We start from the raw sequence: 72,089 nt of genomic DNA on the forward strand, positions 1-72,089 counted from the left end.
AATAGACACACGGACAATGCTTTTTTGTCTGCCTTTTTACCACCCTTAGAACGAGGGATTGGTGAGACAGCACCTTTCAACTCAATCAAAGTCGTCATCAGCCTCTGGAACGGAGCTTGATACTGTTATTTCCAGGTGCGTCCGAGTTTTTGGAGTCCACACATAGACATATTAATTTTTTCTATGTTCGTTCACACTGTTGTGTATCCCCTCCTGAACTTTTCTTTTACTATTTTAATGTTCCTTTCTGCGGTTATGCTACACTTTTCAGGATTACTTGGATGACGACATGCTGTATCACTTTGCATCATTCCGTCTGTTTTGGGAACTCTGATTGGACTGTTTACTATTTTTTCGGTAAGCAGCCTTAATATCACAATCATTGTTTAGGGTCTATTTAGCCTCCTGCCTTCGTCCGGCTAACAGGTGGGATTAGAAGAACCACACTTTAGCATTTTTCTCTCCATTATATAATTTTCTCCTTTTCCACGGCTTTACCCCTTTTTTTGACATAGCTTTGAACTCATTCTTTCTCATCTGTGTTGACATCTCTTAAGACCTTTTCCCTGCTAGTGTCTCCCACCCCCCCTTTTTGTTTTTTGGAAGTCCTGGCAGGAATTTTGAGTCTTGAGAGGTGTCTGTACTGGGGTTTATACTGCAGGCTTCATGCTGTTTTTGACGTTAAGACCGATGTCACAAGATGTATGTGTGTTTTTTGTTCTCTTTTCTTGTTTTTTATAATAATCAATATATCACCTTGGCTGCTAGGCATATTTTTCCAGTGTGCTGGAAAGCTTTGATCACCATTGTTCATGACGAGCTCAGCTCGTCATCAGCACAGCTCAACCGTGCATCATGACGAGCTGAGCTCGTCATCAGCATCGAAAGGGATATTGTCTGCTTTTGGTTTGAGTATATTGTGAATAATTGTTCTTTCTCTCTTCTTTGTGCAGTCTCCTATTTTCTTGTGGCAGTTTTTTTTATCTATTTGCATTGTTATGTTGCTATTTGTGTTATTTATATATTTCTATGTCTCATTTCTGGTTTCAGCCCTGAGGAAGCTCTCAGTGTGGGAGCGAAACGCGTTGGCTGATATTGTGATCTGATTGTCTTTAAATAAAGAAGTGATTTTTCCACATAATATTGTGTAGCATAGGTTTGTTTTTTTTTGTCAAGAATCTATCCAAGATTTCTCTTAGGGTCTAATCAGCTCCATGCCTTAGTTTAGAATGAAGGAGGTCTGGTATCTCTGTCTCGGGACTCGATTTCCCAACACCCCGTGAGGAGAGCTTGGAAACACTGGAGCTGGACTCTCAGTGAGAGAAAGGACAGCTTCTCGGAAAGTAGATAGTCGAACTGCTCCGAACCACTGTGTCTTGCTAGAGCGAGTGAAGGCATATTTATTCCTTGAAGGTGCCTAGTTTGACATAAAGTCGGGCATAATGACGTCAATAAAGAACCCCAAGGGAATAGTAGTTCTTTGTAAACTCCATGAGTTCCTGGACAAATCAATATTCAAGCAAGGGATGGCCCGTGACTGCTTAAGCCGATTTTCCAAGAGATCGTTTTGATGTTTTGGTACGGGTGGAAGTTGCCATGCATGTATTTGGACTGCATGGGCTATGTCTAAATATGGATATGATTTCTATGCCTATATTAGGGCAATGTGAATTGTACCTATATAAGGGCATGAATCGAGGAAAATTCGCTCGGATCCTAAAACACCATACAACACTAGACCCCTCAGATCCTCAAATGAATTGTAAACTGATTACGTTTTTTTAATCTTACGAACAGCTCTGAAAATTTAAACACCAACTTTGAAGCAGAATGTGAAAATCATGAACTTTTAGATATCTATAGTACAGGTTATGTGAATGGCTAAAACCTCTTAACTTTATCATCAGGCTTGTACATTGAACTTTCAACTGCACTATAGATCATGGAAATCCCACAATTTAGTTAGAATGTTACTGTATATGTTCGATTTTTACCGAAGGCACAAGATGATAATTACTTGCAACAATATGAGAATGTGCAGCCAATAATGTTTTAAAAACATGTACTCATAATAATCTGACAATTTAAAATCTATAATGTTTTAAAATGTGTAGAGATTTTACTGTTCTTTTTATGTTAAATACTGTTAAGGTTTGAACTAACTAAACAATAAACATTTACATACTTACTCACTTACACTAAAGAGGATTTGTCATTACTAATTCAATGATATAAAAAATAACGCTGCTACTCTCTGCAATCAGGAATTACACTTAAAATGGGTATTTAAAGAATTCCCAATGTTAACCTATTAGACGAGCAGTCCTCACAGTAGTGAAAATGAACTTGGGTGGTTGTCACTTCCAGGACATGTAAAACAAAAAGGTACATGTGCTAACTTTTATTTACATCCCAGGAAGCCCTGAGGGCAGGGTGCTAACAACCTCAGAGGGGACTGATCTAATGAAAGGGGAGTTTAAGGCTTGGCAAATAGTTGGAAATGCCAATTTGAGGTGACTGTGCCCGTGTTCCTTGTCCTTGACTCTGTTGCAGCACATAATATGGGCACTACCTAGCTGCTTGTTCAGTATTAAGAGCACTTTAGTCTCCTAGGATTAGGTCCTCCACCTTCCTCACTGAACTCGCCTTACTTTTCCCTTCTATTTACTGTCTCATAATTCACTGGGTGTTCATTTATGACAATTATATCCCCTCCAAACCAACAGGGGTTAATATTTTGCCAATTACACAGGTTACCTCTAGTCAAAACTCCCAAACCACGTCTTCAATATGGCCATCATAGTTTGCACCACAACCACGTCCTTAGACACGCATTGCCAACTCCTTTCATAATGATCGTTGTCATTTCCATCAAATCGGATCCCCAGTCCAGTATGCGTACTCATTGAGCTCGGACCTCTCCTACTCTTTGCAGCTGCTGCCACATTTCCGCATATCCTTGTGATAAGTTCCCCGCTCTCCCATTTTCCTTTTCCCCCCTCACCTCTGCCCAACGCATGGCCTCCTAAACAGGGAGCCCATTCTGTTTTGTAGGTTTACCACCCTCGCCACCCAAACACAGATGGGTCCATATTTCTGATTACTACGCGGCAAGCATTCCCTGCAGTATTGCCCCTACACATTGGATGAGTCTGCATCTCTGAATCCGCTTCACACGGTGCGCTTCGACCTATCTGCAGCTGCTGCTACTTCTCCACACATCCTTGCAGTAAGTTTACCACTCCCCCTTATTCCATTTTCCCCTATTTTTGCCCACTTCATGGTCTCCTTATCTGTGAGCCCATTCTGTTTCTTAGGTTATCGCCCTGACCAAACACAGATGGATCCAACTTTCTGATTACTACAGAGCAAGCATTCCTTGTGTGGCTGCCATCAGGCATTGGACGAGTCTGCATCTCTGCATTTACTTGAATACTCCACTTCGCACAGGACCTTAGTCAGCAGGTTTGTTCATTGCTTCCCAGGTTTAAGTCTTGTTCCGGCTTGTTTACCACCCCCATAATCCTCAGTTTTCTCCTTTCTCTCCAGCGGGCTCACATTGCTATCATCCTTTTCCCATGGAGTTTTTTCCCCACTAGGACAACGTTGTTGTTTCCCAGCACTCCCTTGACTAGGCCAGGCATTTACCAATTCTCTTGTAGTCCCGCAATGGTACGGCCACACATTGCATGGTTTGTTTACACTAAATTGAATATTGTGATGCACAACACTGCCTCACGTCTGTGCATGGTATGATAGAGAACTACTCCTTGTCTCTACCTCAGATCCTTTTGTTTATCATTAACTTTCCTTAATATTTCCCACCCTTTTCTTTTCTTTTTTACAGATAATAGATACTCCCAGGCATAATCTAAGTCCTGATGATGATCCCTATATTATGTAATTGGATCGAAACGCCGTCGACACACAGTACCATGACTATTGCACATAATTGATTCTTGAATATAATAGCATTGGTACCAGAAATCATGGCATGCTCTATGTAAAACTGTTAAATGTCTCTGCCCTCTTAATGTCTGAGTTTTTTGTTTCTTCCCTTGAAATCTTTCCTGTGTATGTTGTTTTCTGTTTCCCACTCTTATTGCGTTCTTTTTTTATGATGTGATTGAATAAATATTCTGATACTAATTCCTACGGGTTTGTGGCATAGAACATATTTATTTTCTATGTGTATTTATGTATGCATTCTTATATCAAGGGATCTTTTGCTACTCGATAAGCACTCCTTACCCACGGTCCCTTGTACTCATTTGGGTTCCCTTGACTTTGAAAACACGTGCCCTGTGGTGGCAAGCCTGATTCAGGTTTCTTCAGGCAGGCAGACTCCTTTGGGTGGCACAATTTGTGCTACGAGGCACTAGTAGCATTTGTTTTACATCTCCTGGGTATATGGTATACCACTGTACTAGGGACTTATAAGTGAACCAAATATACCAATCATGGATAAACCAACTGTAATCACATTTTAGAAAAGAGCACTTGCACTTTAGCGCTGGTCAGCAGTGATAAAGTGCTCAGAGTCCTAAAGCCAACAAAAACAAAGTCAAAGTTAGGTCAGAAAGCAAAAAATCGGGGGAAACCACACTAAAAGACACCAGGTCTAACAATTTCATACATATTTTTATTAAAACATAAAAAACCATTTAAATTTCATTAAAAAAAACAAAGGTCAAACCCAAGTTTTTAGTTCGGAAAAATGTATTTATTCTTTATATTCAAGCCCAACTTATCCTATACAAACAGGAGAAATTATAAAGTTATGGTTATAACTGAAATTTCTAACACACAGCTATTTAGAATTTACATATATAATATACACACCACCTTCAATTTACTATACGTCGTTTGCTTCCGTACACATCCTTCTTAAATCTGTCACCACCCTACATTAACTATAATTTGCCGCTGTATTATGTACTGTGTTCTGAGAAATTATGTAATTTCAGATGTCATAAAACTTATTATAACTGCTTTCATTTCACATGCTATAAATAATATAACATGCAAGGGTATATCCAGTGCATGAAGGAAGTTCGAATTATCATAATTACCCCTTTTGACAGGCTGAAACCTTCCTTTTAAATATTAATAAGGCACCCCTAAACAGGACTTACTGTCAATAAGGTGGGGTGCATTGGATTTATCAGTAGGACATGTAACGCTTAATGTTAAGCATGCCTTTACACTGAAAATACCAAAAAAGCTATTTTCACTGTGGGAGGGTTTTCTGTTCGGTAGGAAAGCCTTGGGATATAATTTTAAATGTAATGATGTTATCTTCGGTTAGGAAACACATGTGAATTACAATTTTGGACATTGTGAAATATTTATTAAAAGTCCAATCCACAGTTAAAGTCAGATTTGTAATAAATAATTTGGAAAGTGTACTTTTATAAAGTTAACTTTTACCTGCCCGAAGCCTTTAAAAGCCCATTTGTGTGAGTTCCAGTACCTTGTAGCTAAAAAGCCCCCTTGAAGAGGTGTGATCATTGCTACCAGAGCAGAACAAATGCCTTGTGTGTGGGTAGTTGTTCTGTTCCTCTTTTGAGATGACCATATGGGCTGTGTGAACGAACTTGATGAACTTTAAAGAGGCCTATCCTGTCAGGCAAATGTTAGCTGACAACTGGGCAGGGCCCTTTTTTGTTTCCCAGTAAGGTAGGTATACCAGGTATACCAATCCCAGTGGGAGAAAAGTTGGCCTAGACCTGATTTAAAGTGACTAGAGGAGGCTTTGTTCATTTACCTGGCTACCTCTCTGGGGTGGGTAATCAAGCTCTACACAAGGTGAGAAGGGTTTCACCATCTTGAATTTGTGCAGCAATGGTCATGGTGGTATTGTATGAAGTAGGGCACAAAGGAACTGCAGCAAACGTGGGTATGGTTACGCCTGTGAAGATTTTTCCTATTAGTTAGATAGGGATCAGGAGTCAACCCCAACCAAAGGCTAGTGCCTGGCATAAATATGGGCACCTTCTCACTACTGGACCTGTGGAAGACCGAAGAAAGCCTGCACCTGCTGTTGAGAAATGTGATGAGACCTGAAAAGCTGGACCAACTCCCACTTCTACCCACAATAAAGAAGGGTACTCCAAGGGTCAGTTGGCTGACCTCCAGTTAAACTTCAGGGGCAAAACAAGTTCCTAGAAGCATTTGTATGAAGAGCCCAGCTGGCCATTTCCATATAGACCTTCCCTGAACTATGCTTGTGGCTTCAGCTGGAGTAAGCCTTCAACCTCAGTTGCTTTTCCTGAGGTCCAAGAGCCCTTTGCTCTGTGCTACTCCTACCATCCTAATAAACAAACCTGGGACTTAGAATCTTTTTGGCTCCAAAGATCTCTTGATGACCAGGACAAACATGCCAAATCAGTTCAACAAATGTTCGTTGCCTCTTGTCCAAAGATTCAGGTTGCTATTGCTATGAGGTTTTCCACAGCAGCAAATCCATTTCAGCAGGATGTTACCGAAAAGGTATCCAGCCTCATGTAGCCCTGTTTGGCTAGGGTTTGCAACCTTGCCTAGATGGAGGAATCTGTGCTCCAAAAAGTGATGAAGTCTGAACGTAGAAATCTTTACTGGTTAAAGGCTCCAAAAGTATCAGGCCGGCCAGGAACCTTCCTTGAATGTGAATTTTAAATCTCTTCCACTCTGAACTTTACCACAAAAAGTCAACGGCTCCACTGGGACCTTGTCTAACAACTCTTACTAATTATTATCATTCTGACTTTTGATTTTTGCACAGCCCTAACTATAACATTATGTTAGTTCATCTAGTTTCTATGTATCTTTTAATTTATTACACCCATCTTCGGACATGGATTTTGTTGTCCCCAGAAAATATACATTTTGGTTTTGATAGGTGCTATTTTGCATCATTACATCAATGAAGAATTATAATTATTCTTTCAGAAATTAGTGTTGGCTCGTTCAGGTACAGAGCCTGCTATAGCTATAACCCATATGCTAACATATAATTCCTGCTTCTCTACAAGTATGTGACCGGTAAAGCGTGTCCGAGGCTCAGTGTGCATTATCACACAATCAGGTCTGATAAACATAGAATAGAAATTACAGTGTTGAAAGCTTGTCCAATTTAGCACCTCTGTGAACCACAACACCCATGCAGTTCTCGTACAAGTTATATTATTAGCTCAGAAGAGCGCTGAAGGCGTTGCTATCTAGAATCAATTATTTCTGAGATCGAGTTCACATGAGGCTGTGCATTAAGGGCCAGATGTAGGTAAGTAACATTTACCGAATCTTAATTACCGAAAATTACCGAATTTTACCGATTCGGTAATTAAGATTCGGTAAATGTCAGGGGTTGGTATGTAGGGAATCCAGATGTTCCCATTTACCGAATCGGTAAAATTCGGTATTTACCGATTCGGTAAATACCGAATCGGTAAAGCCTATTGATTCCTATGGGCTTCAAAGCCCATAGGAATCAATAGGCTTTACCGATTCGGTATTTACCGAATCGGTAAATACCGAATTTCACAAGGGTGCAGGGGGTGTCACTTTGACACCCTCTAGCACCCCCAAAAAAGGTTCGGGGGCCATGTGGCAGGCATACCTGCCCTAAGGGCAGGTCTGCCTGTCATCTGGCACAGGTGTGCATGCACACATGTGCATGCACACCAGAATCGGTATTTTACCATCAAATAGTATTTGATGGTAAAATACCGATTCTGTAATGCCTGTGGGACTCAGAAGAGTCCCACCTACATATCAATTTTACCGAATCGGAAAAAATACCGATTCGGTATTTTACAGAATCGGTAAATTTACCGATCGGTAAATTTACCGATTCTGTAAAATACAGGGCCCTACATCTCAAATTGCATTTACCGGTCGGTAACGGCCGAATTCGGCCGTTACCGACCGGTAAATGCCTACCTACATCTGGCCCTAAGTGTATAACCAAGAAAAGAAGATACATCTGATGATTAGTCAATAATTTTACTGTTTACCACAATCTAGAAGACCTTGGTAAAATAATGACTATGTAGCCTGCTTAGGAAACTGCATTACAGAGTTGAAGTACATGTTAGAAAAACTTCATTTACAAAAAAACGAGAAAACACACCTGGCTCCCAGCTTTCTCTATATCTTGGCACTAAGTGAATGAGGCATTCACACACAGAAACAGTGGGGAATAAAGAGTGAAAGATGCATTAAAACGTTATAGGTTGACAGCAGTATCTCAGGTTTCCAAATATCTACCTTGATAGGGAGGCCCAAGTCTCAGCTTCCCTTTTTTCTTTTGTGCCCTCATCCTGTCTCATATTCCTTCATCTCTTGTGTTTACTCACCCTTTGTTCTACTGCCTTGAACTCCACCCTTCAAATGTGCTCATTTTCTTGCTATAATCGTATGATTGTGTCACGTTCGTTCATATGCTTTCTGCGTCTGCCCCTCGCTCCATACCCTGTTGTTATCACCTTATCAGGTCGCCCCTTCCCCAGAAATCACATTCTTGCATACACCGTCTTAATCTGTTTCTCTTTGCTCTTTATTTTTATTGCCCCTTTTGTGCTTTCTTGTAATCCATACTTGCACCTTGCCGCTTCCATGCATTTCAAGCACCTCTGTGGTCCAGTTCACTTTACAGCCCCTTTCTGCCATTGCTCTGCAACAGGGAACTCTCGCTTTTCAGATATATCCACTCGCCACGCCCTTCCATTTTCACGCCAGCTGCTCCCAGCATTACATAAACCCAGCCCGCATTGAGTTCACCGAGTTACCTTCGCTTTACTTGATAGTAGGAATTAAGAGGCAGACATTGTTCCACAGAATTTGAACTGAATTTAAAAGTCACAGTAAATTATGTTATCGAGTTTGTTTATGCCGCAGTCAATATGTTTAGGGGGCATCCAAACGCTTCGTTTCGCACCTTCGTCAAATTGCCGCCATGATGAGAGAGAAAGAAAATATAAAAGCAAAAGAACGTTCCGCTCTCCAACAGAAACTCCCGCGTGGTGGTCTACAACTGAACTCGGCAGATCGGGGCACACGCTATACAGCTTATTTTTTTCTGCAAATGTAATGTTTACAGTGAACCTCAAATGAAAACAGAAACAGTTTAACGATTTCTGGTTTTTAGCTGGAGGCATTGCAGGATGAATTTGGCCATTCTTTCAGTAGAACAAAAAGCGGGTTATTTTCCTTGGAGAATTTTGGCATGTGCCTTCAGTTCAACGATTGTGTACTGCACGGTATATACCCTACACCTGGCCATGTCCTTCGGAATGTTAACAATTTCATGCTCAGTTATTTTTAATATCTGAACCAGATGCCTATATGCTTTTCTTGCTATTCCAAACCAGACATTAAACACGCACATTTTCATGATTTCTGTCCTATTATTACACAACCTCTGCTTAAAAAGATTTTTCTGTAATCTGTGTCAATTACAAATAAAGCATTGATTCCATGATTAATTACATATTTCCTAGAGGGCATTTTGAAGGACACACCGGTCCACTGGGCAACCCCTATGTTCACAAGGTCACCACTCACCACTAACTATAAAACATTTCCATATCTCTGTGGTAGCCCACCTAAAGGACACTTTAATTACCTAAGCAAACTTTGCAAGCAGTGCCTTAACGGAAAACGGTGCCTCTCACCTGCCAATGTCCTCTAACCCATTAATAACAGAGAAAAGGCGTTGGCAAAACCAATTGATCAGGGTTAATTTAGGTGAAGATGATCTTTTTTTTAAATAATGGATGTACCTTTTGGGGAGGGGGCTGGGGGGTGCTATGGTTACAGCTAAAAGTACCAGAATGCAAACGGCTGTTCAATAAAACATCAGGAAAACAAACGTGTTGCTCTCTAAGATAGTTACACAAGACACATCCCGCTGCCTTGCCAGGTATTTTGGGGTTTACACTCCTCTGCTTTTTCCCATCCGCCCCACACTTCATTATCAAGACCAATTCTGATTGAATAGTGCGCTTGTCCTCAGAGAGAAGGAATTTCAAATATACACATTAACATATTTGTATGCCTTGTTTTTTTAATCCGCGTTCTATTATGTATGTAAATTAAATTTGATGTCAAGCACGGATCACCCCTGCAGGGGTGACTTGGTGCTGAGGTCAGCTGCAACAAAACAGGAGCAGAACTCTGAGCTACAGGCTTAATTTATTTGGACATCTGCTGCCAATATGCTTTTTAATTTACAGAACCCTCCAACTCACATATCAAAGGTTGTATGTAGATCTTACTTGCACTCTAAGGAGTTAAAACTCTATGATGTTAACCACTGTTTTGCAGCAGCTTTGCTTCTTGACTTAGCAGGTTTGTGTGAGTAACATCCTAAAACTGCTTTTCTCCCATTTAAAGGTTAAGGCAACTTCAAGGAGTTGGATACCAAACGAGGGTGAGGTACGAGTCCTTAACGGTAATTGCTGTAAGCTCCATAAATGTAAACTTGTCTTCTCACCACAGAATGTGAAAACTGTTATTTGGGAGGGTGATCACATTGAAACACATGAAGATGACGCCATTAAGGGAGCGCTGGAGATTTGCTTAGATGACTATCCAACTGAAGAGTATGAGAGGGTGACAGAACTATTATTTTTGTACTAAGAAATACAACTAAAAAGAAAAAAATAATAAAATGATAAAGCTATAAAAAAAACTTTTCTTGTTGTTTGCCCTCATGTACTAAAATATTAGAATTAAAGTGTTGGATATATACCGTTACAGTTTTTGAGGTCAAGGGGGAACATATTTACTGTTAGGGTGACAGAACTACACACAATGTGGTAACAAAGGGACATATTCTCAAGGACTTATCGCTGAGTTAGCGGCACTTTATCGGAGCCAAAGTGGCGATATATTTATTGCCCTATTCACAAGCTGGTGCTAACAGCCGATGTTGCCATCTTTCCTGCGATAGCAGCCGCAAAAAACATTGCCATGGATGACACCAGCAACTAACGCTAATGAGATGCAGAGTAGGCGTTCTGTGCAAAAAGCCAAGATAACACCACTTTGCAATATTCTTAACGACCAGCCAGATCAGCGATAAGATCCCAAAACAGGCGGTAGGGTGCGTTAGCAGCAGGGATTCAACACCTGCTCTTACCTGGTTTTAAGTTGGAAGACAACCTGCACGATAAAAGGGAGCCCAGCCCAGAACAACACCTGAAGAACAACAGATGCCATGGAGCTACTGATCATGCAGCTCGGAGCCCCAAGAGGGCCACAACACCTACCATCACCACATCCAGGCCCGCCACCCCCCCGGACCCCATCACCCCCCACCGGGACTAACACAGAGGCAGCGCAGACAAATGCAGCGGACCTTCAGAAAACGCACCAGCCTCACAGGTTTAACACCAGAGGATGTCATTGCCCACTACAGGCTCAAAAGGACAACTATCCTCCGCATCTTGACCATTATTGCCCACAGGCTGAAGGTACCAACACAGCGGATAGCCAACATCCCGCCGCAGACAAAGCTGCTGGCTGTGCTGCACCTGTTGGCCTCTGGCACCTTCCAACCAACAACTGCCAGAGTCAGAGGAGTCTCACAGCCGGCCCTATCCAAGTTCCTCACACCTGTCTTGGATGCCACCATCAGCAACTCACAACTCTGGGAATGCACATGTTACAAACTCACATACAACATGCCAAACAACATGCCCACCTACCAAAGACCATCAAACCTAAGACGAGTTGCAGGTTCCTGCAACTCGTCTTAGGTTTGATGGTCTTTACTAGAGGAGACAAACATACTTTACAAATGGGATCAGTAAGTATACCGACCCACTACATACACAACGCGCTTTAGGGTGTGCGTTGATACAAAAGACACACAGCTGGGGCCATTTCCCTTTTTTGGCCACCGCACACATGTGGGTCCTGAAGAAAGCCTCACGACTACCGTAGAAGGCTGAAACTAGTAGACCTATATACACTTTTATTGTGATATAGAGGGGCATCACAACCTCATATATATCCGATCATTGTTTTTTACCCATGCCATAGGACCCTTTCATTAAAACTTTTATAAGGGCATTTCCTATAGGCATTTTTAACATATACCTCACCTCACATAGCACTGTTCACTTACACACAAAATCCCGCTCCGCTGTAAACAGGCATTGCAGCACAGCTGGATCGCATTCGGTGATCCAGCTGGGCCCGATGATGAAGCATGCCACCTACCAGGTAGGTAGGTGAGGGGTTTCCAAACAACAAGAATGTGTTGCTGACTCTTAAGGGCTAACGCCCTGACTAGTACCTGCCTGAGGTTTTGTCTTCGTTGTTGCATCATATATATTTGGGGAAAAGGACAAGCACCTCTGTTTATTCCTCACTCTCTTGTTGCTATTAACTCTCTTATGGAATGGCCAACATGTCTGCCAGGGCGGTGCCTCTAACCCCACCATAAGGCTGATGCTGTGATCGGTGGTGCCAGGGCTCCTGTGCGCCTGCTGCACCCCAGGCCGCTGGTCCCCAGACCTGTCTTGGCTGCCCCTTCAAACCCAGGCTTCACTGCTCACCTGCTGACATCGGCGTGTGTCAAAGAAGGCCCACCATGTGCCGGTGCAAGCTCCAAGACTGAGAGCTGCGACCTTGGCAGCCTCCTCAGACCATCACTGGCATCCGCAACACAGGCTCCCAGCACCGCTTTCTCATTGACATACTCCACCGCTGCCTCCGGCATACACTGCCGTCTAGTAGGTCCCACATTTGGAACTGAGTCTTGATAACATGATGGCTGAGTTCATATGTTAATGGGACGTTTGATATCACTGCACTCCCTTCGATGTTGTGCCAGCAACTCTGTGCATAGCATTCCAACGACACGTGTCTGTGGTCCCCTGCTGACTACTGCCTTTGGCCTACACTGTGGTCAAGTAGGTCACACATTTGTAACAGAGTCTTGATTTCTTTATGGCAGAGTTTATACCATTGTACAGGCCTCATCACAGACTGCATCCCCTTTCAGCTCTGGTGCCGCTAACTCTGTGCCCCGAAATTCATGGACACTCTCTGGTTGAACTTTGGTGGCGTCTAATAATAATAATAATAAAAAGGCATTTATTAAGCACCTGGTTACACAAAACTGTGTGTCCCCGTGCTCACTGCAAATGCAGACTCATCCGGAGGATAATACGGAGAGGAGACAGAAGTTAATGTTTAGGGAAGAGATGGCTTTTCAGTTTTGCTCTGAATCTCGTTTCAGAGGGCTCCATCCGTAGATGGATTGGTAGAGCATTCCATGACTTAGTGGCAAGGTAGCGGAAGGATTTTCCACCCATTTTGGCTTTTGAGATGCGTGGTATTTTGAATAGCATCATGCCCGATGATCTCAGATCTCTAATCGGGCGATGAATGATGATGAGGTTCTTGAGATAGTTGGGACCTTTATTATGGGCAATGCGATGAGCATAGCAGAGAGATTTGAAAATAATTCTTTCTCTAATTGGTAGCCAGTGAAGTTTGGCAAGGGCATTTTTAATCGATGTTTTCTTCAGGAGACCGAGCACCAGTCGGGCTGCAGAATTCTGTATGGATTGGAGTTGGTGCAGTCCCTTGCAATTTAGACCTAACAGGAGAACATTTCCGTAGTCCAAGTGAGGAGATATCAAAGCGTGAACTATGGTTTTTCTCGCTTCAGTTGGTAGGAGGTCTAGTATTTTACGCAGAATTTCTAAGGTGCTGAAGCATTTGTTTGTCACTTTGTTTACATGGGCTTTGCCTGAGAGGTCGGCATCTAGCATGATGCCCAGGTTTTTAACTTTCTCCACTGGCATGGGTAATTCTCCTAGTTCACTAGGCCACCAAGCCTGGGACCATACAGATATCGCTTTGCCTACTATTAGTACCTCTGTTTTGTCTCCGTTTAAAAGGAGGCAGTTGTTGTCCATCCAAGTTGCTATCCCTAACATACAGTTGGAAAAATTGTTAGCTAGGTCTCTGCTGTCTGGAGTTATTTGAAAATCAACTGAGTGTCGTCAGCGTAGCTGACAATGCCCGCTCCAAAATTCTCCGCAATGCGTGCCAGGGGTTCCATGTAGATGTTAAATAAAGTAGGGCTCAGGCTAGAGCCCTGTGGAACCCCATGGCAAACGGCGATGATTGGAAGGGTGGGCAGTGGAGTTGGAATGTCCTGTCAGTGAGGTAGGGCTGGAGCCAGGTGAGGGCCAGATCTCTAACTCCCATGTCTGATAGTCGAGACAGCAGCGTTGAGTGCAGCACGGTATCAAACGCTGCACTTAGGTCCAATAGGACCAACGCTGCTGTCTCTCCCTTGTCTACCAACTTCCGAATCTGTTCGGTTGAGTACAGAACAGCAGATTCCGTTGAGTGGCCTGATCTAAACCCTGACTGAGAGGGATGGTGGAGAGATTCTTTTTCCAGGAACTCCATGAGTTGTAAGTTGGCCACCTTTTCTATAATTTTGGCACAGAAAGGGAGAAGCGAGATCGGCCTGAGATTTTGGAGCTGAGATATTGGGATATTTGGCTTTTTTTTCAAGGGTATTACTTGGGCAGATTTCCAGTTTTTCAGGACGTGGCCTTCTTGGAATGATAAGGTGATCATGTTGCTAATTTGATCTAGCAATATGTTTTCCATGACCGCTTTACATTGTTCCGGGGGGCAGGCGTCCATGGGTGATCCTGAGCCAATTCCATTAATGATTTTTTTTAATTCCTGTTTGCTAGGGGTCCTGAAATTGGTGAGGAGAGATTTTAAAGAGGAGGATTCTGGGTTGCAATCAATGTTTGTTATTGTATTAGTGCTACTGGAGAAGGTAGCATATATTTTTTTGACCTTATCCACGAAGAAATCTGCTATCTGCTCATAAATCTCTGTGGAGTAAGTATCTTTGGTATCTAGGCGTGACGAGTTGGTAATTTGTCTGTAGATACAAAAGAGCTCTTTCGTAGGGTTTTTGGATTCCACAATTCTGCTTTTAAAATAGACGCTCTTTTCTGCTCTTACCAATTTTTGATATTTTTTCAGTTCGCTTCTGTAATTTTCTCTGAGTTCCGGAGTGTAGTTTTTTCTCCATTTCCGTTCTATGGATTTGCAAAGGGCCTTGGCAGTTTTGAGTTTTTCTGTAAACCATGGGTCACTTTTGGATTGTCTGGTTGGGGGTTTATTAGTCCATGGAGCAATTTTGTCCAGGGCTTTGGTTATCCAAGATTCATAGTTGTCCCAAGCTTCCCGTAGGGAGCTTCCTTTTAGAGGAGGATGTTCAGTTAGTTCATGTAAGAGAAGCTCAGGAGTAAATTTTTTAAAATTGCGGCGCCTATAAGGTGGCAGTTTAGCATGGGTGTTGTAGATATGTTTTCTAGCGATCTTAAACGGCACCATACTGTGGTCCGACCATATTAATGGGATGGGCGGTGAACTGTTAATGCCTTCCCAGTTAGCAAAAATGGGGTCTAATAAATGTCCTTGTTGATGCGTGGGCAGAGTGGAGAGGAGTTTAAGATCAACTGAGTTAAAGGCATTCAATAGGAGCTGAGCTTCTTTAGAATGGCTATCCTCTAGGTGTATATTGAGGTCGCCAAGGATGATGACATTTTGATGTCTAATGGCGAGCTGGGTTGCAAGTTCAATCAGTTGGCTACAAAAGGGTATCGCTGCACCCGGAGGTCTGTATATAAGTAAGCCAGTGATTGTGGTGGTATAATCTAATTTAATGGTGAATCTGCCACATTCACTGTCAGTGATCTTAAGTTCAGTTAGGGTACATTCTAGTTTTTCTTTGCAAATCATTGCCAAGCCTCCCCCCATTGTTTTTGACGATTGATTCTAAGGAGGCTATAGTTGTTAGGGATGGCCTCCAAGATATCCGGGGAGGAAGCTTCATCTAGCCATGTTTCTGTAATAAACATGGCGTCAATATCTTCTTTGATCAGCATGTCATGGATTTCTGTTTTATGCTTAAGCATAGACCTGCAATTGAGTAGTAGTAGATTGAGGTACATCGTATTGTTAGAATTCATGGTTGGTTTGGGAAGAGGTTGATGGCATAGGCTGCACTGCTCGGGTAAGTAATCTGGGGTAATAGAGTGCAGACAGTTATGAGGAGGTGACTTACTTAGTTTTAAAAGGTCAGATTTAGAGTAATAGATGCAAGGTTTTATGATATTGATTGATTGAGTAGGAGTAGTGGATCGTGGTCTGTAAAGTCTTGCCCCGCGCCCCGTACGGTCGCGGACGGGCGTAGACGGGCTGGACTCTGGCTTGACTTCGGCGCGCGAATGGCGCGCCCGCAATGCGCGTCCGCTGCGCGGAGCCATGTACGTATATTTTTATAGCGTCGTCCGAGCGACGTTCCCCAGCGAGCCCTCACTAAGATGGCCGCTGTTCTGAAGCAACTAGTCCCCGCAGATGACGGCCTTAGATCGGCCACACCCACAGACAGGAACCGAGCAAGTAAGCTGCCCGAACAATGGTGAAACGAAATAAACGCTAAGGTACACACACCTTTTGAAGTGGCAAGGTTTAAGGCAACGTTAGGAGTAGATGCCAGAAAAAAACGCTATGGCGTTTTGCACTTTCAGCGCGAGGGAGGGGGAGGACACACAGGTAAAATTCAATACGTTTCAATAATTTCTAAAACAATAGCAATTAAAATGCACACCTCCCGGCTCAAGCCTCAGGAGAGAAAGCAAGCAAGCATCTGATTATATGGCCTGAGGTTGCCTTCATCATCATGTCGCTGATACTGACTTGGTGTTAAAAATGAGTCTGTAGAATTCATCTCGGATCACTGACATAATATAGAATGCCAAAATATCGACCTACCAAAATATCGTGGTAAAAATATAGAATGCCAAAATATCAACCTCCTATCTCCAAACAGGTAACTACAAAAATATCGAATCAAAAATATCGATGTAAAAAATATAGTTAGTCAAAATATCGAATTTGTTTAAATGCTGTAAATTAATTAAAAAGTAATGAAATAATAAATGTAATGAACTTAAACCTACTTAAAATACTTAAATACCCTTACAACTAATAAATAATTAATGTAAGTAAAAAAAAACATACAAATTGATTTGTTGATAGATATATATATATATATATATATATATATATATATATATATATATAAACGTAATATTAAAAAACAAATTACAAAATTTTTACCCTAGGAAAGCGGAAAGGGTAAAATGTACTATTGCCACTCCAGTGAGTGCAACAGTAGAGAAAGCGTTGGATAGCATAGGGGTAAAAATCCCTATTCCCACTCCAGAGAGTGCAGCAGTAGGGAAAGGGTTGGATAGCATAGAGGTAAAAATTATTATTCCCACTCCAGAGAGTGCAACAGTAGCGAAAGCGTTGGATAGTGTGGGGGTGAAAAATACTATTCCAACTCCAGAGAGTGCAACAGTACGGAAAGCGGTGGATAGCATAGGGGTAAAAATCCCTATTCCCACTCCAGAGAGTGCAGCAGTAGGGAAAGGGTTGGATAGCATAGAGGTAAAAATTATTATTCCCACTCCAGAGAGTGCTACAGTAGCGAAAGCGTTGGATAGTGTGGGGGTAAAAATTACTATTCCATCTCCAGAGAGTGCAACAGTAGGAAAATCGCTGGATAGCGTAGGGGTAAAAATTACTATTTCCACTCCAGAGAGTGCAACAGTAGGGAAAGCGTTGGATAGCGTAGAGGTAAAAATTACTATTCCCACTCCAGAGAGTGCAACAGTAGGGAAAGCTTTGGATAGCGTAGGTGTAAAAATTATTATTCCAACTCCAGAGAGTGAAACAGTAGGGAAAGCGCTGGATAGCGTAGGGGTAAAAAATACTATTCCCACTCTACAGAGTGCAACAGTAGGGACAGCGTTGGATAGTGTAGGGGTAAAAATTACTATTCCCACTCCAGAGAGTGCAACAGTAGGGAAAGCATTTGATAGCTTTGGGGTAAAAATTACTATTCCCACTCCAGAGAGTGCAACAGTAGGGAAAGTGTTGGATAGTGTAGAGGCAAAAATTACTATCCCACTCCAGAGAGTGCAACAGTAGGGAAAGTGTTAGATAGTGTAGGGGTAAAAATTACAGTTCCAAGTCCAGCGAGTGCAACAGTAGGGAAAGCTTTGGATGGCGTAGGTGTACAAATTACTATTCCCACTCCAGAGAGTGCAACAGTAGGGAAAGCATTGGATAGAGTAGAGGTAAAAATTACTATTCCCACTCCATAGAGTGCAACAGTAGGGAAAGCGTTGGATAGCGTAGGGGTAAAAATTACTATTCCCACTCCAGAGAGTGCAACAGTAGGGAAATCGCTGGATAGCGTAGGGGTAAAAATTACTATTCCCACTCCACAGAGTGCAACAGTAGGGAAAGCGTTAGATAGCGTAGGGGTAAAAATTATTATTCCCACTCCAGAGAGTGCAACAGTAGGGAAAGCGTTGGATAGCGTAGGGATAAAAAGTACTATTCCCACTCCAGAGAGTGCAACAGTAGGGAAAGCGTTGGATAGCGTAGGGATAAAAAGTACTATTCCCACTCCAGAGAGTTCAACAGTAGGGAAAGCGTTGGATAGCGTAGGGGTGTAAAATACTATTCCAACTCCAGAGAGTGCAACAGTACGGAAAGCGGTGGATAGCGTAGGGGTAAAAATCCCTATTCCCACTCCAGAGAGTGCAGCAGTAGGGAAAGGGTTGGATAGCGTAGAGGTAAAAATTACTATTCCCACTCCAGAGAGTGCAACAATAGCGAAAGCGTTGGATAGCGTAGGGGTAAAAATTACTATTCCATCTCCAGAGAGTGCAACAGTAGGAAAAGCGCTGGATAGCGTAGGGGTAAAAATTACTATTCCCACTCCAGAGAGTGCAACAGTAGGGAAAGCGTTGGATAGCGTAGAGGTAAAAATTACTATTCGCACTCCAGAGAGTGCAACAGTAGGGAAAGCTTTGGATAGCGTAGGTGTAAAAATTACTATTCCAACTCCATAGAGTGAAACAGTAGGGAAAGCGCTGGATAGCGTAGGGATAAAAATTACTATTCCCACTCCACAGAGTGCAACAGTAGGGAAAGCGTTGGATAGCGTAGGGGTAAAGATTACTATTCCCTTTCCAGAGAGTGCAACAGTAGGGAAAGCGTTGGATAGCGTAGAGGTAAAAATTACTATTCACACTCCAGAGAGTGCAACAGTAGGGAAAGCGTTGGATAGCGTAGGGGTAAAAATTACTATTCCCACTCCAGAGAGTGCAACGGTAGGGAAAGCGCTGGATAGTGTAGCGGTAAAAATTACTATTCCCACTCCACAGAGTGCAACAGTAGGGAAAGCGTTGGATAGCATTGGGGTAAAAATTAATTACTATTCCCACTCCAGTGAGTGCAACAGTATGGAAAGTAAATACTTCATATATAAATAAAATAAATAATAATACCAATTACAAATTAATTAAAATACTAAACACTTTTATATAATATATTAATAATCAATTAAAAATGCAAATACAAATTAATTGGTACAAATAATGACTTACTAATACAAATTATTTACCAATTAACAATAAATTAATTAACAATTAAATAATAATAAAAAATTTGATACAATAAAAAAATTATTTAAAATAGAATTTCTTACAATTAAATTACTCCCCACCCTATTCCCCTATAAACCCACAACCCACTACAGAAACTAAATTAATAAAATTAACATAATTATCAATTAATACATTATTTCAAATTAATTACCCATTATAATGCCGCTCGTAGACGCGAGATGGAGCAGGAAATCGGAGTCACTTGTGCCTGAACAACAGAGAGTTGCAGCGGGGAAATCCACATCACCATCGGCTCACCAGCGGGACTGCGAGTCCCAGGCTTCTAAGCGGCTGAGCAAACGCCGCACCTGGAGACTCTTCCCGGCTGGACACGCCCCCACGCCCTGAGCAGCCAAAACCGCGACTCACGGCCCCCGCTTCGCAGGAGCCGCTCGTAGACGCGAGGTGGAGCAGGAAATCGGAGTCACTTGTGCCTGAACAGCAGAGGGTTGCAGCGGGGAAATCCACATCACCATCGGCTCACCAGCGGGACTGCGAGTCCCAGGCTTCTAAGCGGCTGAGCAATCACCGCACCTGGAGACTCTTCCCGGCTGGACACGCCCCCACGCCCTGAGCAGCCAAAACCGCGACTCGCGGCCCCCGGTTTGCGGGAGCCGCTCGTAGACGCGAGGTGGAGCAGGAAATCGGAGTCACTTGTGCCTGAACAACAGAGGGTTGCAGCGGGGAAATCCACATCACCATCGGCTCACCAGCGGGACTGCGAGTCCAGGCTTCTAAGCGGCTGAGCAAACGCCGCACCTGGAGACTCTCCCCGGCTGGACATGCCCCCACGACATGAGCAGCCAAAACCGCGACTCGCGGCCCCCGCTTCGCGGGAGCCGCTCGTATACGCGAGGTGGAGCAGGAAATCGGAGTCACTTGTGCCTGAACAGCAGAGGGTTGCAGCGGGGAAATCCACATCACCATCGGCTCACCAGCGGGACTGCGAGTCCCAGGCTTCTAAGCGGCTGAGCAAACACCGCACCTGGAGACTCTTCGCGGCTGGACACACCCCCACACCCTGAGCAGCTACAAAACCACTCCCACAGACGCGCATCGCGGGACGCGCGCGGGCGAACGCCGGGCTAAGCCCGGGCAAAGGGCGGGCCGTTCTAGGCAGTTACAGACCGAGCAAGACCGAACCGGGCCACCCCTCTTGGTCGTTGCCTGTGTGACATAGTTACGGTAACAAGCTTTATTTGTGTTCTCTCCAGCCCCGGGTAATCGTAAAATGACGTCTTTGCGTGAAAGTCGGAGCAGGACTGCAAAATCTGTGAAAAAGGCTACAGGGACCCTGGATGATTTTATCACAAGGACTAATACAAACATTGACATTGAGATCACAAAACTGCAGCATAGAGTGTTCCTGGAGCTGGAGGCAGCTAGAAGACAGTCCTTAGACATAGCACTAAGGAAAAAATCTTCCTTAGGTAGCATTGCCTCATCGAAAACACCTGAGCGCACTACCGGCCCCACACCCATTATTACATTGGCCGAGGTGCATTCTGTTCCTGAGGAAATAGCTACCTCTGTTGACGTTAGCTCAGACCCCATGCACAAATCAGTTATTAGTAATCTATCTAAAAATATAACCAAAGTGGACACACTGTTGGAGGATGTTACGGGGGAGAAAGCCTCAGGGAAAGAAGAGTCTAAGAGTAACCAGGGCGATAACAAGGCAAAACCCAAACAAAAGAGAAAACGAAAAAATATGTCTGTGTATGCTAGGAAAAAGGCTAAAGTAGCCACAAGTCAGTGTTTCACAAGGGGGTCACTCAACCGGTTATTGCAAATAGCATGCCTCATCAAACGCTCCCAATTATGCAAACGCCTAACAGTAGTGATAAAATGGAAGTGTTAAACCTAGATACAATAGTCGGGCCCCCTGTTGTCGGGGATGAGAAAATTACCACATCCATGGTCGAGTCAGAGGGGGGCAAAGAAGAGTTCTTGAAACTTGTGTGGGAGACACTAAAAAAACTTCTTAGGCCGTTAGAAGTTAGGTTAACTTGCATTGAAAATCAGCTTGAGGTGGAAAAAAGCATTATCACCCTGTCCAGTTTAAGTCTCAATTGCAGTGATGTATCTGCAATTCCCACATCGGCCCCCACTACGGCCCCTCTGGTACCTTTGAAAATGAATCCCTCTAATACACAGCATTCGAAGAAGGACGTAGCAAAAAACACAAATCAGATTATGAGTGTTGCAGATAATTCTACTGCAACCCCCTTGAATCCTCCTAAAGGCAATTCCGTTAGCAAACCACTTTTGAAGGGTCCTGTACCAAATAAGAAACCTCAGATAGTTTACCAGGCTCTACCATTTTGCCAAGTTTGGTGTAATTCCATTCAGCCGTTCGGGCTGTAGCTGTGTCTAAAGGTCCTATGGAAAATTGCATTGGGCTACATTTCACATTCAATTTTTTCAAAAACTACTGGAGGGATTTACACCAAACATACAAAAGGCACTGCTGCATACCAGTCCCTACAATTTTGCCAAATCTGGTGTAATTCCGTTCAGCCTATCGAGCTGTAGCCTTGTCAGAATGTCCCTATGGAAATTAACATGGGGAAAACACGTTTTGGGACCCCCCTTTTTTCTAGGCCCCCGCTTGACGAATCCGTGGTTGGCAATAGGGAGATTTAGTTAGGACCTAGTTTCCATAGGAAATCCACAACATTCTATTTGGAACAACTGGCGCATAGTGGAGGTTCCTGGTGGGCTAGTTGGCCCCCAGGGACCACTAATATGCAAGGGGAATTAGTTTCCCCTCTGAAAAGGCGCCAGGGGGCTGCGTTGCAGAGAGGTTTAATGAGGCCCGCCCCTTTTTACACCTCTCTGCAAGGCAGCCCCCTGGTGCATTTGTAGAGGGGGAACTAATTCCTCTTGAATACTGGGGGTCCCTGGGGGCCAAGTAGCCCACCAACAACCTCCAGTATGTGCCATTGGGCTGCCTTGCAGAGATGTGTAAAGAGGCCACGCCCCTTTTTACACCTCTCTGCAAGGCAGCTCTCTGGCGCATACTGGAGGTTCCTGACCCCCTAGGCCTGCTAAAGGGGTCCCACAAGGACCCCGAAGGCCAAACATTTTTTTAACATTTTTTTTAAAATCCCGGAATACGTGCAGGGTACGTGTTCCCGGCCGATCCCGCCCCAACAAAATTAAGGCACCACTCTGCAAACCCGCCCTCTGGTGCATTTGCAGAGGGGGAAATGATTCCTCTTGAATACTGGGGGTCCCTGGGGGCCAAGTAGCCTACCAGGAACCTCCAGTATGCGCTAGGGGCTGCCTTGCAGAGACGTGTAAAGAGGCCATGCCCCTTTTTACACCTCTCTGCAATGCAGCCCCCTGGTGCATATTGGAGGTTTCTGGTGGGCTAGTTGGCCCCCAAGGACACCCAGTATTCAAGGAGAATTAGTTCCCCCTCTGCAAACGTGCCAGGGGGATGCCTTGAAGAGACGTGTAAAGAGGCCACTCCCCTTTTTAGACCTCTCTGCAAGGGAGCCCCCTGGCACATACTGGAGGATCCCGGTATACTAGTGGGCCTCCAGGGACCCCCAGTATTTCAGGGGTATTATTTCCCCCTCTGCAAATTTCCCCGTTTGCAGAGTGGTGCAATCCGTCACCTCAAGCCCTGCCCCCTCCCTGCACCACTCTGCAAATGCACCCCATGCTGCGTTTGCAGAGAGGTAAATCATTTCCCTTGAATACTGGGGGTCCCTGGGGGCCAACTAGCTCACCAGGTACCTCTAGTAAGACCCACAGAGCTGCTTTACAAAGTGTTGTAAAACGGGGCATGGCCTCATTACACCTGGGCTAGTTGGCCCCCAGGGACCTCCAATATGCAAGGGAAATTAGTTCCCCCTCTGTAAACACGCAAGGGGGCTGTGTTGCAGAGAGGTGTAAAAAGGGGCGTGGCCTCAGAACACCTCTCTGCAACGCAGCCCCTTGGCGCATACTGGAGTTTCCTGCTGGGCTAGTTGACCCCCAGGGTCCACCAGTATGCAAGGGGAATTAGTTCCCCTTCTGCAAACGCGACAGGGGGCTGCCTTTCAGAGAGGTATAAAAAGTGGTGGGGCCTAATTACACCTATCTGCAACGCAGCCCCCTGGTTGCCTACTGGAGGTTCCTGGTGGGCTAGTTGGCCCCCAGGGACCACCAATATGCAAGGGGAATTAGTTCCCCCTCTGTAAACGCGCTAGGGGCTGCGTTGCAGAGAGGTGTAAAAAGAGGCATGGTCTCAGAACATCTCTCTGCAACGCAGCCCCCTGGTGCATACTAGAGGTTCCTGCTGGGCTAGTTGGACCCCAGGGTCCACCAGTATGCAAGGGAAATTAGTTCCCCCTCTGCAAACACACCTGGGGGTTGCCTTGCAGAGAGGTGTAAAAAGGGGCAGGGCCTGATTACACCTCTGTGCAACGCAGCCTCTTGACGCATACTGGAGGTTCCCGGTGGGCTAGTTGGCCCCCAGGGACCCCCAATATGCAAGGGGAATTAGTTCCCCTCTGCAAACTCGCCAGTGGACTTCGTTGCAGAGAGGTGTAATGACGCCACGCCCCTTTTTACACCTCTCTGCAACGCAGCCCCCTGGTGCATACTGGAGGTTCCTGGTGGGCTAGTTGGCCTCCAGGGACCCTCAGTATGCAAGGGGACTTAACCCCCCAACTTAGAATGCGCTTCGGGGTGCGTTTACACAGTGGTGAAGGTAAGGGGCAGGGCTTGAGGTGATATGTGCGCAAACATGCCCTGTGGCGCGTTTTAGGTTGGGGAATTAATTCCTCTTCAATCCAGAGGTCCCCTAGGGGCCAACTAGTCCAACAGGTTCCTCCATTAAGCACCACGGAGCTGCGTTGCAGAGTGTTGTCATAAGGAGGAGTGCCCTCTGAACACCTCTCTGCAACACAGGTCCCTGCGTGACTACTGGAGGTACCTGGTGGGCTAGTTGGCTCACAGGGCACCTCAGGATTTTAAAAGAATTAATTCCCCAATCTAAAACGCGCCACAGGGTGTGTTTGCACACATGTCATCTCAGGCCCCGCCCCCTTCCTTTTCTATTGAGCACAATATTCCTCTAAAATCAGCGTAACTATGAATTCCAATTTACTCACCTGTTATCACAAGAGACGTCATTGCGGCATCTTTGAGCCCAGTGCGGACCCTGAAAAGTATATCTAAGCCTACTTACCAGTAACTTGAATTTCCTTCCATAGGAATCTATTGTGCGGTTTTCACCAGAAACGTTTTTAAGTGTCTATTTTTGAAACGTACAAATATTCCTCTAAAATCAGCCGAACTACGAATTCCGATTTACTCACCTGTTATCAGGAGAGACCTAGGTGCTGCATCTTTCAGCCCACTACTGATCCTGAAAGGTAATTCTAACCATACTTACAGTAACTTGAATTGCCTTCCATAGGCTAACATTGGCTGGATTCACTTGAAAATCCTTCTAAGGGTGGAGTTTTGGAACTTTAAAAAATTCTTCAAAAATCAGCCAAACTACGAATTCCGATTTACTCACCTGTTATCAGGAGAGACCTCAGTGCTGCATCTTTCAGCCCACTACTGATCCTGAAAAGTAATTCTAATCGTAGTTACAGTAACTTGAATTTCCTTTCATAGGCTAACATTGACTAGTTTCACTTGGAAATTCTTCTAAGTGTGGAGATTTGGAACTTTAAAAAATTCTTCCAAAATCAGCCGAACTACGAATTCAGATTTACTCACCTGTTATCAGGAGAGACCTCAGTGCTGCACCTTTCAGCCCATTACTGATCCTGAAAGGTAATTCTAACCATACTTACAGTAACTTGAATTTACTTCCATAGGCTAACATTGGCTAGTTTCACTTAAAAATCCTTTTAAGTGTGGAGTTTTGAAAATTAAATAATTCCTCAAAAATCAGCCGAACTACGAATTCTGATTTACTCACCTGTTGTAAGGAGAGACCTCAGTGCTGCATCTTTCAACCCACTACTGATGCTGAAAAGTAATTCTAACCGTAGTTACAGTAACTTGAATTTCCTTCCATAGGTTAACATTGACTGGTTTCACTTGGAAATTTTTTTAAGTGTGTAGTTTTGGAAGTTTAAAAAATTCCTCAAAAATCAGCCGAACTATGAATTCCGATTTACTCACCTGTTATCTGGAGAGACCTCAGTGCTGCATCTTTCAGCTCACTACTGTTCCTGAAAAGTAAATTTCACTGTACTTTCCAGTAACTTGAATTTCCTTCCATAGGATATCATTGCCTGCTATATAAAATATATATATAAATTAAAAGAATATAAAATAAAACGAATAAATATTATAATTTATATAAACAATATGTAATGTAATTTAAAAAATAAAATATCTAAAAATAAGTACTTTAAAACAATGTAGTACATTAGTATAAAAAAATGACAGTTAATACATTTAAAAATGATCATTTACATAACCTTTGAAATTCACTGAAAAAACCATAGGTCTCAGCCACGTTATAGTTATGAATTAGCATTTAAAAAACCTTAGAAATTCACTAATAAAACCATAGGTTTCAGCCACGTTATAGTTAGGAATTAGCATTTAAAAAACATTGGAAATTCACAGAAAAAAAACATAGGTTTCACACATGTTATAGTTAGCTGGACATTTCACTCATACAAAACCATTAAAATTCCCCTGTTATAGTTAGATCAGCTAACTATAACTCGCGCGCCCGAGTGAATTTCAAAGGTTTTTTTAAATACTAATTCCTAACTATATAAGGCCTGAAACCTATGTTTTTTTCAGTGAATTTCAAAGGTTTTTAGATGCTAATTCCTAACTATATAAGGCCTAAAACCTATGTTTTTTTCAGTGAATTTGCAAGGTTTTTTAAATGCTAATTCCTAACTATATATGGACTGAAACCTTTTGTTTTTTCAGTGAATTTGCAAGGTTTTTTAAATGCTAATTCCTAACTATATAAGGCCTTAAACCTATGGTTTTTTCAGTGAATTTCAAAGGTTTTTTTAATGCTAGTTCATAACTATATAAGGCCTGAAACCTATGTTTTTTTTTGTGAATTTCAATGGTTTTTTAAATGCTAATTCCCAACTATATCAGGCCTGAAACCTTTGATTTTTTCATTTAATTTCAAAGGTTTTTTAAATGACAATTTTTAAATGTATTAATTGTTATTTTTGTTGGATACTGATTTACTACATTTTTGCAGGCAGGTGTTCCGAGGGCACGCCCCCTTTTTACAACACTCTGCAGCGCAGCTCCATGGCGCTTACTGGAGCCTGTTGGACTAGTTGCCCTCTAGGGGACCTCTGGATTGAAGAATTAATTCCCTAACTTAAAACACGCCACAGGGAAGTTTAATGAAGCCACTCCCCTTTTTACACCTCTCTGCAACGCAGCCCCCGGGCGTGTGTGCAGAGGGGGAACTAATTCCCCTTGCATAATGGGGGTCCCTGTGGGCCAACTAGCCCACCTGGAACCTCCAGTATGCGCCAGTGGGCTTCGTTGCAGAGAGGTGTAATGAGGCCACACCTTTTTTTACACCTCTCTGCAACGCAGCCCCTGGGCGTGTTTGCAGAGGGGGAACTAATTCCCCTTGCATACTGGGGGTCCCTGTGGGCCAACTAGCCCACCTGGAACCTCCAGTATGAACCAGGCGTGTTTGCAGAGGAGGAACTAATTCCCACTGCTTACTGGCGGTCCCTGGGGGACAACTAGCCCACCAGGAGCCTCCAGTGTGTGCCAGGGGGATGCTTTGCTTTGCCCTGGAGGGCGGCGGACCCCGGGGCAGTGTGGGGGGATTGGGCACCCCCCACATTTCTTTATCACTATGCCCCCGTGATTTGGTCCCCTTGGGGAGTAATTTTTAAATAAACATACCATGTTTTTAAAAAAAACATTTTTGGCCTTGGGGGTGCTTGTGGGACCCCCTGAGCAGGCCTAGGGGGTCAGGGTGCTTCTACCATGCCCCCTTTTTTTCCTACATGTTTGTTTTTCTGCTTTCTTGTGCCTTGGTCTACCTAGCACAAGATGGATGCCAACACTTCCTAGTTAGAAGTTTTGACAGCCAATGAGCATGCTGCTTTCTCGGGAAGGCATGCTGATTGGCTGCCACTGTCTGTCAACACTCCAAACCAGGAAGTGTTGGCAGCCATCTTGTGCCTCGGTAGAACCAAGGCACAAGAAAGCAGTGAAGCAAGGGTGGAAAACATGCAAAGAGGTCAGGGCAGAAGCACCCAGACCCCCTAGACCTGCTCAGGGGATCCCACAAGGACCCCCAAAATGTATTTGTTTTTAAAAAACACAGGGTACGCGCACCGCAGGCGTACCTCTGCTTAGGTGCGCGTACGGTGCGTGTACCCCGCGATTTTTCAAAAATAATTATTATGAGCAGGCCTAGGGGGTCAGGGTGCTTCTACCCTGCCCCCTTTTTGAGTTCTACACGTTTGTTTTTCTGCTTTCCTGTGCCTCAGTCTACCGAGCCACAAGATGGCTGCCAACAATTTCTGTTTTGGAGTGTTGACAGACATTGGTAGCCAATCAGCATGCAGCTCGCGCACGCGAAGGTCCGCGCACAGTACGCGTTTGGTACTTATGGTACACGCTTATAGATATATTAATTTTTTTTCCTTTTGATTTTCTCAGGAACTACTGGAGGGATTTACACCATTTAAGTCAAAGGGCAAACTGCGAACCGAACTCTACCTCTCTGCCGAATCTGGTGTAATTCCGTTCAGCCGTTCGGGCTGGTGCCGTGTCTAATCGTCCTATGGAAAATAACATGGGGAAAACACGTTTTGGGACCCCCCTTTTTTCTCAGCCCCCACTTGACAAATCCCCCCAAAACTTTCAGGGCAGGAGCGGGCCATCTTCTTTGAGAACTTTGCGAAGATTCATCAACCAGCAGATTTCCTATGGAAATTAGGTCCTAACTATATATACATACTGGAGACCGCCAAAAGGTAATATATATATATATATATATATATCAAAGAAAGCTGCCTGTTGTGGGATGAGCCGCAAGACAGGTAAAGGTTGCGCCAAACATCTTTATTGCGCTGACGCGTTTCGTGATCTGGTCACTTCTTCAAAGGCACCGGTTCATGCGGGGACTCGATGTCTTACACCACTACCCACTTGGGATTTTAAATGTTAAATGCTGTTCCGGTGCCTTTGAAGTAGTGACCAGATCACGAAACGCGTCGGCGGAATCCGGACTTCATACCTTTGTGCTGAAAGACACTGCCCCCGCTGTTCCCTGCAATAAAGATGTTTGGCGCAACCTTTACCTGTCTTGCGGCTCATTCCACAACAGGCAGCTTTCTTTGATGGATATTTTGCGGCCCAGCCTGGGTCGCGGAAGGAGCCCTGATGCCGTTGGCATTCCTGTGATGACGCCTAAGACGCAATCGTTAAGGAGACAGGAGCCGTTTGTTGCAGGAATAAGGTGTTCATGCGGGGAATTGATGTCTTACACCACTACCCACTTGGGATTTTAATGTGTATTATGCCAGCACTTTACCGAGGGCCCACTTGGGTAATACAATAGACTTCAACTTCCAGAATGCCTTGTAGCCACACCCACATGGGTAGGAAGAAATGAAGGACTACGATCACCTCTGTTAAATGCTGTTCCGGTGCCTTTGAAGAAGTGACCAGATCACGAAACGCGTCGGCGGAATGACTTCATACCTTTGTGCTGAAAGACACTGCCCCCGCTGTTCCCGGCAATAAAGATGTTTGGCGCAACCTTTACCTGTCTTGCGGCTCATTCCACAACAGGCAGCTTTCTTTGATGGATATTTTGCGACCCAGCCTGGGTCGCGGAAGGAGCCCTGATGCCGTCAACATTCCTGTGATTTTTTTTTTTTTTTTATTAAATTTGTTTTTATTGTTGCAATAAAGTATATCAGTACAGCGTAACCAATCCGCCGACGTGGCCTCAACATTCAGCCACGCGCAGTCATGTGTGCAACGTTTTCTTGTTTTATATGACTGGTACATATATGCATGTCTTCAGTTACTCAGTACATTATAATCGTGCAAGGACGCCTGCCGGCTGGGAGACGGTGGAACATCGTCGCCCTAGGGGCGATGAAGAATGACGGGTAGGCAGGGTCTCGTCATACTGGCGCAGGGTCTGTACTTATCCATATATACCAGTGAACAGGGAGGGAAACCAAACTGTGGGAGGGAAGCATGTAGGCGCTAGCAGGGTCTTAACAGGGGGACATGGACGGCGGGTGCCAGGAGGGGGGGGGGGGCATGCAGTCTGCGTCCCGAAGTGGGGAGGGGGAATTGGCAGGGGGGTTTGTTGCATTTCGCTTAGGCGAGGCATCAGATGGGTGGCCGGACATACAAGGGTTTGTTCAGGACACAGGAGGTAATCGGGACTCGACCCAGAGGTGGCTCACACCCGGTAGAGGTTACCGGCCTTCTCAGGTGGGGGGGGGGGGGGGGGACAGGTGGGTCTCCTGCTTGCGTGAGCTGCCGGTAGCTGTGGAGGAGCATGGCCCATTCCATGGAGATGGGAATTTTACGCGCGCCCCTGGCTTCCTCTTCCCTTAGAGCATCTTCCTCCGCTGCCGCCCATTTACCAACCGCCCCTTTCCATTGTGCTATGGGGGGGCCCTCCGGGGACCGCCATCGCATGGTTATGCATCTGTTCGCCAACAGGAGCGCTAGGGACACGAAGCGCCTATGCACCGGTTCCTGTTTAGAGATGTGGAGGATGCCCAGTGCGCTGGACTCCCAGGTGGCCAGTGTAGTGAGGCCTGTGAGTTCCGACAGTGTGTCGTGTACCACCCGCCAAAAGGGTTGAAGGTCGGGGCAATCCCAAAACATATGACGGAAATTCGCGGCAGGGGAGCAGCATCTGGGGCAGAGGAATGGCGTGGAGGGGTAGAACTTCTGCAATCGCGCTGGGGTAAGGTATGCTCTGTGTAGTATATAGAATTGGATGTTTTTGAAGCGGGCGTTCCTAGAGACGCGTTTGGGGGCCTCAAGTGCTTTAGTCCATTCTGAGTCGTGTAGAGCGCGGCCTATGTCCTCCTCCCATGTAGCACGCAGGGTCGTCAGGGGAGTATGTGAGAGTTCCCGGATGGATTTATAGAGCCAGGTGACCAGATGGCGGCCCACCCCCATATGGAGGATAGCATGTATTACTGGATGCGTGTCTGGCTCGCCTGTGTGGAGATTGAAATGGGGCCGGTATCCGTCCAGCAGTTGCCGATATCTGAGGAATTGGCCCGGGGGGAGCCCGTATTCTGCGATCAAGCGGTCGAGCGGTTTCAACTGACCCTCCTCGAAGAGTGATTCCAGATCCGTGATGCCACATTGGGACCATTCGGCGAGCAGTGGAGCCGTGAAATAGGAATCCTGCCTGGGGCTGCCTATCAATGGTAGCAGCGGGGAGTACGGGGGCCTACTGGGGGATAACCGGTGGATCCGCATCATGCACCGGCGCGCTATCGCCACGTGGAGGGGGTATGTGCGCCGGGGCTTCGTGCCCGGGAGGAGAAGACGGGTGAGTTCCGGGGTCGCGATTCTGCCGGTAGAGGTAACAGTCTCCTGAGGGTAACGGTCCGCCGTCCAGTAGGACAGCCATTGGAGCTGTGCCGCGAGGAAATATGCCTCGAAGGACGGAGCCCCGAGCCCCCCCTGCGTCGTGGGGAGTTGAAGGGTTTTCAGGGCGATCCTGTGTCTGCCTGCACCCCAGATGAGGGTCCCCAAGAGGGAGTCAACGTCGCGGAAGAAGGACCTGGGCGGTATCACCGGTAGATTCGTGAAGTGGTAAAGGAGTCGGGGAAGCATCACCATTTTAGCTAGGGCTATCCGCCCTATCGGGGCCAGCGGTAGCTTATTCCAAAAGGCGACTGTCGGGCGCAGACTAGCCAGTGTTCTGCGGTGATTGCCCTCAAAAATGTCCGCCGGAGAGTGATACAAGCGGACACCGAGGTACCGGGGAGCCTCCGCGGACCAAGGGAGTTTATGTGGCCCGAGCTCGATTTCCCGGGGGGGCAGGTCTGGGTGTAGAGGGTAGACCGTGGACTTGTCCCAGTTCACCTGTAGTCCCGAGGCGTCCGCAAATTCCGCTAGCGCCGCCCCAATAGGGGTTAGGTCCATTGCAATATCTCGGACATATATGAGGAGATCATCCGCGTACATGGACACGCAATGGGTGCCGTCTGCAAGCGGTATGCCCCAGTCTACACCTTCCTGACGTAGCCGAACCGCCAGCGGCTCGACTGCCAGCGCGAATAAAAGAGGCGACAGGGGGCACCCTTGTCTGGTGCCTCGTCGAACTTCAAACGCCGGTGAAATGCGTCTCCCAATGCGAACTCGGGTGGTGAGATCGGTGTACAGGAGACGTGTGTATGCCATGAGTGTCGGGCCAACATTGAGGCGCCGCAGGACCGAGAACAGGTAGGGCCAGGTGAGGGTGTCGAACGCCTTTTCGAGATCCATAATGAGGCAGGCGGCACGGGGAAATCTTTCACGCACTTGGTCTTGAATATGGAAGACTCGGCGGAGGTTCTGGGAGGTATTCCTCCCGGGGACGAAGCCGCATTGGTCGGGGTGGACCAGCGGGCGTATGACCTGTGCATATCGATCAGCTAGGATCTTCCCTAGAATTTTACAGTCCGCCGACAGGAGCGTGATGGGCCGATATGACCCCATGTGGAGCGGATCTCTGTGGGGCTTGGGGAAGGTGACAATCACGGACTCCCGTAGCGACTGAGGTAACCTCCCTATGTGGAGAGACGCCCCAAACATCCGTGACAGACGGGGGACTACCAGGGGAGAGAACGTCGAGTAGTATTCCAGTGGGAAGCCGTCTAGACCCGGCGCTTTATTCCGGGACATGGCACGTATCGCCTGGGTAATGTCAGAGGGAATGATTTTGGTGTCGAGTGTGCGCTTGTCGTCATTTGATATCGCGGGTAACGTCAGAGGGTCTAAAAAGTGTTCCACAGGAGACGAGGACCAGTGGGCCGGGGCTCCGTACACTTGTGCATAATGGCGCTGGAATGCCAGGAGAATCTCGGCCTGCGACTGCACCAATACACCTTCCGAGTTGATAATGTCTGTGATCGGTTTGAGTTCAGTGTCCTGCCTCGCCATCCAGGCTAGAAGCGCCCCGGTTTTGTCTCTGTTCTTATGCACCCTGGAGGCGTATGCCCTGAAGTTGTACTTTCGGAGGTCAGCGCAGGCAGTCTGGTATTCCGACTTAGCCTCGGCCGTGAGCACAGCGTGTTCCTCCGAGTCGTCAGGTCGTTTAGTGAGTGCGGCCAGAGCTTGCTCTGTGGTCAAAAGTGTCCGCTCTAAGGTGCGTCGGACCCCCACCACCTGTTTGATGCATTCTCCCCTCGCCACCACTTTAAACGCGTCCCACTCCACCAGTATCGATGATGCTGTATTCTCGTTGTGTGTGAAGTAATCTTGTATGCTGGATTTGTGTGCGTCTCTGAAGACTGGGTCCGATAGGCATTCCCTAGGGAGGCGCCAGGTGGGGACCGGTGGGTGTGGGGGGCGCCAGGTGAGGTGTATGATGTGGGCGTCGTGATCTGAGAGGATCCGACCCAGGTAGTCTGCATATGTTATCTTGGGGAGGATCGGTGCAGAGCAGAGGAAACGGTCTAGGCGAACTCGGAGGTTGTGTGGGATCGAGTGGAAGGAGTAAATGCGAGCCAGTGGGTGCAGGTGTCGCCATGCGTCAGTAAGTGCCCAGTGCGTGGTCCATGTCCTGAAGAGGTCTGCTTGTCGGGGGGCCAGGGAATGTGTGGGGGGAGGGTGCGAACGGTCCAGGTAGGGGTTCAGTGTGCAGTTAAAGTCGCCTCCCAATACCCACGGAACTGTAGTGAACTGGGCCAAAACGCCCGTAAGGTGATCCCAAAACTGACCCTGATCCGTGTTCGGGGCATAGATGCTGCCAAGGAGTACCCCCTGCCCATCAAGTATTCCCTCCAGAAGCGCGTACCTGCCCTCTCTATCTACCACTCGCCGGAGCACTCGGAAGGGAGTACCTGGCCTTACCCAGATTAATGCGCCGCGCGCGAACGCTGAATATTGTGTGGCACAGATAATCCCTCGCCATTTGGCCTGCAAGCGAGCAAGTTCAGTAGCGTTAATGTGTGTCTCTTGCAGAAACGCTATGCCGGCTGACATGCGCCTAATGTAGGAGTATACAGAGTAGCGCTTACTGGGCGTGTGTAAGCCCCGTACGTTTAGTGTAAGGATATTAAGGTCTGAGCGGGGGACTGCCATCTCTGGGGTGATGTGGTCGGGAGGGGGGCCCCCCTACAGCTCCCGTGGTCCGCCCGTGTATGTGCACCATATGTGTTCCTGCGCGCCAAGCTTCCTTTAACGTGGGGGGGGGACTAGGGGAAGTAACAACAACCAGAACTTCGGGTGGGCAACAGTCCCAATGCTGAGGATACGTCACCGAGGGTGGCATATCCAAACTAGTGTCCCACTAGGGGAGAAGTTCAACAGAAATCCGTGGGGGTGGCAGCGTGTGTCGCTGCTGGGCCTGTGCGCGGGTCGGGCTCTAGCAGGAGAAATGTCTATCGCTCGCTAGCGCTTACAAACATCAGGCAAATTGGCCTAGGCTTCTAGACGTCGCGCGACATAACAAGCAACCATGAGAAGGATATAGCAGTTGACAGTTCAATCTTCACGAAGAGGTGGTGTGGTGGCTAGTCAGGGCAGCATCCAGTGTGGGTGCCACAATCAGGGGGGAAGAGATTGGGCCGAATCCCGACATAGTTCCATCACTATCCCGGTCTTTCTCAGGGGTGAATAGGTGTGGTTGACCTTCCAGGTCCGAAGCCGGGGGTGACGCGTGCAGTTCGGTCACCGCCCGTAGGGCATCTCGTCGCTCCTGCATGATTTGTGTGAGGTCGGGTGAGCCCGCTTGGCTCTTGGGGTGGCCTGATCGAGCACGGCTCGCGCCCCGTTTCCTGGATCGTCTAGAGTCGTTGTTGCGTGTCCTCTGGGGTCCGGGCTTAGGTATCAGCGGGCAATTAAATTCAGTCCAATCCTGCGCGTCCGCTGCCGTATCGAAGAAGAGGGCTTTCCCTTTGTGGATCACTTTAAGGCGGGCAGGGAATAGCAAGGAGTATTGCAGGTCATTTGCGCGGAGGCGCCTCTTGACTTCCAGAAACGTGGATCGCCGTTGTTGGACCTCTCGAGCATAGTCCGGAAACACCATGACGTGCTGGTCTTCCACTTGCAGGGGGCCCGCCGTCCGGGCCGCACGGAGCACCGCGTCCCGGTCTCGGAAGTGCAGGAACTTGGCCAACATGGGTCGCGGCGGAAGACCGGATTTGGGTGCCCGGGCCGGGACCCTGTGGGCCCTCTCGATGGAGAAGTACGGAGACCGGTCGCAGTCCGGAGTGAACGATTTAGTCCAGGATTCCATGTAAGTCAGAGGGTCCGAGTTCTCAATCCCCTCCGGCAGGCCCAGGACGCGGATGTTACAACGTCTTGAGCGCCCTTCTAAATCCACTGTGCGCTCCTCCAAGGTCTCCACGCGGCGCAGGATCTCCTGCATGTCTGCCTCCTGCGACTTCACCGCGGGTTGTAATTCAGTCACGATCCGCTCACCCTCTTTCACCCTGTCCGCCAACTTACGGTGCTCATCGCGGATTAGGCTAATGTCCGTCGTCAGGGTGCCCAATCTCTCCTCCATCGAGAGGCGAGACATTTCAATTGCCGCCAACACCTGGTCCAGTTTCGCTGATAGGGTAGGGTCAGTTTGCGACGCGTTGGCCTGCGTCCATGTTCTTGTTTGTGGCATCTTCTCGATAGCCGTTTCAGGGACCGCCGTCGCCTGAGAGGCCCTCGGCTTCCCCATGGGTGCTGCTTAGAGGAAGAGGGGGGGGTCCCCGGGTCGTCGTGCGCCTCGAGGGCGGTAGGTCGTCGCCCCACAGCGTCGCCGGGCGGGTGGCAGCTCCGTGTCGGTCGGCTCCCTCAGTCTTCACCAGTACAGGGGCGGGGCCCGCTCCGCTCCGGGGAGCCCCAGCGGGGGTGTCAGAGGTGGCTTGCGGCCGCCTGGGCCGTGGGTCCGACCGCGGGGGGAGGTGCGTGGGTATCCTCTCCTCTCCGGGGGAAGTGTGCGGCTCAGCAAGGGCGACAGCCGCTGGCTGCGCCTCCAGCGCAAGTGGAGCACCCCTAACCCTGGGGCGAAGTTCGCGTTTGTCCTCGGCGCTAGGCTTGCATGGGCGCCATTTTAGGGTCAGGCACCCGAGTCCTCCGGGCTGTTTATGTAGGCGAATGTGAGCTAAGTCCCTCGCCGGGCGGCGCCGTGCTCAACGACCCCCCACGGGGCCCGGAGGGAGGAGGGGGGGCCCCGGGGTGTCGGCGTTAAGGTCCTCGAGGGAGGAGGGGAGAAATCGGTGCTCACCGCCCTCAATGACGGTGCCTGGCGTGTCCAGTCCTGTGCCGCCGGTGTGTTCGCCGGCTCCCCCCTGTCCGCGGTGGCGGGGGCCACCGGGGTGCTGGCGTTGGGATCCTCGGAGGAGGGGGGGGGAGGGGGAGAGGGATCAGCGCTCACCGCCGTCCGTGATGATCACGGACTCCTGAGATGTCCAGCCCTGTGCGCTCGCCGGCTCCCCGCAGTCCGCAGTGGCAGGTCAGTCAAATCCGAGGGCCGATCAGGCTCCCGGCGGGGAAATGGCTCCGGTGTAGCGGAGCCCCGGGGCGGCGGCCGCCATCTTGTGTGTCGGGGCTCCGGGGTGGAGGAGGGCACCGTCCGGTGCGTACTCCCGCAGGCAGGTGTCACCCTCTCCGCGGGTTTCTCCGCTGCTGTCGGCTGATCGCGTCTGCCGGGGCTGTCGTTCAGGGAGCTGACTCCCGGGAGCTTTTTCGTCCGCCGGTCTGAGGCGCGCCCGCCATTTTCGGGGTCGGCGTCCCTTGGTGTCGGCGGAGGACAATCCGGGTTGCGACGTCCGCCCGCCGTAGGATCAGGTCATTTGAAGGATGCCCCAGTGTATGGGGGCATCACAGGCGCTGTGGTCGGCAAGTTGAGGCTCCCGGCGATCTCGTGAATTGGGCAAGATGCTAGCCCGATCGCGGAGCCTCAGCAGGACACAGCCGCCATCGTGGCTTGCTAAGCCACGCCCCGTCAACATTCCTGTGATGACGCCTAAGACGCCATCGTTAAGGAGACAGGAGCCGTTTGTTGCAGGAATAAGGTGTTCATGCGGGGACTCGATGACTTACACCACGACCCACTTGGGATTTTAATGTGTATTATGCCAGCACTTTACCGAGGGCCCACTTGGGTAATACAATAGACTTTAACTTCCAGAATGCCTTGTAGCCACACCCACATGGTTAGGAAGAAATGAAGGACTACGATCACCTCTGTTAAATGCTGTTCCGGTGCCTTTGAAGAAGTGACCAGATCACGAAATGCGTCAGCGGAATCCGAACTTCATACCTGTGTGCTGAAAGACACTGCCCCCGCTGTTCCCTGCAATAAAGATGTTTGGTGCAACCTTTACCTGTCTTGCGGCTCATTCCACAACAGGCAGCTTTTTTTGATGGATATATATATATATATATATATATATATATATATATATATATATATATATATATATATGTGTGTGTGTGTGTATATATATATATTCACAGAAAAAACCATAGGTTATACTCCATATATAGTTAGGAATTTGCATTTACAAAACCTTGAAAATTCAATGAAAAAACCATAGGTTATAGACCATATATAGTTAGGGATTTGCATTTACAAAACCTTATTTTACTCGCATAAAACCATTGAAATTCCATATATAGTTAGTTGCGCTAACTATATATCGCGCACCCGCAATCCACTGCTGATGATGTCACATATTACATCATTCATGACATGGTCAGTGACATCACTGATGACATCACTGATGACAACATCCAGTGACTGTATGTTTCTGTAAAGTGTAAATATGTCTTACATATTGAAGAATGAGTGGATGTATAAGTGTCTGGATGAAGGATTTAGTAGGTGCATGACTGACTGTATGAGTGAGTGATTAAATGTGTCTCACTGAGTGCATGGGTTAGTGACTAAACTGTCTTAATTTGTGCATTATTATGTCTGTTGTTCTGTAAACTGCTGCATGTGTTGATAAGTAGCTATATGAGTAACTATATGGGATATTCATTGGTTGCCCAAGTATTTGTATGGGAGACTGAGTGTCTGTGTGGGTGGCTGGGAGGTGTATGACTCTGTGCATAGATGTGTGAGCAGTTGATTCACTAGATGTATGGGTTCAAAAGTGCATGTGGAAACAGCTGTATGGGCGGTTGACTGTGTGCATGAGTGTATTGGTGAGTGAATGGATATCTCAGTGCTACATGTCAAAGTAAGTACATATGTAAAACACAGTACATGTGAGAGTTGACATATATAAATAACTGTGCATAAGAGCCAGTGAATGTGTGAGTGGCTGTATGGATCATTGTGAACTTGTATCAGGGATTGTATAAGAGAGTAAATATGTGTTAGTATATGTTTGAATAAGTAAAGTTTGTATAACTGTATAGTTGAGGAAATGGAGGTGTGATTGATTCTTTGCATGACTAACTAGGTGTGTGAGTAACTCCATGGATGAGTGACAGTCTGTGAGTGTCTGTTTACACTGATTGTATGTAAGGTTATATTAGAGTCTGAAGAGGTTCATCGTATTATCACATGAATGATATCATCAGTGATGTGATCAGTAATATCAAATGAGATGTCATCAGTGATGTCATTTGAGATGTCATCAGTGATGTCATTTGAGATGTCATCAGTGATGTCATCAGTGACGTCATTTGAGATGTCATCAGTGATGTCATCAGTGATGTCACTGACCATGTCATGAATGATGTAATATGTGACATCATCAGCAGTGGATTGCGGGTGCGCGATATATAGTTAGCGCAACTAACTATATATGGAATTTCAATGGTTTTATGCGAGTAAAATAAGGTTTTGTAAATGCAAATCCCTAACTATATATGGTCTATAACCTATGGTTTTTTCATTGAATTTTCAAGGTTTTGTAAATGCAAATTCCTAACTATATATGGAGTATAACCTATGGTTTTTTCTGTGAATTTCATTGGTTTTTTAATAGCAAATATCAAAAGCTGTCAAATGTCAAGTACGTGATAGGTAAAAACGTTTTCGTGTTTATGCACGCTGATGTGCTTTGAACGCTGCCCCCCCCCCCACTCCCCTCTTTTCTCTTAGTAGTACTCTCTCTTTGCAGATAGTGAACGGTAGTTAACTCAGACCTTTACCCCTGTTGTAATCCGTCGTACCTGCTTGTCTCTCCATTTGATTGATTATTATCCAAGCATTTACTGTTTTACAATTGGTTCTCTTTGGATCATTCTCTATTTACAAACAAGCACAAAGTCGCAATACTCTGTTTAGTCTTTACAGATAGTGAAAAATCGTGTAAAAAAATAAAAGTAATCGAGCAAAATCAGTAGACCACTAATTCGATCTCTTTTTGACCTCGGTAAAATACAAACATTAGGAATAACCCTTCATGAGAAATACGAAAATAGTTAAATGAACTGAGCTCCACACCATGAGGGCTGCAAAACAGCTCGACTCCGCCACCCACACCGCCCAAAATAACGGCAAACCCTATGCAAATATTATAAATATACACAACACACCAGCAAAGAAACAGAGTAAAACATTTTATTAAATAACTATTTACATAACTATTTTATACTTTTTATTGCCCGATCCGGCTAGCTCAATCGATCGAGCATGAAACTCATGCACTGATAACAAGCGTTGAGAGTTTGTAGAATGATGGCTTCAGATTTTCCACATACGGTGTAGTGGCGCGAACTGGCAGGGGGCGTTTGGATTCTACCCCTTCTCCAAATAAGATTTTCATACGTGAATGTTCGTTCATGCTTTTTGTCCCTGACTTGCTTCCATATCACTGCCTTACATACATGGCATAAGTCCTGGTTGTAGAGTGCCATACTTCAGAGTTCTAAGCAGCTCTTGTAACACTGTTTAAACCTTATTTGCACCTGCTGCAGCTTCACTATTCAAAGTAAGTGGGGTCCATTTGTGGACCTGACTGCATTGGAAAACAATGTGATACGGTGCCTCCCTAAACCGCTTGACGGAGGCCCCCGAGGGGCGGTGAGATGGCGCGGACTGAGAGGGGGCGCTTGGCTCCTGCCCCCTCCCCAAGTCGTGTTGCCCTGGTGAGGCCTGAGATCGCCCCCGGCATAGGCGGCCGGCTCCCGGGGTCCGGCGGAATTTTTTCCCTTTTGAAGAATCTTTCATTCTGGACCTTGTCCCACAATCCGTTTCACCTGAAGACACGCTGTCGTAGGGCGCCCCTTTACCGTTTTAGTTGCCATTCCGCCCGCTTTTGGTACTCTGTGCCTCTTCCGCCATTCAGCTGTTTACCGCTCGCTCTTGCGACTACAACGTCTCGCTCACCATGTAGTTGAGTTGCTCCCGCTCTTAAGATTTGACCGAACTTTTTGGACTGCTGAAAGCGGTTGTATTCCGACCGCTGGTTGGTGGAGACATTTTGACTATATTCTGCACCTGCATTGTCGCGTAATGCGTCATATGACGCGACGCGTTAGCGCACCCGGAAGTGCTCCGGTGCGCAAGGCGCAGCTTCCCGGAAACGATCCAGAGCGCGCCGCGCAGCGCGTAACGTAAGCATAACAGGTCATGTGACTTGTTAATAAAACTTTTCATTGGTTCATTTTACTTTTCTTTTCCTAATTATGTAAGACTAGGTCATGTGACCTAAAAATAACACTTTTCATTGGATTAAAACATTTTTTTCCCCAAACGATGAAAGCCCCACCTTGTTTCTGGATGTTTCAGACTGAAGCTGGCGTCACCATGAGAGCACCACCATCTCGTAGCTCCGTCGTGGCCATTCCGCAAGCAATCATGGCAGCCGCTCCCCACCGGAAGCCTGCGGGAGTCGAGGGCCCCCAAGACTTTTGTACAATCTTCAAGGCTGAGGGGACGCTTTCGAGAATGGAACCCAAGCCCTGGCAGACAAGCGTCCGAGTTCCAAGGTGTCCCAGGGCCATTTTACTGGACCAGGCCCAAATCCGAAGAGCCGGCCGCCATTTTAAGAGTCCTGTGGCAGCCGCCTATCGCTGCACCGCAAGAGTGGGAGCAACTCAACTACATGGTGAGCGAGACGCTGTAGCCGTAAGAGCGGGCGCTAAACAGCTGAATGGCGGAAAAGGCACAGTGTAGCAAAAGCGGGCGGAATGGCGACTGAAACGATAAAGGGGCGCCCCACTACAGCAGACAAGCCTCCGCCATGTGCTTCAAAACTGCATATGTATCTCGTGATATCAAGGTTGGGCAACCAGTACAGAACAAGCAGTTACGAGTCCCATTTACACCGGCGCCATTTTGGGCGCGGCCGGGCAGGTCCAGGATCTACTGAAACATAAAAAATGAGGCTGACATCTCTGAAGCAGTTGACGAACAGCAGGACATAGCAAATAAACATGAACTCTCTAAAGCTGTTAACTCACTGCAGGACAAAACAAGTGAACCCTAAACCTCTGGAATAATTGTCGCTTAAAAGAACAACACACAAAACTCTGTAGAGCCTGAAGAAAAAAAAACAGAAGGGCACTGTAGTTTCAGACACACTTAACACTAATGACTAAACAAAGATATCGTCTGTTTATAAAGCAGTTATCATCTTGACAGAATTGACAAAGAAGTGTACAGACACCAATGCATCAGCATTCTCGGAGATAACATCTTAAGGAACAAAGAAAGACCTGTTCACTCTTGACACCCCAGGTGCTGTGTATATTGCACTATAGTGCTGCATCGAGAAAACGGGCAACCCTATTGATGTGGATTTTTCATTATTGATTATTGTAAAGAAATTGCGACTCCCCCCTTTAGCAGATTAGATAAATGTTTGCGTAATTTAGGCATTAAAGTTATATTATTGTTGTTGTTATCGTTATAGTTCTGGTTAATTTCAAAAAATGGTTAAATATATTTACAGTTTTTGTTGCGTTCATTATATTTAAATGTTAATAAAGTTTTAAAATGTAACTGTCTTGGAGTACTATATTTTTTTAAAAAATCGGGTGAATGGGGCCTTGAATCGGGTTATTGTCATGTGTGGGCTTTGCAAGTGTACTGCTACAAGATCGGACATTTCAAACTCAAATGCACGTTCTTTTTCTTACCTTTCCGAAGCATGGAGCGCAATAGCAGGCAGAGAAAGGGTGATGCACGTGTTGAACACTGCCTGGCCTGCAAATTGCTGGCAGTGCCCCCCCGCCCGCTCCTGAAAGAGGGCACACACACACCGCCGCCCCGAGTACTTCACAAATCTTTAAAAGACCATGCGCTTGTTCAATGGGAAGTGGATAACATGGCTAAGAGCATTTGCTGGATAATGCATGAATATCGCTGACTTTTCAACGATATTCATGCATTGCGGCCGTTTTTTATCGCATTTGCGATAAACCTTGCTAATAGCAAGGTTTATGTGCGATAAAATTCGCCGATGTGCGGCGATAATTTTTGTCTCTAAACAAGTTAGAGACAAAAATTACCGCTAGTTGTTGGTAATATGCCCCCGGGTTTTTCCTTGCAGGAATCGGGAAGCGAAAGACTAGCACTGAAATCAGTAGTCTCACGCCTGAATCGGGAGGGTTGGCATGTCTGGATACTCTACAGCTGGGGCCATAAACTACATTCGCAGGGCTAGGTGATAGCCTGGGTCCGGCCTGGACAATCGGACACAGAGGAAGAGGAGTGTCAGAGGGTGCGGTAGTGAATAGGGTGAAAGGGAGGTGTTGGGCGGGCACAGGGTGTGATTCTCAGAGAAGAGCAGCGCAGATGGGGGAAGTATATAGCCCATGCATGAGAGAGAGAGCGGGGGTGACCATTGCGTGGGGGAGATGCGTGCGAGGGTGGGGAGCCATGCTGAGAATCGGCGGCGTGCAGAGAGTGGCCCTGGTCAAGGCATCTAAAATGGCTGCCGTGCACGACAAAATTGTGGCATTGGACAAAACGCAAGATGGCGCAGACAATGTTTATCAATAAGGATTCATTTATAACAAAATATTTACTCGCAGTGACAAAATGGTGGTCAACACTTCCTCATTTCCATCGAATCGAACGTTAACAAACGTCACGCAGCAAAAAAAAAAAAAAAAAAAAAAAAAAGCTCACGCACAGAGCAGTTTTTAGCCATGTTATCCAATGGAAGGTGGATAACACGGCTAAGAGCATTTGCTGGATAATGCATGAATATCGCTGACTTTTCAACGATATTCATGCATTGTGGCCGATGTGCGGCGATAATTTTTGTCTCTAAACAATTAAAACGAAGCACAAAATGGCGAATTCCCGTTTCGCTACCAGTTTGCGGCCCAGTTCGCGGCCCGGGAAACGCTTCTACCGTGAAAAATAATTTTTTTTTTATTTTCCCCACGGGACCCTTTAATAACCCCAACAACAATCCTAGGGGGTCAAGAGGGGTATACCTTGCACCCTTTCAATAAATTCCCCCTTCGTTTTTCACCTCTTCTCTCTCGATCCTACCGAGAGATAAGATGGCGGCCGCTCCGGACTGTTTAGAATGTTGACAGACACCGGAGAGCCAATCAGCTTTCTGCGCGCAAAGTTCCGAAACGCGAAAAGTAAGCGGACCGGATCGCTGCCCGGAGCGCTGTTACAGATATATATCTTGATTTGAACGTTAATTTCTCAAAAACTACTGGAGCACATATATTGAGACCTAGCAAAGGCACATCGGGCTAACAGTCCCTACAATTTTGCCAAGTTTCGTGCAAATCCATTCAGCCGTTCGAGCTAAAAGTGAGTCCAACCGCCCTATGGAAAACTCAATGTAAAAAACGCGTTTTGGGACCCCCCTTTTTTCTCAGCCCCCCCTTGACGAACCCCCACCAAATTTTCAGGGGCTGCTCAGAAACAAAATGTGCCATTTTCCTGAAAATTTCAGCCAATTCCGTCCACAAACGCCAAAGTTATTAGACATAGAATTTTCAAAAATCCCATAGGGAATTAATCCTAACTATATATACCTACTGGCGATAGCCAGTAGGTAATATATATATATGTATATATATGTATATATATATGTATGTATGTATATATATATATATATATATATATATATATATATATATATATATATATATATATCCAAACAACAAGGGTTGCCCAATGCAGAGAAGCCTCACAGGTAGGTTTAGTGCTTTATTTGGAGCAAGTTTGCAAGCGCTGGACAGGAGTCTTCACCTAGAAATTCAAGATGCCTGACGCGTTTCATGCGCTAGGCGCACTTCTTTAGAGCCAGAAATGGTTCACTGTTGCTGATCATCGTATCTTTATAACTGCTCCGTCATGCTAAATGAGCGTTGACGCTCCTCAGGCATTCTGGTCACAGTAGTTCATAATTGTCTGCTCCAGTGAGTTCATTTGCAGCAGTGAAATGGATCCAAAAAATGAAAGCCACAGTGGGTTGAGAAGGCTTCCAATCACAGCGTCCTGCACCGTGTTACTTCTCCGCACAACCTTCCTCCCTTTGAGTGCTGCCTCCCTGGATGCAGCACGGGTCCACATAGTAATGGCGGGGCTTCTCCCCGACCCGGGCTGGCCAGTCTAATCCAAACAACAAGGGTTGCCCAATGCAGAGAAGCCTCACAGGTATGTTTTGAATAGGGCTTTATTTGGAGCAAGTTTGCACGCACTGGACAGGAGTCTTCACCTAGAAATTCAAGATGCCTGATGCGTTTCGTGCGCTAGGCGCACTTCTTCAGAAGCAGAAATGGTCTGCCGTTGCTGATCATCATATCTTTATAACTGCTCCGTCATGCTAAACAAGCGTTGATGCCCCTCAGGCATTCTGGTCACAGTAGTTCCAAAATCCATACGGGTTGCCAGGTTTTTCATACGAAAACGGGACCTGTGATAAGGTCTCCGGTGCTTCCTGCTCCTACGTGTGGGTTTCCGAAACCCACACGGAGGAGCAGGATGTATGGATGTTGGTCTTTAAAGAGCACATCCCCCTTTCTTCAGAAATTCGTTGGCACTACGGACTGCCCGCTAACGGGGGCCAGGACAAACTTTTGTTCTTTTATCTACACACCATTGCTGCTAGACTATGGAACAACGCTCCGAAACAATTCTTTGCACCTTACTTCCATATTATTCAGGAACACAAGAGTTATACTGTCGACAACATTCCTGCTGCACCGGTATTGAAGGTGCAACCATATTTTGGATCATCAGATTAAGATGATCCCATTCAATGCCCTGATGAAATTCCCAAGGCACTAAAGGGAATGAAACGCGTTGGCTGTGCCTGTGTATCTTAAAAAGAGAAAATAAAAGAGCCCATGTAAAATTCTCTATGTAACGGCCATCCTTGGCACTGGATGGTGAGTGGTTGCACCACACGAATTTAGGAAACAGAAGAAGTCGATGTGCTAAACCTTGGTCTGCTGCTGTGTGCTTTGGTTTTTGTATAATTTTCAGGGATGTCATAGTTAAATGGACATTTCACTCTTACAAAACCATTGAAATTCCCCCGTCATTTTTAGTTGTACTAGCTATAACTCACAAGCCCGCAATCCACTGCTGATAATGTCACATATTACATCATTCACGACTTGGTCAGTGACATCACTGATGACATCTCAAATGACATCACTGATGACATCACTGAAAAAGTTGTTTTGAATTTTTTTATTTGAAGACGTGTCTTTCAATTTTTCTTGATGTTTATTTTTCAATTTCTAGATCATGGAAGACAAACATGGGTTTATCAGATCAAGACCAGGAGTTTGTAAATGAAGTGAGTGACAAATCTTGGCCTAACATTTGTATAATGCAATGCTCTTTCCTATTTTGCTTGCCAAATATAACCTCTGATGATTGCGTTTCATCCCCAATCCTATTGAGAACAAATGTTTTTATGTACATTTAAATTAATCTTGGACATATGTACAACATATACATTTTTAACTCTTTTTTCACTTTGCAGAATTACATAAATCAGCAGCAAATTGCCGAGGTTGAAGAAAAGTATATGCTCCTGTTCCAGCTGATTACACCGATGTCTCAAATATGGCATTTACTAGTTGTCTGAAGCCATGGAGATCTACACATTTTTAACAGACAACTTTAAGGTAAATACTCTCAATATGAGTAGTCGACGAAGTTAAAAAGTAACAAATATAAGTACTTGAGGGTTTTTGTATTGTCTGATATGGTCCAATTCACACTTCTACGAATGAGTCTGATACAGGGTGGATCTCTGTATAACTAAGGGATGATTAGGTTTTAGGATGGCATACAAAGCTCCCAACCTCATTACTTTTTTCTCTTAAAGCGTTCCAAATTGGGGACGAATATTAGGCTGTGCAATAGAGGTTGATGGTGTTGCTCCACTGGTACTTGAGCCTTCTCATGAAATTGAAGGAGCCTCTTTCAATATCCTTAACTTTTCCCTTCCAAAGTTGACCGGATTCTTAGTCTGCAAGTCCTTCCGCATACTTGCAGTTCCACACCAGTACTCTTTATTGGGGTCTCGTCTTGAAAGCAGTCTTGCATATCCGGCAAGAAACCAACCAAAGCGGAGTTCAATTTGTGAACTCTGTTGGCCACAGCGTTTACACAAGGTAATCAGAGTGGCCTAGATATACAATACCTCCAACCAAATGCATTAGAAATAAAAGAGCTCATTTACAAACCCCTTTCGCCACTTTTGCGTCACTTTCAACACATGAGAAAAGTAACACAAAAGTGGCACAAGAGTTTTGTAAATAAGCCCTAAATATTGTCCTGCATAATGACTTCATCTCTCACCTAATTCTGTCTCATCTGTGAATCCTTTTAAAGACCTGTTCATCTGTAATATAAATATAACGCAGTAGTCACTTCTATACAGACACCGTTTGAATGCAAGCCTATTAGATAAGTGAAATCTATCAGGTACACTGCACACATTAAAAAAATAGAAAATATCGTCAAGGTTGTAAATACCTCTGTTACTTGCAAATGTTTCACTGCAGTAGACAAAACTATGACCCACAGATAGACTTTTGGCATCTTGAAGGTAGATGTGCATCTATTCAGATGAGTTGTGGAAATGAAATGGCAGTTTGAAAGTAGGAATTATGAAAAAAAGTGGTTGAGATTCAGTGCACTTTAAAAAACAAGAAAAGATTGGTGCTTTCTTTAAATTCACCACTGAAAATTAGGGTGCATGTTTTTTTGTAAGAAGTCATTTTATTGGTTGTGAAAAAGTCATTGAAAGAAACATTGCACATGATTAGCTAGTACATTGAGAGATCAAACACCCTTGCTGGATTCTTTTGCAACATAGTATGTTGAACTTTTCAACTGTGTGCTGGGTAAGGTGGGAGTTACCATGGTAACAGGGTGAATGAGCATTGGGGGGATGGGTGAATATTATGTGAGTTTCAAAGTGTTGAAATGTGCAGCCAATTAAAATGTGGTGTTTGGATTTGAATTTGTGTTGGAAAAACTTTCATTGGTTATGTACAAGGTTATGGGTTTGAAATCCGAGGTAATCTGTGCCATTATTCTAAGGCTGCAGTGACAGAAACATTATTCAGAGATTCTGCTTAAGAAAATCTGGTGTGTGTGACTGACACTGTTCTACATCTTCCAAAGCATTTTTAAAGGTGAGTAATGATTCTTTTAATAAAGATAGACTGCTGTATGTAGTATGGGGAAGATTAAGAAGCATATTGTGCTTCTTTATTCCTGCATTGTGTCATGTTTTTTTGTAATGCAGTTTAAAAATTTAATAGGACATATTTGAAATGTATTTTGGAAATGAGTTAGGTTTCTGCCTTGTTTTGTAGCGGTTAGTCAAATGGGCTGTGCTCTGTGTTAAAAATAATTTACACATGAAAATGTTTTCTGGTAAAATGTCTGGCTTTCAAAATGTGGTCAAAGATGTAACATCCTGGTCATGTGCCTAAGATCCCACTGTGAATCAAGCTTGATTATAAATTGATCTGGGTGAATAATTTGTTTATTTGATGTGTTTAAAAATATGGAAGTACATATTTTCTTAAACTCAGTTAGGCTTTAGTATATGTAGGTGTAGGGAATCTAAGGTAGCATGTCTGTTAGGCATCTTACTTCTCAAATACGGTCTGAGCTGTGCAATCAAGATCCAGGGTGTGCTGTTGAAATTAAAAAGGAATGTTATGTCTTGCTTATATATATGTGGTCTGTTTTTTGTCAGTAGAGACAGTGAAATAGTATGAGCAGAGACTCACATACAGCAGTTAGAGACAGACTTGGTAGATTACATGAAACATCCTGGTCATGTGCCTAAGATCACACGGTGAGTCAAGCTTGATTTAAAATTGATCTGGGTGAATAATATTTTTAGTTGATGTTGGTAAAAATATGGAAGTACATGGTAGATTACATGTGCCTAAGATCACACTGATGGCTGAATCAAGCTTCACTCACAGTGTGATCTTAGGCACATGACCAGGATGTTACATGTAATGAGAAATGAATGTTATGTCTTGATTATATATAGGTGGCCTGTTTTTTGTCAGTAGAGACAGTGAAATAATATGAGCAGAGACACACATACTGCTTGCAGAAACAGACATGGTAGATTATATGTAACATCCTGGTTATGTGGCTAAGATCACACTGTGAGCCAAGCTTGATTTTAAATGGATGTTGGGTGAATAATTTGCTTACTTTGTTTTTTTTTAAATATGGAAATACATGTTGTCCTAAATTCAGTTAGGTTTTAGCATATGTACTAATAGGGAATGTAAGACAGTATGGGGTAGATGTATCAAGAAAATTGTTTGCGATTTCTTAATTGCGATTTATTGCATATCGCTATTAAGAATTCGCATATTGGGATGTATGTAAGTTTCTGCGATTTATTTGCGATTCCTTATATGTCGCATTTTTTTTGCGAAATAATTGCGATTTCTAAATATGCGAAAATCGCAAATTAAGGAATCGCTAAAATGCGTGAATCTGCTGCTGAAAACAGAAAAATAGCTGAGTCATAGTCAGGAACTGAACTTGATTAGTTCCACCTGTATGCCTGAGCCACACCCAGTGGCAGTTGGAAACCTGTTTGGCTGGTGAGAAGACCTGTTTTACTGCAGAATGGAGGCAGGAAATTCAGAAGCTGGGCCCTCTGCAGAGAAAAGGAAAAGGAAACAGAAGTTTTCGGAGAGGGAGGTGGAGACCCTGGTGGAGGAAATGGCCTGCAATCATGAACTTTTATTTGGGAAACAGGCTAAATATGTTCCTGACGTAAGGAAAAGAAAGATTTGGCTAGAAATCCAAGAAAAAGTGAATGCGGTTGGAGTTATCCCAAGATCAATTGAGGAGATTAGGAAGCGTTGGTACGACATACGGCTGAGGGCAAAGGAGAAACTTGCTGAGAGACTGAAGGAAGCAAATAAAACTGGAGGTGGAACAGTAAATATAGACCAGCCAACCCCACATGAGGAGCTTGTGGAATCAACTATACAACATGAAAGTATAAGTGGGGTGTCAACAATAGACAGTTCAGAGCACCAAATTGCAGAAGAAGGTAAGATGGATGCAAGATTGATTAAATTTATATGTATGTTGTTTGTGATGTTCTGCATGAATGTGTGCAATTACATTGAGGGTCTTCATTGCTGTTTGACGTTAAGTAACTGCTTTGATTTTTCAATGTCCTAAACATATTTCACTTTATTACACTTTGGCTTCTAATAAGCCAATGATTAAATTTAAAAATTCCAAACACAACCTGTTGTTTGCATATTTTAATGGTTATAGAGCAGACAGACAGACAAGCAAAATTCTAATGTGCCTCTTTCTTTATTCTTAGATCATGTTGAACAGTCACATGATATTGATGGAGGGCAATCTTCACAAGAACATATTACAGCCCCTGAAGAACGTAATGGCAATAATGATGTTGAATCCATTACTTTTACAAGATGTAAAAGAAGACCTGTTGCACAACTGCAACCTTTCCAAGACACAGACGAGGAACCTGAGGGATCAAGAAGTAGTGTACAAGTGTCAGAAGATGCAGTTACTAATGTAGAAATAGTTAATGATTCTGCCAGAAGAAGATCATACTCTGTCAGTACCACCAGACAGAACAGGGGTGAAGTAATAGAGACATCAAATGTATTTGCTGGTTTGGAGCACAACATGCTTAAAGTACAAGAAAAGCAGCACAAAGCACTGAGGTCCATCAATGCACAACTGAATAAATTAAACAAAAATAATAGCAACATGGGTGATGGCATGAGGCGCATGGCTGACTCTTTAGACAGACTCTGTGTTGCTTTTGAAAAATCTGAGTCAAATAGAGCCAGAGATTCACGTAGACATAACATCAAGCTACAAAAATACCACTCTGCTATCAACAGACTATGCACTGTAACAGCACAAAGCAATCGTCGCAGCATTGCAATGCAACGCTAGGTCAGTGAGTGCTCAAGAAATGTCGTAAAAGGGCTGGACAAGGTTTCACATTCCTTTGAATTATTAAAGACATGCAACAAAGCTGCTACTGCTTTCTTTGAGCCCATTGAGACTGAGGACACAGGAAGTAGAAGCAGCAGTAACCCTACACCTACATTGGACACCACTGCCCACAGGAGTGGAAGGCAAGTGTCTCCACAGACATCTGTGAGGAGAAGTGGGCCAGGGCAACGAAAAAGCAGCAGACAGGGCAAGAAGTGACAAATATTTTCAAGAATCTTGCATGGAAATACCATGTTACTGTAATGAAACAGTCATTGTTGTAAGTCCTGTGAAGTAACAGGTTTCATTTTTCAATTGCATTTATAACTTACTAGAAATAAAATGTTAGAATTCACAAAACAGCTGTGAAGTTTTTTATTCTTACCTAGAAATAATTATTGGTAATTTCTGCACGTCTTTGACGACCAGCAACAGCTCCTAACCCAGTACCACATCTTCTTGGTGGTGGTACATCATCATTGTCTGAAGATTCAGGGTCACTCACTTCACATTCAGTTCCTTTCCTTATAGCCATGTTATGTAACATTGCACAACTTGTGATTATTTTGCAACACAGGGATGGTTTATATTGCAAAGATCCACCACTTTTATGGATTCTTCTGAATCTGCTTTTCAAAATTCCAAAAGTTCTCTCAATGACTCCACGTGTAGAGCGGTGTGCCTTATTGTATCTTCTTTCATGAACATTTGTTGGATTCAGGTATGGGGTCAAGATAAAGTCACGAACAGCATACGCACTGTCTCCTACATGGTAATGTGAAAAGTTGTTACTTTGTATTAAAAACTAGAAATTTAAAAACAAGATCATTTAATTTTAGAAAGTACTTACCAAGCAGAAACCCATCTCCAAATTCACCAGTACTCAAACGGGCATGTAATCCACTGTGTCTAAACATATATGAGTCATGAGTGCTTCCAGGGAATTTTGCAACAATGTCAGTAATGACATACTTAGCATTACACACCATTTGAATGTTTAAAGAGTGGTAACTTTTCCTATTCCTATAAACATGTTCAGTTGCAGCAGGAGTAATGGCAATATGTGTACCATCTATACATCCAATTACATGTGGAAAATGAGCAATTTGATAAAAGTCATACTTAGACATTTGGATATCTTGTGGAGTGCTGGAAAGGTAGATATGATGGTGCAACCTGCTCATCATTGCATCCAAAAACACCCTAAAAAATCTTGAAAAAGCACTCTGGGATACTCCTCCTACCTCTGCAATCACCCTTTGAAAAGATCCAGAAGCAAGAAGATGCAGGGAACACAGTACCTGCACATGAGTTGGTATTGAATGTGTCCTGTGTGTCTCATGCTCTAAGAAAGGCTTTAACTCCACAATGAGGTCCAAAATGGTATGTGGATGCAGTCTGTATTTCTTAAAAATGTCTTCTTCTGTCTGTTGAAATAAGGTAATCCTCAGTCTGAAAATCCTTTCCTGCCTCTGTCTCCTCTGTGCAAGGGCTTGAATGCGCAGCCTTCTAGCTATCAGGTAAAGTGCAGCCATTGTTCTCTTAAAAAAAGCAGTTGGGCCTTTCATTTATACTTTCAAAAATTTTTACACCTGATTTGAGTTAGTGTTATTTGCGAGTTCTTAAATTGTGAATTTGCATTTTTCGCAAACTGCGATTCCGTAATACATCTCATTGCGAATTCGCATCATTTTAGCGATAATCGGAAATTGCGAAACATGCAAAATAGAGAATCGCACAAATAATTCGCAGAAAACTAAAAAATCGCTAATAAGGAAACGCAAAAGGTGCGAATTCTAAATTAGCGATGCGAAAAATCACATACATCCCAAAAGATGCAAAATGTACATTTGCGAGTCGTTGAGCCCGAAATTCTGCGAATTTCGACCATAACGAATCGCAAAATACTTGATACATCTAGGCCTATGTCTGTTAGGTGTCTTACTTCACAAATTGGGTCTGAGCTGTGCAATCAAGATCCAGGGTGTGCTGTTGAAAAGAAAAAGGAATGTTATGTCTTGCTTGTATATAGGTGGCCTGTTTTTTGGCACTAGAGACAGTGAAATATTATGAGCAGAGACACACATACTGCTTGCAGAGACAGACATGGTAGATTATATGTAACATCCTGGTCATGTGCCTAAGATCACACTGTGAGTCAAGCTTGATTTTAAATCGATCTGGGTGAATAATTTGCTTAATTGATGAGTTTTAAAAAAGAATGGAAATACATGTTTTCTTAAATTCAGGTAGGTTTTAGCATATGTACTAATAGGGAATGTAAGGCAGCATGTCTGTTAAGGGTCTTACTTCACAAATAGGGTCTGAGCTGTGCAATCAAGATCCAGTATGTACTGTTGAAATGAAAAAGGAATGTTATGTCTTGCTTGTATATAGGTGGCCTGTTTTTTGGCACTAGAGACAGTTAAATATTATGAGCAGAGACACACATACTGCTTGCAGAGACAGACATGGTAGATTATATGTAACATCCTGGTCATGTGCCTAAGATCACACTGTGAGTCAAGCTTGATTTTAAATGGATCTGGGTGAATATTATGCTTAGTAAATGTTTATAAAAATATGGAAGTACATGTTTTTTAAAGACATGGTAGATTACATATTACATCCTGGTTATGTGCCTAAGATCACACTGATGGGTGAATCAAGCTTCACTCACAGTGTGATCTTAGGCACATGACCAGGATGTTACTTGTAATGAGAAAGGAATGTTATGTCTTGGTTATATATAGGTGGCCTGTTTTTTTGCCAGTAGAGACAGTGAAATATTATGAGCAGAGACACACATACTGCTTGCAGAGACAGACATGGTAGATTATATGTAACATCCTGGTCATGTACCTAAGATCACACTGTGAGTCAAGCTTGATTTTAAATGGATCTGGGTGAATAATATGCTTAGTTGATGTCTTTAAAAATATGGAAGTAAATGTTTTTTAAACACATGGTAGATTGCATGTAACATCCTGGTTATGTGCCTAAGAACATACTTATGGGTGAATGAAGCTTGACTCAGTGTGATCCTAGGCACATGACCAGAATGTTACATGTAATGAGAAATTAATGTTATGTCTTGCTTATATATAGGTGGCTTGTTTTGTGCAGTAGGGACAGTGAAATAATATGAGCAGAGACACACATACTGCTTGTAGAGGCAGACATAGTAGATTATATGTAACATCCTGGTCATGTGCCTAAGATCACACTGTGAGTCAAGCTTGATTTTAAATGGATCTGGGTGAATAATTTGCATACTTTATAAAATATGGAAATACATGTTTTCTTAGATTTAGTTAGGTTTTAGCATACATACTAGTAGGGAATGTAAGGCAGTATATCTGTGAGGCGTCTTACTTCACAAATAGGGACTGAGCTGTGAAATCAAGATCCAGGGTGTGCTGTTGAAATGAAAAAGGAATGTTATGTCTTGCTTATATATAGGTGGCCTGTTTTTTGCCTGTAGAGACAGTGAAATAATATGGGCAGAGACACACATACTGCTTGCAGAGACAGACATGGTGTATTACATGTAACATCCTAGTCCCGTGCCTAAGATCACACTGTGAGTCAAGTTGATTTTAAATGGATCGGGGTGAATATTATGCTTAGTTGATGTCTTTAAAAATATGGAAGTACATGTTTTTCAAAGACATGGTAGATTACATGTAACATCCTGGTTATGTGCCTAAGATCACACTGATGGGTGAATGAAGCTGGACTCACAGTGTGATCCTAGGCACATGACCAGGATGTTACATGTAATGAGAAATTAATCTTATGTCTTGCTTATATATAGGTGTCCTGTTTTTTGCCAGTAGAGACAGTGAAATAATATGAGCAGAGACACACATACTGCTTGCAGAGACAGACATGGTAGATTATATGTAACATCCTGGTCATGTGCCTAAGATCACACTGTGAGTCATGCTTGATTTTAAATGGATGTTGGGTGAATAATTTGCTTACTTTGTTTTTTTTTTAAATATGGAAATACATGTTTTCCTAAATTCAGTTAGGTTTTAGCATATGTACTAGTAGGGAATGTAAGACAGTATGTCTGTTAGGCGTCTTACTTCACAAATTGGGTCTGAGCTGTGCAATCAAGATCCAGAGTGTGCTGTTGAAATGAAAAAGGAATGTTATGTCTTGCTTATATATAGGTGGCCTGTTTTGTGCCACTAGAGACAGTGAAATAATATGAGCAGAGACACAAATACTGCTTGCAGAGAAAGACATGGTAGATTATATGTAACATCCTGGTCATGTGCCTAAGATAACACTATGAGTCAAGCTTGATTTTAAATGGATCTGGGTGAATAATATGCTTAGGTGATGTCTTTAAAAATATGGAAGTAATGTTTTTTAATGCATGGTAGATTACATGTTACATCCTGGTTATGTGCCTAAGATCACACTGATGTCTGAATCAAGCTACACTCACAAAGTGATCTTAGGCACATGACCAGGATGTTACATGTAATGAGAAATGAATGTTATGTCTTGCTTATATATAGGTGGCCTGTTTTTTGCCAGTAGAAACAGTGAAATAATATGAGCAGAGACACACATACTGCTTGCAGAGAAAGACATGGTAGATTATATGTTACATCCTGGTCATGTGCCTAAGATCACACTGTGAGTCAAGCTTGATTTTAAATGGATCTGGGTGAATATTATGCTTAGTTGATGTTTGTAAAAATATGGAAGTACATGTTTTTTAAAGACATGGTAGATTACATATAACATCCTGGTCATGTGCCTAAGATAACACTGATGGGTGTATCAAGCTTCCCTCACAGTGTGATCCTAGGCACATGACCAGGATGTTACATGTAATGAGAAATTAATTTTATGTCTTGGTTATATTTAGGTGGCCTGTTTTTTGCCAGTAGAGACAGTGATATAATATGAGCAGAGAAACACATACTGCTTGCAGAGACAGACATGGTAGATTATATGTAACATCATGGTCATGTGCCTAAGATCACACTGTGAGTCAAGCTTGATTTTAAATGGATCTGGGTGAATATTATGCTTAGTTGATGTCTTTAAAAATATGGAAGTAAATGTTTTTTAAACACATGGTAGATTACATGTAACATCCTGGTTATGTGCCTAAGAACATACTGATGGGTGAATGAAGCTTGACTCAGTGTGATCCTAGGCACTTGACCAGGATGTTACATGTAATGAGAAATGAATGTTATGTCTTGCTTATATATAGGTGGCCTGTTTTTTGCCAGTAGAGACAGTGAAATATTATGATCGGAGACACACATACTGCTTGCAGACACGGACATGGCAGATTACATGTAACTTCCTGGTCATGTGCCTAAGATCACACTGTGAGTCAAGCTTGATTTTAAACCGATCTGGGCGAACAATTTGCTTAATTAATTTGTTTTTCTAAAATATGGAAATACATATTTTCTTAAATTCAGTTAGGTTTTAGCATATGTACTAGTAGGGAATGTAAGCCTGCATGTCTGTTAGGGGTCTTACTTCACAAATAAGGTCTGAGCTGTGCAATCAAGATCCAGGGTGTGCTGTTGAAATGAAAAATGAATGTTATGTCTTGCTTATATATAGGTAGCCTGTTTTTTGGCACTAGAGACAGTGAAATAATATGAGCAGAGACACACATACTGCTTGCAGAGACAGACAAGGTAGATTATATGTAACATCCTGGTCATGTGCCTAAGATCACACTGTGAGCCAAGCTTGATTTTAAATGGATCTGGGTGAATAATATGCTTAGTTGATGTTTGTAAAAATATGGAAGTACATGTTTTTTAAAGACATGGTAGATTACACATAACATCCTGGTTATGTGCCTAAGATCCCACTGATGGGTGAATCAAACTTCACTCACAGTGTGATCTTAGGCACATGACCAGGATGTTACATGTAATGAGAAATGAATGTTATGTCTTGCTTATATATAGGTGGCCTGTTTTTTGGCACTAGAGACAGTGAAATAATATGAGCAGAGACACACATACTGCTTGCAGAGACAGACAAGGTAGATTATATGTAACATCCTGGTCATGTGCCTAAGATCACACTGTGAGCCAAGCTTGATTTTAAATGGATCTGGGTGAATAATATGCTTAGTTGATGTTTGTAAAAATATGGAAGTACATGTTTTTTAAAGACATAGTAGATTACACATAACATCCTGGTTATGTGCCTAAGATCACACTGATGGGTGAATCAAACTTTACTCACAGTGTGATCTTAGGCACATGACCAGGATGTTACATGTAATGAGAAATGAATGTTATGTCTTGCTTATATATAGGTGGCCTGTTGTTTGCCAGTAGAGACAGTGAAATAATATGAGCAGAGACACACATACTGCTTGCAGAGACAGACATGGTAGATTATATGTAACATCCTGGTCATGTGTCTAAGATCACACTGTGAGTCAAGCTTGATTTTAAATAGATCTGGGTGAATAATATGCTTAGTTGATGTCTTTAAAAATATGGAAGTACATGTTTTTTAAAGACATGGTAGATTACATGTAATATTGTGGTTATATGTCTAAGATCACACTGATGGGTGAATGAAGCTTGACTCGCAGTGTGATCTTAGACACATGACCAGGATGTTACTTGTAATGAGAAAGGAATGCTATGTCTTGGTTATATATAGGTGGCCTGTTTTTTGCCAGTAGAGACAGTGAAATATTATGAGCAGAGACACACATACTGCTTGCAGAGACAGACATGGTAGATTACATGTAACATCCTGGCCATGTGCCTAAGATCACACTGTGAGTGAAGCTTGATTTTAAATGGATCTGGGTGAATAATATGCTTAGTTGATGTCTTTAAAAATATGGAAGTACATGTTTTTTAAAGACATGGTAGATTACATCTAACATCCTGGTCATGTGCCTAAGATCACACTGATGGGTGAATGAAGCTTTACTCACAGTGTGATCTTAGGCACATGACCAGGATTTTATATGTAATGAGAAATGAATGTTATGTCTTGCTTACATATATGTAACATATATAACATACCCTGGATCTTGATTGCAAAGCTTAGAGCCTATTTCAGAAGTAAAAAGCCTAATAGACATGCTGTCTAAGAATCCTTACTAGTACATTTACTTTTAATTACATCAACTAAGAAAATTATTCACCCAGATTCATTTAAAAACAAACTTGACTCACAGTGTGATCTTAGGCACATGAGACACATGTCATGACACACATTCAAAGATAAAAATGAAACACATAAAAAGAGATATTATGCATGTGCAAAGTGACATGAGACACAGACACAGAGTACCTTTTAAGCTAAAAGAGACAAACTGCTTGAAGGCACAGGTGACATTATTGAAAAATGTGAAAATGTAATTCCTTATTTCACACAGACACTCAGTGTGATCTTTGACAAAAAATTTAGAGCCAGACATTTTATCAGAAAACATTTTACATAGTAAATCGATTTTTGACACAAAGCACAGCACATGTAATGTAAATAAGGCTTATGTTGTAAACTAGTGTTTATATCGTTTACTGATTGTAATTGTTTTGTAATATGTTTGCAGTTTTCTATAATATGTTATTTTTTCTTTACCACAGATTATAATCATCTATACAAAGATAAAAGAATATGCCATCAAAAGAAAAACGTCAAAAAAATATAAAAAATATTTAAGGTCTAAGAAAAGAGAAATACAAAACTCATCAAAAAAAAAATCTTCAGTGAAAAAAATAACGCTCCTGGTAAGCAAACTAAGAATTTTCTCAGGAAATTATTGAAATGTCGAAAAGAAAAAGGTGTTGTTTCAAAGAAGAATAAGACACCTCTAATTAGAAAGAAGAAATTTTGTCCCTCCAAAAATTTTAGACCTGTAGAAAGAGATGATAATAACTATAGCAATAGAAGGAGAAATCAATTTATTGAAATTCGTAGACAAATGTTTTATAACAGAATAGTATCGAATTTATTAAAAAATGTAAAGAGGTATCAAAAAAAGACCGCTTTTTACAAGAAAACATAGTTAAGATTGTGGATGAAGCATTTAAAATAAAAAATAAATTGTGTAGTTTAGTAATGAATAGAATTCCGACACTAGATAAGGTAATTAATGTGTTCAAATCCAAATGTAAGTGGAAAAGAGTAATTAATCGGACTAATTTTTGTGATGTTTTTTCTGGAGAATGGAAGCATAGTTCAAGTTGTAAGCCATTTTTTAACGAGGAAAGTTACTTTCAGGAGAATGATTTAGTGCATGCAGTTGACACCAGTGGTCGAGCATATGAGGTGAAGGACGGTTGTCCGGTTGAAAAAGAAAAGATTGTGCCTAGAAATACAGAAGAGGTGTTAGCTGGGGAAGTTTTAAGGAGATGTCCTAAGACTCCAGTGTATACTTGGAATTGTAGTAGTATTTGTACTGTGCGGCAGGATTCAATTGATTTGTTTCGTAGTTTCTTACGGACATATAGTGAGAAAAGTCTAAAACAAAAAATGAACATTTTGCAAGAGTTAGATCCTTGTAGAGTGAGAGAGACAGTTTTTCCAAGGGCATTCACTGGCTTGTCTTTCAAGAAAAGTGTGTCAGAGTGTTTTTCACCATTTTAGGATGTTAGCAGTGCACCATAATAGAGTGAAGAAATTAGTGAGAAGGTTGTATTATGCAAAAAGTCCAGCACTTAAACTTAAACAGTTAAACAGTGCTCTTTTGCATGGAACTGAATTAGATGTGAAAAACATTTGTGAAGAAATTGAGTTTTGTTACTTTGGTGAAAAAGAGGACAGTGCAGAAATTGATACAGTAATAGAAGGTAATGTAGAAGAGAATGTAGAGATTTCAAGTACAGAAAAATGTGAACATGAAATTACAAAGTTTAAGGTCAATTCAAGTGAAAGGCCTAATTTTACTTGTGTGTGTTGTTGATGAACTCATTATAAGCATCCGACTAGATTAGTTGATTTATATGTAAAAAGCGAAAAGGTAAATAATAATGAGTGGAAGGATTTTGCAACTTATTTGTTGGTAGAAAATTGTTTTGATTTGAGTTCTGATCAACGTATTTATAAATATTGTTATAATAAATCAAATGAAACAGAATGCCTGCTAGAGCTGTTCATAAAAATCTAGAGTTAGTAGACATTCCTTCTGAATTGAAGGATTTAAATACCTATGAGTCTATTCTGATTCAATGTGTGCATCCTTTTCAGGCTATTGTTTACATGGAGCCTAAAACAGGGAAATTACCTCCTTCAGATTTACAGAGAGGATTAAAGGGAAGAGTTGTTTATTTGCCTCTAGATTTTAAGAAAAATATTGATACAATTGGTGTAGAAAAAGTAGAAGAGGCACCTCTGGCTATTCTAATTAATGGTGCTCCGACAAAGAGTAAGAAAATCTGGCAAGAATTAGTGGATGTTAGGAAAGTCAAAAAGGCAACGTTGTATCTGGTAAAAAATAATCAGTACTATAAAATGTGTATTTGGGAGAAGAGGAAACAACTGTAGAAGACGACACACATTTCACAGCTGGGCAAATTGAAAAATGTGATGTCTCCAGAAGTGAAGACATTTGTGAACATTATAGTGTTCATCCATTGCTTTCCAAAGAAGTAATGGGGAATGCTATTGACTTGTTTCAAATGAAAGAAGCCAAAGGAAGTCCTATTAGTGTATGGGAAGAAGGTTTGGAAGCTCATTGTTTTCCACAGTTATTTCCAACAGGTGAAGGTGGACGATATGACGACCGACCTGTTCAAATTCCTGCATCTGAATACCGGACTTCAAGATTATATGCAGAAGATCCAAGGTTTCGGCAATGCATTCTATATTTGTTCCTTCTACTGTTTGAGAGTGACTTGTCTGGACTTTCTTATGCAGTGAACCACATACTGAAAAGTGGAGCACATCTACAAAATGTTTTGGCAAGGGACTTTATGGATAAAGTGAAACTGCAAGACAGTGTTTTAGAATCTCAGCTAATTAATCTCATGGCATGTCAGCGTGGTACTAATGGAAAGGGGCGACCACTCGGTCCCCCCGAACGTATGGCAGAGTACCTCGATCCCCCCGGGAAGCCATTTTGGGCGGGAGGCGCGTCTCGGCTGGTATGCCCGAAGCGGCGTAGCCGGGGCGCGCTCTTTCCCGCCCTAGAGTGGGCTGGCCTAGACACAGACGCGGCTGGCCACGCCCTCGGGGCAGGCAGGGGCGTGTTTACGCCCGCCCTGAAGACGGATAAAAAGAGACGCAAGACCAGAAGACATCCTCTTGTTCCTGTGCTCTGAAGCTGCACCCCTCGCTGCACGTGAGCTCGAGACGGAACGAAGAGCCAATTTTGAGCGTTGTAATCTTTCTTTTGTCTTACAGATACTCTGTCGGTGAAATGCCCAAGAAAGGCGGGAAGAAAATGACGACCGAACAGATGGTTCGGGTTCTCATGAAGGAGATGACTGAGCTGAAGAAGCGGGTGGCGGAGAGAGACGGGGAAGGGGGGCCGGAGCGTCCGTCGGCTGGAGCAGCCCCGGGAGGAAGAGCCAAAAGGCCAAGGGGGGGACCAGCTGGGGGAGACGCCCCGGTTCCCTGTACCCCGCTCAAAGCGCCAACCCCAGTACCGGCGGAGGGGAATCCGATTCCTGTGGTGGTCACCCCGGTGTCCAAGGAGGATATGCCGCCCGAGCTGGCAGCACAACTTGCAGCGTGGTTGGGCGACAGTAGTGAGGGCGCCACGGCTGCCGAGGCCCAGGCGCTGATGAAACAATGGCGCGAGAAACGGGATGCAGCCAAAGTGTCCGCGCCGGCTGCAGTAGTCGACAAGCCACAAGGGACGATTGCGACCGCAGATGCAGCGTCCGGTGCAGGTAAGCGGCCATTGCCGATTGCGAGGGATGAGTCAGCACCCTCTCGTAGAGAAAGGTTGGGTCAACATGTGCCTTTGGCAATTAAGGAGAAGATTTGGGCGGGGGAATATGTGAACATCTTCTCGTTGCTTGTTGATCATTATGAGGTGGAGCATGTTAAGGGTCAGAAAGATCTTATGCATCCGAGTGTTTGGCGGGCAAAAATGGCCGCCTTTAAGGTAAATGAGACTATCGGCAATTGGGGCAATGCATGGGGAATTTTTACGTCGATCTTGGGGGAACGTAGGCCCGAATTGCTTTCCGAGTTGCCGACCTATCAGTCACGAATCATGGGGTACTCGACATCATACCAGGGTAACCATTGGTTCTGCTATGATAATCTTTTTAGAAAGGCAAAAGAGCATAATAAAAACCTAACCTGGGATTGTTATGATTCTTTGACATGGGATAAAATGAAGGAGACAGGTATGTTGAAAATGCCATTGGTAGGAAGTAATGTTGGCGAATCCTCCCGCCAGTATGGGGGGACGCCCTTTCGGTCAGGTACGAGTACCGACGATTACTCGAGACCTGCCGGCAATACAGGAAAAAGGGGGTTCTGCTTCAATTTCAACAGAGGTAAATGTACCAGGCCCCAGGGGTCGTGTAAATTTAAACATGAATGTAGTGGGTGCGGGTCGTCCCATCCTGAGTCCACGTGCAGAGCCAAAACCCCGATTGATACCTTGGCGATGATTCCCTGGCTCAGTGAATACCCGGATCGTACTTCTGCTGGGGTGCTGCGGAACGGATTTTCGTATGGTTTCCGCATCCCGGTAGGGGACTTTCAGGGTGTGGAGAAGTGTAAAAATCAACTTTCCGTCCTGCAGCATACGACCGTGGTTCAGGATAAGATCCGGAAAGAGGTTACTCGAGGTCGGGTCGCCGGCCCGTTTTGTATACCCCCGGTACAGGATTTTGTTTGTTCTCCTTTAGGGGTGGTCCCCAAGAAGGACCCAGGTGAGTTTCGACTGATTCATAATTTGTCAGCTCCACGTGGTCTTTCTGTAAACGATGCAATAGATCCGGAAGTGTGTTCGGTGCGGTACGCATCCTTCGATGAGGCCGTAGCCATTTTGAATCGCCTGGGGCCCGGGGCGCTGATGGCGAAGTCAGATATCGAGTCAGCGTTCCGGTTGCTCCCGGTACACCCAGACGACCAGCGTCTCCTAGGTTTCATGTTTCAGGGTTATTATTACATGGATAGGTGTATGCCGATGGGGTGCTCTATATCTTGTGCCTATTTCGAGAAATTCAGTAGTTTTCTACAATGGGTCTTCACAAAGAAGACGGGTTTCCAACATGTAATGCATTACCTGGATGATTTTCTGTTCCTTGGGGCAGCCGGGGATCTCGAATGTGGCCGGGCCTTGGCCGAATTTTGTGTATTGATGAAGCAGTTTGGTGTGCCATTGGCACCAGGTAAGACGGTGGGTCCTACGACTTGCCTCGAGTTTCTGGGGATCGAGTTAGACTCCAGAGAGGGTTGTTTTCGTTTGCCAACTGACAAAGTGTGGAAGTTCAGGGCAGCCCTGCAAGTGTGTCTAAATGGATCTAAGGTTACGCTGCATCAATTACAGCAGTTGGTGGGACAGTTGAATTTTGCCCTGAGAGTTATACCGATGGCCCGCCCCTTTTCTCGTTCAATTGCCCAAGCTATGGTCGGCCTAAAGGAGGGCCATCATCGCACGAGACTATCGGCTGAGGTCCGCCAGGACGTGCGTATTTGGTTAGCATTTCTGGCGGACTTTAATGGTCGAGTCATCTGGAACAAACCAGCCGTGTCCTCTGAAGAGCTGGGGCTTTGGACAGATTCAGCAGGTAGCATAGGTTTTGGTGCCATCTTCGGCACAAAATGGTCGGCACAAAGGTGGCCGACATGGTGGCATGACAAGGGTCTGACAAGTAATATTGCTTTCCTGGAACTTTTCCCCATATTGGTGGCCCTGAGAACCTGGCCAGAAGGGTTCAAAGATCACTCTGTGATATTTTGGTCTGACAATATGACCGTGGTCGAGTGCATCAATAGTCAGGCAGCACGATGTAAACTGATTTTAAGACTGCTCAAAGAAATTGTTTTACTGTGTATGCAACTGAATGTGCTATTCAGAGCAAAACATGTCCCAGGGGTAATGAATCAGGCGGCTGATGCACTGTCTCGTTTTCATATGCAGGCTTTCTCGGGTTTCCTTCCCTCAGCGGACCCAGAGCCGGCACCCTTTCCCGAAGCTCTCTGGTCTCTCGGTGCCCCGAACTTCGTCACCTCGTGGGAGAGAGTCTAGCACCAAGGACGAGGAAGGCATATGAAGGGGCGTTTCGGTCTTATTTAGCCTTTTTAGGGATTGAGAGAGAGAGGCTTTGGGGCCATGAGGAATGGGTAGTGAATTTTCTGATGTCCTTACGTAGGGCTGGGAAATCGGTGGCTACGGCCCAGAGGCATCGTGCTGCTATTTCCTTTGTTGCCAGGGCCCATAGTATCCAGGACCCGACAGCGTCTTTCGTTGTACAGAAAGCGCTGCGTGGGTGGCAACGCCTTGAAGGTCGCAGAGTAGATGAGAGGCGCCCGATAGGTTTGGATAGGTTGGCCCAGTTGTTGGCTACACTCCCTGCCACATGTTCGTCTCAGTTTGAGGTGGTATTGTTCCGAGCCGCTTTTACGCTAGCATTTCACGGGGCGATGCGGGTAAGCGAACTGGTTGCAAGGAACAAACAGGATGTGGCAGGGGGTTTGTGCCGAGAACACGTTCAGATCAGAGGAGAGGCAATGACTATCTCCTTTGTCAGGTCCAAGACCGATCAAGACGGGATGGGTGACTGCATAATCATACGCAGGATTCCCGGGTCCTCCATGTGTCCGGTAAAGTGTTTAGAAGATTACCTAGCACGAAGGGTGGCACTATGGGGGGGGACCTTGTTGAGACACGCGGACGCCACCCCACTGACGAAATTTCAGTTTCAGCGGGTGCTTGCGATGTCAATTGCCGCTGCGGGCTTGAACCCGGGCGAGTTTGGGACCCATTCCTTTCGGATAGGGGCTGCTACGGAAGCTACAGCCAGGGGTCTTAATGTTGAACAAGTGAAACGAGTGGGGCGTTGGTCCTCCAATTGTTATAAGAGGTATGTACGGTTGCACATGTTGTAAAGCTGTAATGATGTACTCACGCCTCTTGTTTTTGTTTGGTTTTCAGTTGCGCAAGCCTACGAGGCGGGGCGGACTATGCAGTCGACCCAACACCGGGCCAGCGGTCAGACATCACCGGCTGTGGTAAAGGAGGTGTGGGTCGTGGGCCACTCATACGTGAGGCGTGCCGCGGACGTATTCAAAGCAGGTGACATGATTCACGTAGCTGGGGAATACGGGTACAGGGTGTCCTTCTACGGAAGAGGCGGTCTCTGTATTGACCAGTTTCAAGCATATTTTGAGGATTTGTTAGGGCGGACGAGGTCACCGCCGTCTATAGTCATAGTACATTTAGGGGGCAATGATTTGGTCACCACCGGTAGACGACTTCTCCTGGAGGCGATGCTTTCCACTGTAAGTTGGTTGGCGAGGAGAGTTCCGGGGTGCACAATTGCGTGGTCCCATATGATCCCACGAAAGGTGTGGCGGGGGGCGATTTCTATTCCTGCTTTGAATCATTCTGTTAGAAAGCTTAATAACAAATTGAGTAGGTTGTTCCGTTCCAGGACATTGCATTCTATTCCGCATGGTTGTATTAATGATGACAGTATGTATTTGAGGGATGGTGTGCATTTGTCTCGGGTGGGGAATGAGTTACTCATAGGAGACTTCTTAGCATGGTTAAGAACGTTAAAGCATGACCTTTAGGTAGGAGCTTTTTTGGGGGGTCCGGATAGCCGGTCAACTATCCGGCCTGTGGCGGTAAGGTCATGATCGGTGAGCAGTAATTGGAAGATCCCTATGAGTGGGCGTCACCCAACACGGATGGGAGCGCTCGGGAGAGGTGGCCTTTGGCCCCTCAATGGGGAGGCGGTCCCTTCTAAGGATGGGCCGCCGGAAGGAAAGGAAAGGCGGTCAAGGCCCCTTCCTGTGTAGGAGGGGTTACAGCCCCCTCCTGGGGAATTTCCCGGGGCCAGTGACGTCTGCGACGGCAGATGTGGTAAGTTGTGTGGGGTTTGGGGGGAGGTCTACGCTACCTTCTAGATACTCACACGAGTCCTCGAACGACCTTTAAGTGGCGTCGAGTTTATTGGGGCCCCCGTCAAGTCAAGGGAAATTGGTAGTTGCACTTGAGGTACGCCTCAGTGCTGTCGCCCCTCCCAAGTGTGGGGGGGTATTTCTGGTTAGGGATCTTGACACCGGTTACGACCTTGCCGTTGGCCCTTAAACGTTAGGATGTACAATTTCAATATTTCAAGAAAATGTTTTGTAGGTTGGTAGTTCGGCTAGGAGAACCTCTGTATTAGAGAATCTGTTAAGGTTAGCCAAACATCGTAATGTGGTAATGAAATTGTACATTAATATGAAACTGTTTAATGTTTTAATTTTTTGTTTTAATAAATACGGCCGGGGAGGGTCACTCCCTCCCTCTTCCAAAAAACTTCAAGAACTGTTTCCGGTTTCCCTCCTTTGGGGATTGTGTTGAGAGGGGGTGGCGGGTATCTCAGCCATATGGAAAGGGGCGACCACTCGGTCCCCCCGAACGTATGGCAGAGTACCTCGATCCCCCCGGGAAGCCATTTTGGGCGGGAGGCGCGTCTCGGCTGGTATGCCCGAAGCGGCGTAGCCGGGGCGCGCTCTTTCCCGCCCTAGAGTGGGCTGGCCTAGACACAGACGCGGCTGGCCACGCCCTCGGGGCAGGCAGGGGCGTGTTTACGCCCGCCCTGAAGACGGATAAAAAGAGACGCAAGACCAGAAGACATCCTCTTGTTCCTGTGCTCTGAAGCTGCACCCCTCGCTGCACGTGAGCTCGAGACGGAACGAAGAGCCAATTTTGACCCACCCACCAGCCCCTGAAGACAGCCAGTCGTTTGTAATAAAATGGATCAATAATTCTATTTTGTTTACAGGTTGTGGTATTATCGTGTTGATATTGAGTGTGTAATAAAGTTGGTCGATTTTATGTATGTTTTGTGATTAAAGATATTCGGTTTTTAGTGTCCATTTATAAGCATGCTTATTTGGTCATAGTGGCCAATGTATTGTTTGTTTAGTTAGCATTGTCGTATTTATTTTGGTCGGGCGGTAAGGTCATGATCGGTGAGCAGTAATTGGAAGATCCCTATGAGTGGGCGTCACCCAACACGGATGGGAGCGCTCGGGAGAGGTGGCCTTTGGCCCCTCAACGGGGAGGCGGTCCCTTCTAAGGATGGGCCGCCGGAAGGAAAGGAAAGGCGGTCAAGGCCCCTTCCTGTGTAGGAGGGGTTACAGCCCCCTCCTGGGGAATTTCCCGGGGCCAGTGACGTCTGCGACGGCAGATGTGGTAAGTTGTGTGGAGTTTGGGGGGAGGTCTACGCTACCTTCTAGATACTCACACGAGTCCTCGAACGACCTTTAAGTGGCGTCGAGTTTATTGGGGCCCCCGTCAAGTCAAGGGAAATTGGTAGTTGCACTTGAGGTACGCCTCAGTGCTGTCGCCCCTCCCAAGTGTGGGGGGGTATTTCTGGTTAGGGATCTTGACACCGGTTACGACCTTGCCGTTGGCCCTTAAACGTTAGGATGTACAATTTCAATATTTCAAGAAAATGTTTTGTAGGTTGGTAGTTCGGCTAGGAGAACCTCTGTATTAGAGAATCTGTTAAGGTTAGCCAAACATCGTAATGTGGTAATGAAATTGTACATTAATATGAAACTGTTTAATGTTTTAATTTTTTGTTTTAATAAATACGGCCGGGGAGGGTCACTCCCTCCCTCTTCCAAAAAACTTCAAGAACTGTTTCCGGTTTCCCTCCTTTGGGGATTGTGTTGAGAGGGGGTGGCGGGTATCTCAGCCATACGAGTATTGGTACCGTCGACATGGGGAATTGAAATGTATGCTAAGAAACTTAGGAACTCCTACATGGTTCTTCACTCTTAGCTGTGCTGAGTATGCTTGGGAAGACCTACTTGAATTTCTACGAGAGGCAAATAAGAACATAGAAAATATTGAATACAAGACACCTTGAGAACTGTACTCTTTGGGTCGAGTTAATATATGCAGGTATTTCAATCATAGGTGTGAAGCTATGACGTCTTTTATTACAAACAAAAAAAATCGTCCGCTTGGAGAGGTGTTGGATTTCTTTTTGAGAAAGGAGTATCAAGCAAGAGGTGCTGCTCACATACATATGCTGCTTTGGATTAAAGATGCACCTAAATTTGGAACAGATTCAGATGAGAAAGTGATGAGTTTCATTGAGCAGAATTCTACATGTGCTGTTCCGAAATGTACAGAAGAAAACAATTTAAGACATCAAGTTTTACGCTTTCAACCTCATCGTTGTGGGAAATACTGTTGTCGAAAATACAAATCCAAGGACAAGTTCTACACAAAATGTTATTTTGAATTTCCACGTCCAGTAACATCGAAAGGAAGAGTGAACAATTTTATGTCTTCTCTGCGACATACTGTGACAAGAAAATCACCAAAAAATACATACAACCTAAGAAGAAATGAGGAGTCCAAATACATAAATGACTACAACCCAGTCATTTTGTCCATGTGGAATGCTAACATGGATATTCAATATGTTGCTGATAACTCTATTGCTGTGGCTCGATATGTAAACAATAAATTGGGCCAGCAAGGGATTTTTTTATGTTTTGAGACTAGGGACCAGTAAGTGCGGAACTCAATTAAATTGTAAACACACACTGTTCTTTGTTTGTGACTGGAAAAGTCAATGAACGCTATCGATCTAAAATGTTACCACACTAACATTCTATAACAAATAGCAATAACACAAAAACCAGGTTGTTGTGATCGTAAATATTTCTTTATATTTTAATTTTCAAAAGGAGAATTATTCACTTGTGCATAATTACGGGTACAGAAAGAATGCAGAAAGGATATACTTAAACAATGCTGTTCAAAAACATGGTATATCGGAAAAAAGGTCTAAGCTGCTGTTGAATAATAACTTTGACTCCAAACAAAAGTGATATGTAAGTCAATAATGTTGTATAAAACTATAGCAGAATTAAGACAATGTTGTCGACGTTTCGGTCTTTCTTTTGAATTCACAAGACCATCTTCAGGACAGAAATTTAAAAAGCATTGGATCGAAGACCCCTTGTAGCCTGGATGAAAAATGGCTATATTCTTGATCCAAAGAAGCTATGTCACAGACGGTAACAATCGACCATTCAGAGTGACCTTGCTGTCAGACAAGTTCAGTTCTTCTAATGTTTATAACACAGTAGGTGTTGACTTGGAGATTCAGGTCTGTATTTTTCAAATTTTGAGGTAAAAGGAAAATCGGCACAGCATGAGTCTTGTGGCTCGAAAAAACACTTCTCTCGGTCAGCAGTGAAGGCGTCTCCTTACCGGAACAGCTGGCTCGATATATGACATCTTACATCACAAAATCAGAAAAGACGGAACTGAAGGAAATGTGGGAGGAAATTTCACATGAAAAGAGTCTAAGCAAGAAATTATACAGTTATAGTCTGAAAATGTTGTCACATCGAGAAATTGGAGCATATGAATGTTGTGATCGGTTATCATCAGCAAGTCTATATGCCAAATCTAGAATCATCATTTGGGTGAGTCTAGGTCTTGCTGCAACACGAAACCCAGTTTTGAAATCTGTACAAGAAATTGAGTATTTGGCGGAGAAAGAACCAGACAGTACAGATATTTTGAAAACAAACATGTGGGATACATACTATCCAAATAGTAGTAGTCATCTTGAGAACGTTTGTCTCTACGAAGTTCTGCAAACCTATACTTTTAAGAGGAACGTCACAGAAGACATCAATAAAGGTGTATATGATGTAATTGCATGTGAAGGCTGTCTGGTGAAACAAACAAAAGGCCATTTGTTTAATCATCGAAAATTGAGTTGTGAAACTCCAGACAAAATGGAATTTTATTACTTAGCTCTTTTGCAACTCTTTAAGCCTTGGAGTACAGAAGATGAACTACTTGGAGATTTTCTTACTTATGAAGATTCATTCAATGCAACCGAGGATACTATAGAATGCCCTGTTTTTTCAAATTATCTGCAAATGTTGAACGAGGAAATACAGCAAGAAGCTACAATTGCAGCAGAGATTGCTAGAGACAGTTCTCAAGACAGTCAGAGTTCTGCTTCATTGAGGCAGGATCCACTAGGAGGACCAATTATACAAAATGAAGCTGCCACTGCCATGGATGAAGTTGAAAGAGCCATGGATCAAATTCAGGAGGATGTAGTTAACTTAGAAGATTTGGAAAAATAACTAAATGTTGAGCAGAGACAAATATATGACGAAGTCACAGAACAGGTTGAGCATGGTTTATCTCATGAGAAAAAAGAGTGCTCATGTACATCATTTATACCTGTTCGACTGTACGTGAGTGGAGAAGCAGGAACTGGAAAAAGTTTTCTGATCAAAGCAATTGCGACGTATCTGCAGAAAAGAACTGAGTCATCGCTGTCTTGTGTTGTTACCGCTCCAACTGGGTTGGCAGTACACAACATTAAAGGGATTACTTTACATCGCTTATTGATGCTGCCAGTAGAGCATGATAATAAATTACAATACTACAAGCTATCTGGAGAAGCTTGTTGGGAAGTTTCAAGAGTCCTAAAGAAAATGAAACTTCTTATCATTATCTACTGCAACTAACTCCAGTGAAAGGACAACCAGTGTTTAAAATGCTTACACATGAAGATACAAGGAAGTGCCTAGGAAGCATTGGAAATGTTAACATACAGTTAAATTTAAAATATGCAGAACTGCTACAAAATATGCGACAGGCAAAGGATGAAGATTATAAAAAGATTCTACAAGATGTAAGAATTGGAAAAGTAAGTGAGCATGGGAAAGCAGCTTTACATGCACGATTAATTTCAAATTTGTTTCCAAAAGAAAACATTCTCCCAGAGAATATTTTTAAGAAAATTCCAGAAAACAAATCTGTCATATGCTTGATGCCAACTCTGCAGGAATGTTCAATTTTCAACAACAAAATGTTAAAGTTGGAAAATCAAGAGGTTGTGAAACTGGAAGCTATTGATAAAAAGGAACATGAAGGAGCAACTATTATTTTGTCAGAAAAGTTGAAATCAAAATTGGATTCTTTAGAGAAGAAAACATCTAAAACTTCTGGTTTGGAAAAGACTCTGTATACATCTTTAAATTGTCGAATAATTTTACAACGTAATTTACATGTGGAAAGAGGATTAGTAAATGGAGCAATGGGACATGTTGATTTTGTGAATTACCGAAATACAGATGGAATTGAATTTATAGAAATTAAATTTGATGGTATTGAAGAAGTACAACAAATCAGTTGTTGTTCCGCTCGATTTTTGCTTGTGAAAGATTTATATGTCCGCCGAAAACAGTTTCCTGTTTCTTTAGCATATGCGGTGACTATTCATAAATCTCAAGGTTTAAGAGTAGATAGTGCTTTGGTGAATATTGGAAGTTCTGTGTTCAAGGAGGGTATGGCATATGTTGCTTTATCTTGAGTCAGAACTTTATCTGGATTCTACTGGGCGACTTTAACCTCCACTGGGATGACGGCAATGACAAACTGGTCAACTCGCTCAAAGACTTCCTCAGTGAGCTAAAACTTATACAATCTTGCAACCAACCCACGCACTCACATGGAGCGACCTTAGACTGGATTATTTCAAGAAAGGATGAGGCATCAATCCTCGCTATAGACCCATGTGATTGGTCGGACCATCATACCATAACATTCACGTTACCTACAATGAAAAAGGGCAGGACCGTGCAACCACGCAATCTCAAGAAACTGATTAGAGACACAAAAGAGGCGAATATCGATCTACTGGTCGAAAGGTGTGAGACAGACCTGAAACCACCCAACAATAAGCAGAATGTTAATGAGATGACTGACCACTACCTAACCTCAATTGGCAATATCGTTAATGATACCATGCCCCAAAAACTGAAAAAAGTCGCAGAGAAACCAAAAAACCCTTGGTTCAATGAATCACTGAATGAGGATAGGCGCAAACTGAGAATGGCCGAAAGGAAATGGAGACAGCATCCCTCCTCCCCTGAACTGAAAGCCCTCAGAAAGACAAGGAAAGAATATAACAAAAAGATAATCAACTCCGAAAAAGAATTTATCAGATCTGAATTGGACAGTGCCTTAAATAGACCACGAAAGCTCTTCGAGATTTTAAAACTACAGTCGAATAAACTGGCCAAAACGGTTCATGAGAAGACAAAAACACCCATAAGCTGCGAGGAATTCTCTGCACACTTCACGGAAAAATCCAAAGTGCTAGAAGTTGAACTCACAAATGCAGCAACTAACATTATGACCCTTCCTCCACCTAAAAATGAGGCCATCGTCTCAGCAGAGGGTCCTCAAACAAAAAATAAGGCGAAATGGGACACATTTGAATTATACGACCAGGGAAAAATCGCCAAAACGCTGGCGGAACTTAAGCCAAACAACCACTACCAAGACCCTCTACCGGGAAAATGTGTAAGAGAAGTCAGCCACACTCTAGTTCCGATATGGACCGATATAATAAATGCCTCACTTACACAAGGGACCCTCCCGGACTGCCTAAAAACAGGGCAGATAATGCCCATCCTCAAAAAACCGACGGCTGACGCAACTGACCCGAACAACTACCGACCAGTGACCAACATCCCTCTACTGGCCAAACTCATTGAGAAATGCGTGCAGGGCCAACTAAGTCAACACATCGCTAAATTTTCGCTACTTGACGATTGCCAATCAGGATTCAGAACTGGTCACAGCACTGAAACTGCGATCCTGCATATTGTGGATGACGCCCTACAAGCCCTAGACCGAAATCAAACATGCTTATTGATCCTCCTAGACCTGTCATCAGCTTTTGACACGGTAAAGCATGAATTGCTAATGACCAGACTACAAGACAGGATGGGTCTGTCAGGGAACG

General features: G+C 44.3%; 1 protein-coding gene across 1 annotated transcript; it reads left to right on the forward strand.

Moving 5' to 3' along the window:
• The first annotated feature begins 48,753 nt into the window (after positions 1–48,753).
• LOC147728771 (uncharacterized) lies at positions 48,754–50,079 on the forward strand. The gene is made up of 2 exons (XM_086963860.1): positions 48,754–49,186; positions 49,472–50,079. Exons 1-2 carry the CDS (start codon positions 48,754–48,756, stop codon positions 50,077–50,079), a joined length of 1,041 nt encoding a protein of 346 aa, XP_086819986.1.
• The last annotated feature ends 22,010 nt before the right edge of the window (positions 50,080–72,089 follow it).

This window comes from Lissotriton vulgaris, chromosome 3_1 (genome assembly GCF_964263255.1).
Source record: "Lissotriton vulgaris chromosome 3_1, aLisVul1.2, whole genome shotgun sequence".
Lineage (NCBI taxonomy): Eukaryota > Metazoa > Chordata > Amphibia > Caudata > Salamandridae > Lissotriton > Lissotriton vulgaris.

Coding starts and splice junctions, on each gene's coding strand:
- LOC147728771 (XM_086963860.1), top strand. CDS start 48,754: ATGGAGGCAGGAAATTCAGAAGCTGGGCCCTCTGCAGAGAAAAGGAAA. Junction 49,187..49,471: donor GCACCAAATTGCAGAAGAAG/GTAAGATGGATG, acceptor CTTTATTCTTAG/ATCATGTTGAACAGTCACAT.